The 62,362-nt window shown below is 51.7% G+C and overlaps 1 protein-coding gene across 1 annotated transcript; it reads right to left on the bottom strand.

Annotated features, from left to right (window-relative positions):
* Positions 1 to 17,604: 17,604 nt before the first annotated feature.
* On the bottom strand, positions 17,605 to 61,698 carry SLC47A1 (solute carrier family 47 member 1). Its single transcript, XM_070392928.1, has 17 exons — positions 61,538 to 61,698; positions 54,858 to 54,959; positions 48,960 to 49,028; positions 42,007 to 42,155; positions 41,126 to 41,168; positions 37,904 to 37,948; positions 36,511 to 36,608; positions 36,141 to 36,238; positions 35,928 to 36,041; positions 35,788 to 35,855; positions 31,608 to 31,716; positions 31,423 to 31,498; positions 29,050 to 29,119; positions 28,833 to 28,965; positions 21,095 to 21,189; positions 20,340 to 20,415; positions 17,605 to 18,530 (listed from the first exon to the last, which is right to left on the bottom strand). Exons 1-17 carry the CDS (start codon positions 61,679 to 61,681, stop codon positions 18,304 to 18,306), a joined length of 1,716 nt encoding a protein of 571 aa, XP_070249029.1. The 5' UTR covers positions 61,682 to 61,698; the 3' UTR covers positions 17,605 to 18,303.
* Between the last annotated feature and the right edge of the window lie 664 nt (positions 61,699 to 62,362).

The raw sequence follows: 62,362 nt of genomic DNA, 5'->3' as shown, positions 1-62,362 counted from the left end.
AAACCTGCATCGAATCCTCCGACTGCCCTGGAGACCTGTCCGAGCTCCTCCCACACTCTTCACCAGCAAGGACATGCCCACGCAGCTGTTGTGTCCACCGTTCAGTGACAGAAGAGAACAAACGTAGGACCCCTGCATAGGTTCCACACACACGCACACAGATACCTCTAAGGAAGAGGAGCTAAAAATCTTCTACAAAGGAAGAACAATCCAGATGTGTAATTCTCACAATCTCTTGAGAGACTGAAACATAATCTTTGAAAACTAGAGAAAAAGCCCCCAAAATGCTGTAAGAGATTAAAGAAGATAAAACTATAGGAGATGACAAGTAATTAAAACTCAGGAAAGAAATGGAAGAGAAACACTTCAACAGCGATGAAAGCCAATCAGAAACAACAAAAGGTAACAAGAGAGAGAATAAGAGAAATTTGACAAAATTACATGAAATGAAATGGAGGCAGGTGTTGCAGGTCCCACCTCTCTGAGGTATCTGGGGCAGTCAGATTCATGGAGACCGAAACAGCACGGTGGTCACGCGGCCGGAGGGCAGTGGGGTGATGGGAGTGCTGTTTCATGTTTCCGTGTGGAGCGCGGAGGGAGTTCGAGGGATGGATGGATGGTGGTGATGGGACCAAATTACCCCTCAGAATTCAGGTTGGTGTGCCGATGCACTGGTAGGCCAAAACATTGAGGTGTGGTGCTTGAAGACAGTGAAAGGTTTATTTGATTTGGCCAAGTCGAGAGGACTGGAGAGCGAGGTCTCTCAAATTTGTTTCTCAAAAAGCAGAAGCAGGGAGTTTTTAGGCAGCGAGGGAGTAGGCAGGGAGGGAGTTCCAGGAACGGAGAGAGAAGTCCGTTTCTTTAGTCATGGACTCCCGGGCGGCAGCAGCTGGTTGCAGCTGCCCTGAAGATCTCTCTCCTTCTGCAAAACAAACCCATAAAGTTTCCTTGAGACTCTGAGGTTACCTCCTCCTGCTTGACCATGAGACACCACGACACAACTTCTGACTACATCTGTGAGGACAAAATGAGTTGAGCCAGAAAAGAGGTTAACATGTGAACAACGGCCTAATTTATAATTAAATTATTTAATTCTAGCTGCCAAAATACTAGGAGCATTAAAATCACACGGGGCTCGGCTAGAGTGGATGTACTTAATGCCACTGAATTGTACACTTTAAAAAGGTAAATTTATGCTATGTACATTTTACATCAATTTTAAAAATGAAACTGGAGAGAAGATGGGTAGTTGGGTTTCTTTCACACCTTAGCTATCTACACTAATAAAAGAGAAACATGCAAATTGGTGTCACTCTGCTATGCCCACAAGCCAATCAGAGTGACTATGCAAATTAACCCAACAAAGATGGAGGTTAATTTGCATACACAGGCGAGGAGCGAAGACTAAAGGCTCCAGCTGGAGTGAAGAGTGAAACTGAAGACTGAAGACTGAAGAGGCTTGGCTTCTCCGCTGCGGTCGGACCAAAGGCCTGGGTCCCGGGTGCCAGAGGAAAACCGGTGCCGGCAGCCAGGGGATGGAAGGCCTATTACGCAAATCTTTGTGCAATGGGCTTCTAGTTGTAAATACTGCTGCAGTGAACATGGAGGTGCATATATTATTTCAAATTAGTACTTTGGGTACCTTCAGATATATACCCAGAAGTGTATTTGCTGGGTTACAAGGCAGTTCTTTTTAATTTTTTGAGGACTGACCATACTGTCTTTCTTAGTGGCTGCATCAACCTGCATTCCTGCCAACAGGGCCTGAGGGTTCCCTTTTCTCATTATCCTTGTCAATACTTACTGTTTGTAGTTTTATTGATGGTAGCTATCCTGACAGATGTGAGGAGGTATCTCATTGTGGTTTTAATTTCCATTTCTCTGATGATTAGTGATGTTGAACATCCTTTCACATGTCTATTGGCTGTCTGTACGTCCTCTTTGGAGAAGTGTCTATTCAGGTTCTCTGCCCATTTTTAAGTGGATTTTTTTTTTTTTTTGGTGTTGAGTTGCATGAGTTCTTTATAAGTTTTGGATATTAACCCGTTAACAAATGTGTATCATTGACAAATATGTTCTCCCATTCAGTGGACTGTCTTTTTGTTGATAATGTTTTTTTCTGTGCAAAATCTTTTTATTATGATGTAGTCTCATTTGTTTATTTTTTATTTTGTTTCCCTGGTGTGAGAAAATATGTCAGAAAAAATATTACTAAAAAAAATGTACAAGATTTTACTGCCTGTTTTTTCTTCTGTAGTTTTATGGTTTTGAATCTTAAATTTAAGTTTTTATTTTGAGTTTATTCTTGCATATGGTGTAAGAAGGAGGTCCAGTTTCATTGTTTTGCATGTATCTGTCCAGTTTTCCCAGCACCTTTTACTGAATAGACTGTCTTTCCCCCATTGTTAAATATTAATTGACCATATAGGCATGGGTTTATTTCTGGGCTCTTTATTCTGTTCTGTTGATCTATAGGTGTGTTTCTATGCCAGAATATATTTTATATCAGATAGTGTGATTCCTCCAACTTTATTTTTTCTCAAGATTGCTGTGGTTATTTGGAGTCTTTTGTGGTTCCATATACATTTTTTGATTATTTTTTCTAGTTCTGTGAAATATGTCATTGATATTTTGATAGGAATTGAGTTAAATATGTAGATTGCTTTGGATAGCATAAACATTTTTAACAATGTTAATTCTTTCTGTCCATGAGCATGGCATATACTTCCATTTATTTGTATTTTCTTCAATTTATTTCTTTCACCTCTGACACTTCTATTATAGAGAAAGGGAAAATAGCAATATTAAAATATTTCCTCTAATTAATCCCCTTTTAATGTGCATGAATTTTGTGCACTGGGCCACCAGTGTTGAATAAGAGTGGTGAAAATAAACATCCCTTTCTTGTTCCTGATATTAAAGGAAATGATTTATTTTTCCCCTATTAAGTATGATTTTAGCCATGGATTTTTTACAGATGGCCTTAATTATGTTGAAATATTTCCCTCTATTTCCACTTTGCTGAGAGTTTTCATCATAAATGGGTGTTTGTTTTTGTCAAATGCTTTCCTTGCATTTATAGATATGATCATATGATTTTTATCCTTGTTTTTTTATGTGGTGCATTACATGAATTGATTTTTGAATATCGTACCAACCTTGAATCCCACTTGACAATGATGTATGCCTTTTTAATGTATTGCTGGATTCAGTTTGCTACTATTTTTGTATTTTTGTGTTTATGTGCATCAGGAATATTGGCCTATAATTTTCCTTCTTTGTAGTGTCTTTATCTGATTTTAAAATTAGGATAATGCTGACCTCATAAAATGAGCTTAGGAGTCTTCCCTTTCCTTGAATTTAAAAAAAATTAGTTTGAGAATAGGTGTTAGTTCTTTTTTGAATATTTGATAAAATTCACCTGTGAAACCATCAAGTCCAGGACATTTGTTTTTTGAAAGGCGTTTTTTGTTGCTGTTTTTTTTAAAATTACTACTTCAATTTCATTAGTTGTAATCAGCTGTTAAGATTTTCTGTTTCTTCTTGATTTGGTTTTGGAGATTGTATGTTTCTAGGAATTTAGCCATTTCTTCTGTGTTGTCCAAGTTGTTGGCAAATAGTGGTTCATAATATTTTCTTGTAGTCCTTTGTATTTCTTTGATTTAATCGTCACTTCTCCTATTTCACTTATGATTTCATTTATATGGGTCTTCTCTTTTTTTCTTGATGAGTCTGGTTAAAGGTTTGCTAATCTTGACTATCTTTTCAAAGAACCAGTTCTTGGTTTCATTGATCTTTTGTACTTTTTAAAATTCTCTATGTCATTCATTTCCACTTTGATCTTTATTATTTCCTTCCGGCTTTGTAAATTGTTCTTTTTCTAGTTCCCTTAAGTGTAAGATTGTTTATTTGAGATTTTTCTTATTTCTTGAGCTAGGTCTGTAATGCTATGAATTTTCCTCTTAGGACTGCTATTGCTGTGTTCCATAGATTTTAGGTTGTGTTGTTTTCATTTTCATTTGTTTCAAGGTATTTTTTTATTTCTTCTTTAATCTCATCATTAACCCATTCATTGTTTAGTAACATGTTATTTAGCCTCCATGTGTTTTTGTGTTTTTCAGTTTTCTTCTTGTGATTGATTTCTGGTTTCATGCCATGTGATCAGAAAAGATGTTTGGTATGATCTCAATCTTCTTAAAATTATTGATATGTGTTTTGTGTCCTAACATGTGGTCTATACTAAAAAATGTCCAATGTGCACTTGAAAAAAATGTATTTTCTGCTGCTTTAGAGTGAAATGCTCTGAAGATATCAACTAAATCCATATGACCTAGTGTATAATTTAAAACTGCTGTGTTGTAGTTGATTTTCTTTCTGAAAGATCTATCCATTGATGTCAATGGGGTGTTAAATTTTTCTACTGTGATTGTATTACTATTGATCTCTCCCTTTATGTCCATCAATATATCTTTTTTTGTCTCTTAATATAGTTTTTGTTTTAAAGTTTATTTTGCCTGATATAAGTATTGTCACCTAGCTTTTTAAAAAAATTCCCATCTGCATAAAATATCTTTTTCTATCCCTTTACTTTTAGTTTGTGTGTGTCTTTTGTGTTGAGGGGGGGTCTCTAGTAGACAGCATATAGATGGGTCGTGCTTTCTTATCCATTCAGCTAACCTATATCTTTTGATTGGAACACTTACGTCGTTTTTATTTAAAATGATTAAAACTATGTTCCTCTGTTTTTTTTTTCTTTCTTCTTCTTAAAGAAGATCCTTTAAATTTTCTTATAATACTGATTTGAAGGTAATAAACTGCTTTAGCTTGTTCTTGTCTGGGAAGCTCTTAATTTATCTTTTAATTTTAAGTGATAGTTTGAGTAAAGCAGTCTTGGTTGTAGGCCTTTGTTTTTTATCACTTTAAATATTTTATGCCAATTTCTTTTGGCCTGAAATATCTTTTGAGAAATCAACTGACAGTCTTATGAGAGCTCCCTTGTAGGTAACTAACTGTCTTTCTCTTGTTGTCTTTACCCTTTGCCATTTAATTTTGATGTGTCTTGGTGTGGGCCTCTTTGGCTTCATCATGTTGGGTACTCTGTGCTTCCGGGCTTGTGTACTTTTTCTTCACCAAGCTAGGGAAGTTTCATTCATTATTTCTTCAAATGGATTCTCAACCCCTTGCTCTTTTCCTACTGGAATCTCTATGATTCAGATGCTGTTATACTAAATGTGGTCCCAAATGTCCCTTAAAGTATTATTTTTAATATATTTTTATTATTATGTCTCTCAGTCGTGGTAGTGTGGCCTTACCAGTATGTAGTAGCTGTCCTGTGGGACCACGTGGTGCAGCCTCCTTGATTCCTTAGCCGGGTGCTCCAGAAATGTCCCTTGTGTGTATTATGTGAACCCCCCTGTTGTAGTTGAGTCTTGATTGCTGTTGGCCCATGTATTCATGGGGTTGCCCTCGGGCTAGCCAATTGTGAGGATCAGCCCTGACCACAGTGTTTGAGCTGGTGTGGGTGCTGACCACACCAAGTGGAATTTTCTCAGGAGGCTCTGGTGCCTGCTAAGACCTTCCTCTGAATGTGCTGCTTATGGGGCCAATTGGATCCTGCTCTATTGTGGTCAAAAGCTGGCCCCTGGGTATGTTGTTTCTGGGAGCTCTTGGAAGGACTGGTTCAGGTCAGTGCCAGACACTGCCTGTTACTGGCCCTGGGCAACCTGCGTGGAGCCAGAAAGCGGTTCAGAGACTGTGACTACCTGGACTATGCCAGGGAGTGTGGGAACTGCCACGCTGTGCACTAATGCTGGCTTCCACCAGCACAGAGTGCACAGGTAGATCATCAAAAGGCCCAAGGAACCTCAAGAGCTGCCTCCAATGGCCTGCTGCCTGTTGGGCTCAGTCACTCTAAGAGCCTCTGGCAGTACACAGCTGCGTGAGGTAGGGCCAGTAGCACCAGGTAGGCAGGGGCAAGGGATGTTAGCCAGATTGATAGATGTTCAAACTCGGTGCCAGTGCTGGGTCTGAGGCCACTCAGCAAAAGTCCCAGGGTGCCCTGAAGCTAGTTCCCCCCATTAGTTTCCCCCAGACCTTTGTGGTCATGTGAGGTCTCAGGGAATCATCAGAATGAGGCCAGCAAATACAGGATTTGGCTATATGCAAGGAGGTTTGGTGTGCACTGGCAAAATGGTCCCTGTCATAGAGCCACACAATCAGTCTGTCCCTAATTCTGCCTGGACATCCTGGAATGCCTGAGCTCAGCAACCTGAGGCCACTGGGCGTTGGGAGGGTGGGGCTCGTGGTTCTACTGTGAGGGGGAGTGGTTGGCCTGGCTTGTGAGATGGTGGGGCAATAACTTCTGCCCCAGAGCCACACAACTCTGTCACTGACAAGGTTCAAGTCCACCCGGACTGCTACACCCTAGGCCCAGGCTGTAGACTTATCTGCGGGGCAGGTGACAGGGGGTCTGGCGGATGGGGCTATTGCATCCCCCAGGCTAATGCTCTGTGGAGGCGAGTGCTCAACCCAAGGAAGATGGCATCTATGGTGTGGGAGAGGGACTCAGCACAAGGACCATAGCAGCTCTCCCTTCCGCTCTCTTCCCAGAGCCACAAAACCCAATCTCTCCTCACATGACTCATCTTCTCCACCTTCCACCAGAGTGGAGGGGGAGTGACTATAAACGATACTTTGTGCATTGTCCCTTTAAGATGACACCAAGGTTTCTACAATTCCTGTCTCTCCCTGTCAGTCAAAATCCCCACTGATTTTTACAGCCAGATGTTATATGGGTACCTCCTCTCACCTCTAGTGTTCTGAGCTTGGGACCCTGGTATAGGGCTGAAACCTATGATATATTTACTACTAAAAAAGTAGTAAATTTACTACTAAAAAAGTAGTAAATATATCACTGCTCCCTGGGAACCCCTGCAGCTGCAACATCCCTTCTGATTCTCAGCCACCTCGGGTGTCCGCAGGGGCCTTCCCTCTTTGCATCTTTGCCCTTCCTACCAATCTCTATGTGGCTTCTTCTGTAGATCTTTGGTTATAAGATGCGTGTTTAGCTAGTCTTCAGTTGGTTATTCAGGTTGATCTATATTTTAGTTGTAATTCCAGTTTGGCCCTGAGAGGAGGTGAGTGTAATTTCCACCTACTCCACACCGTCTTGGATCCCTTCTAACTTTTGGCATTTTAATTATGATGTGTCTTGGTGTGAGATTATATGGTTTCATATCGCTTGGGACTCTCTTCACTTCCTAAACTTGTATGTCTATTTCCTTTGCCAGGTTAAGGAAATTTTCCGCCACTATTTCTTCAAATGGGTTTTCAGTTATTGGTCTCTCTCTTCTCCTTCTGGTGCCCTTGTGATGTAAATGTTGGTGCACTTGAAGTTTTCCCAGAGGCTCCTTAAATTTTCTTAATTTTTTCTATTCTTTTTTCTTTTTGCTGTTCTAATTGGGCATTTCCTGCTACCTTGTCTTCCGAATTGATGATTCAGTCCTCTATTTTATCTAATTTACTATTGATTCCCTCTAGTGTATTATTCATTTTAGTCATTGTCTTCTTCATTTCTGACTGATTCTCTTTTATGTTTCCTATCTCATTGTTAAATGTCTCACTGAGTTCATCTACTCTTTGCCCAAGTTCATTGAGCATCTTTATAAGCAGTGTTTTGAACTATGTATCTGGTAGATTGCTTGTCTCCATTTTGGTTAAGTTTTTTATGGAATGTTGTTCTATTCTTTCATTTGGGATGTTTCTTTGTCTCCTCATTTTGGCTGCCTCCCTGTGTTTGTTTCTATGTATTACAAGAGCTACTACATTCCCAGTTTTGGCAGAGTGGCCTTATGTAGTAGGTGTCCTGTGGGGACTGGGGCTGCAGTCTCCTTGGTCACCTGAGCCACATTATCCAGGCGTGTGTTTTGTGTGGATTGTGTGTGCCCTCCTATTGCAGTTGAGCCTTGATTGCTGTTGGAATATCAGTGAGAGGGATTGACCTTCAGGGTGATTGGTTGGAAGGATTCACTGTGAGTACAGCTGTTGTACAGGGGCTGAACCTATAAAGCAGGATTCACTTTAGTGGGCTCTGATGCCTGTTGAGTCTTGTGTGTGTCACTCATGAAGGTGGTTGGGTGGCACTCTGGTGTGTGAAGCTGTCTACCAGGTGTGTTGGTTCTTGGGCCTCTGGGGAGTTGCAGGCAAAGATCAGCTACTGCCTTTGCCCTGGCAGGGCCACGGAGTATGAGCTACAAAGTCATCTGCAGATTGGGACTGGATGCCACTAGTGCAGGGCCTGAGTCTCTTAGCAAGAGATACAGGGCATGCCAAAGCCAGATGATGCTTGTTTAGGACTTGTGAACCTTGGAGAGATTTAGGAACGTCCACAGCATAAGCCAAGACAAGCAGTTTGCATGAACAGACACTGGAAGCAAGTTGAGTAGGCCTGCAAGTTGGTGGGACAGGGTCTCAGGGAATCACCAGGGAGGGGCCACCCGTGTTAGGCAGGTTGATGGAGACTCTGATATGGCACCTGCCTGCAGTGGGAGAGCTCAGCAAAGGAGCAATGGCCCCTGCCAGCACTTCTGTCTGGGAGAAAGCTGCCCATGCAGCCCTCACCCTGACGCCAGACAATTCAGTTCCTCCTCTATGTCTCTGGTGCCTTTCGAGCTGCTGCCTCCAGGCTGGAGCTCAAAGCGAGTGAGTTCTGCCTGTAAGTCTGTGCACAGGCCCTTAAAGAGAAACGAGTGGGACTCCAGGAGCCCTCAGTCTTACTCAGCTGGTTTTCACAGCCAACAGTTATGGGGACTTCTGTTCCTGGCACTGGAACCTTGGGCTGGGGAGCCTGGTGTGGGGCTGGGATTCCTTGCTCCTCAGGAGGAACCCCCACAGCCAAGATATCCCTCCCAGTTTTTAACAGCCACACATGGGTGCAGGACTGGTCTATTTTATGTCTCTGCCCTTCCTACCAGTCTCGATGTGGCTTCTTCTGTACATCCTTAGTTACAGGGCTTCTGTTCAGCTGGACTCAAGGCAGTTCTCAATGATGGCCGTTCCATTGTTTAGTTGTGTTTTCCATGTGGTCATGCAGGAGTGCGTTGCATTTACCTGCTCTGCCATCTGGACTGGAAGCCCCCTTTCTGCCCTTCATTTTCCTGTGTTCCCTTTTTGAAAAAAATTCAGCCTCAACTCAGAACCCGTGGTTACAGTATTGCCCATTTCCAATGGTCAACAAGATGACATTAATACTGAAACTGCCTAGGATGAGCTTTCCTAGTGCGGTGAGACTACAGACAGCATCCGACCAAAAGACTGGCCATCATTGCATCCTTTGGGTTGATTTATGGCAAAAAGGGGGAAGTGTAGATGAAAAAGGGGTTTTATAAAAAGTAACTCACAAGGTTAATCTGATAATAAATTACTAACTGGGCATGTTATGGTGGGTAAGTCACATCCCAGGCATATAACCTTTTAGTGGGGAAATATATATATATATTTCCCCCTGTTATTCACAGAAGAATGTAATCATAACTAAAAACAAATTTTACTGTAATGTTTACTTTCTTTTTTAAAAAATAGCAGAAAGAAAATAAAATGTTAACATTGATTACATCTAGTATTGTAAATTATAGGTATTCCATATTCTTTTTTTAAAAATATATTTTATTGATTTTTTACAGAGAGGAAGGGAGAGAGATAGAGAGTTAGAAACATCCATGAGAGAGAAACATCGATCAGCCGCCTCCTGCACATCTCCCACTGGGGGATGTGCACACAACCCAGGTACATGCCCTTGACCGGAATCAAACCTGGGACCTTTCAGTCCGCAGGCCAATGCTCTATCCACTGAGCCAAACCGGTTTCAGCTCCATATTCTTTATACCTTTCTGAGACATTTAAATATTCAGTAATTTGTGACCTTAATGCTGTACCCACAGGGCCAAAACCACAAAACCCAATCAGATGCAACTTACATTTCTGTCCCAGCTAGACAGGAGGGCATTGGAAGACTACAGTATCCAGTCAGTGACAACGGTAAAGAACATGCTGAAAGAATGACATAAGGTGGACAGCAATGGTGGCATGCATGGCAGAAATTGTCCTTAAAGCCAGACAGGGAGCTAAACCAATGTACGGAGAGAGAAGGAAATGCAAAAGCCAAACAAGCCCACAAGTACAAGAAAAGATGCATCATTAGCCACTGGGGAAACGCAAGTCAAAACAAGTGCACCTCTTTCTGCCCGTGAGGGCACTAGAACTTTTTATCTTTTAAAATATATACATTTTATTGATATTTTACCGAGAGGAAGGGAGAAGGATAGAGAGTTAGAAACATCAATGAGAGAGAAACATTGATCAGCTGCCTCCTGCACACCTGCTACTGGGGATGTGCCTGCAACCACGGTACATGCCCTTGGCCGGAATCGAACCTGGGAACTTTCAGTCTGCCGGCCAACGCTCTATCCTCTGAGCCAAACCAGTTAGGGCATAGAACTTTTTATTTATTTATGTGTGCGTGTGTGCATGTGTATGTGTGTTTTGTTTTCTCTTTTTTTTATTTATTTTATTTTTATTTTTTTATTTTATTTTATTTTATTTATTTATTTATTTATTTTTATTAGTGTTTTCTCTTTTTTTTAAATAACTTTTTAAAAGAGGAAAATAAATGTTGGCAAGAATGTGGTAGGGACATAAAACGGTGTAGCCAGTTTCAAAAACAGTCTGGAAGCTCTTCAAATGGGTAATCACAGGATTACTGTACACCCAGCAATCCCACCCCTGGGTGCTTACCCCAAAAAATTAAAAGCTATATCCACACAAAAAGTTGTAGATGCGTGTTTGTAACAGCATTATTCATAATAGCCAAAAATATAAGCAACCCAAATGTCCATTAACTGTTGAATAGGTAAGTAATATATCCATTATTCAGCTATAAAAAGAAATTAAGAATGATACATGCTACAACATGAATGAGCCTTAAAAACATTATGATAAGTGAAATAAACTAATCACAAAGGACCATATTTTGTACTAGAGGCCCGATGCATGAAATTCATGCAAGGGGCTCGGCCTTCACAGCCCCAGCTCCTCGGCCCTCGCAGCTGCAATGACTGCCTCGGCCCTTGCAGCCCCAGCTTCATCTGGAAGGTTGTCCATATGGTCATTCCACTGTTTGGTCGCTCAGTCAATTTGCATGTTATGCTTTTATTATTATAGATGGTTTCATTTATGTGACATGTCCAGAATAGGCAAATGCACAGAGACTGGAGTAGGTTAGTGGCGACCAGAAAGACATAACTCTACACATCCAAGAAGCTCAACTCACTCAATGACATCCACAGCAGAATGTATTACAATCAAATAGTCAAAAGACAAAGGAAGTTTTAATCAGCAAGAAAGAAGTAACTCATCATATAAAAGGGATCATCAGTAAGATTAACAGCCTCGTCAGAAACCATGAAGGCCGCAGGGCAGTGGAATGACAAATTTGATTACTAAAAAACAAAACAACAAAAAAAACCCATCAACCAAAACTTTTGTATCTGACAAAAGTAATCTTTAAAAATGGAGAGCCCTGGTTGGTGTGGCTCAGTTGGTTGAGCTTCTTCACATGAACCAAAGGTTACCAGTTCGATCCCAGTCAGGGCACATGCCCAGATTGCGGATTCAATCCCTGGTCCAAGTGCATATGGGAGGCAACAGATCGATGTTTCTCTCACATCAACGTTTCTCTCTCTCTCTCCTTTCCTCTCTCTCTACAATCAATAAAAATATTGTTTTTAAAAATGAAGGCGAAATTTAGAGCACGCTCAGATAAACAAACGTTAAGGGATATTTTTGGCAATAGACTTGCCCTAAAAGAATTTCTTTAAAGGGATTCCTTCAGGTTGAAAGGAAAGGATGCTAGTGAGTAACTCAAAGTTATATGCACAAATAAAGACCCCCAGGAAAGGGAACTATTGGACAAAGATAAAAGCCAGCTATAAAAAGAAATGAATCCATATTTCATGCCCTGCATAATTTAAAGGACAAATGCAGGAAAAGAATTATAAATATTTATTACTGGGCACACATGTGTAAAGATGTACCGTGACACCAACAATGTAAGAGGTGGGTGGCAGATCTATATCAGAGTAGGATATTGTATGCTAATGAGGTTAAGATGGTATCAATACAAACGACATTGTTATAAATTTAAGATGTTAGATATAATCCCCATGGTAATCATGAAGGAAATATCTAGAATATCCTATATTATAAAGATGTAATATGCAAATGGTCGTTATGTAACAACCAGATCACGGATCATCAGGAGGGTGGGGCAGAGAGCTACAGGAGCGGGCAGGGCAGCAAGCTATGAGGGGAAAGCAGGGGGAGGGGGGCAGGGGGAGCTACAGGAGGAGGGTCTTGGATTGCGAGAGGGCACAAGCCAGGCTGAGGGACCCCACCGGTGCACAAATCTGTGCACCAGGCCTCTAGTTATTTCATAATGATATATGATCTTTTGGTCAAATATGTTTGGCAACCTTCCTAGGGTTTGAATTTTAAGAGACTTTTTCTTAGCCTAGAAATGGCTTTGGGTATTTCTGGTGGGCCCCTGGAATGTCTCAAGGATTTGTTCTTTCTTCTTCTGAAGGGGAAATTTAAAACTAATCAGGCATGTTTGATATGCTTAAAATACATGGGAAGCTTGTCAAATAAAGAAATAATAGCTATGTTTTATTTGTATATACATATTATTAAAATGAATAGCCTAGAAATTATATAAAAATCTCCAAGGGTCTACAAATTCTGATATACTTTCATTCATAACTCTGATTGTTATTCTGGAATGTTGTGTCTTACAAAAAGGACAGAGTTCCGTGTCAATTGCATTATAATCAGATCTATAATCATGTCATTTTAAGGTTGTTTTTTGTCATTTAGAGACAGTATTATTTTGTTATAATACATTTACAAAAATGTTACATCTTCTAAAAAATCCATGGAAAGGACTCAGCTTATTTTAAATTACATGTCTCTAACTATACATTTTCAGATCATATCCTTAAACTGGACAAGGATAACTAAAACTCTATGGAATGTCTGAACTTATGAAAATACTTGCAAAAATCCAGAGCAACAAGAACTGGTTTGGGGACTGAATGAACTGAAAATAATTGTAGTTTTGGTAACTTTTTGTTGAAAATATTGCTGGTTTTTTATCTTTCTGTTTTCCAGGCTTAAGAAAACTTGCTTCTTTTCTTAAAGCAATTTGGTAAATTATACTTTCATAAACAATATTGAGGCACTTATATTTTTCTTTCTACCTGATCCCTCCCTAATTTGAAAACTTTTAATAAGTGAGTATTATTAATCTCATGGCTATATATTTGTTCACATAAATCCAATAAGAATCTAATTACTTTTTAATAGGACATAAACCAGTTTCCAATTATGGTTTTATTAACCAAGACTTTGACTGAAATGTCATGTCTGCGAGAGAACGCCAGGAATCTGGATGTCACCAGAAAGCTTTGAGAAATGGGGGCTGTTTTTAAAGCTGGTAGAAGCCCTTGGGATAAACGTCCTGGTACCTTGCTTATTCATATGGCTCATGGCAGTCTTTCTTGGTAAGGAGCAAGGGTTGCTTTCCTGGGAGAAGGCAAAGAAAGAACCTCAAGACATTTGGGGGCCTCAAGAAGTTGAGGAACACACCCTAACCTATAAGTAGCCCAAGCAAACCAGAGGGCAACACTGTGGCTTGGCTTCTGTGCCCTGAGGGGTTGACTAAAGGTCAATCTATTCTTGTTGTATTTATGCAAATAATTGATCAGGGTTAGCTAGCTAGTTTAATTAGGCAGACAGGAGGGGGGTCCAGGAAGGACAGAGGTCTCTTTGGCCTGAGCAATTAAAGCAGCCCTGACCTGAGCAGCTGGGAGAGCCATAGCGATAATAAAACACCTTCGGCCAGGACAACGGAGAAAGAACCCTAAGGGAGAGCAAAAGCAACTCCACCCTGAACAGATTAGATGGCTATGTGAAGGGCACCACGTGGGCTTTGAGCTTTGAAACTAGTGCTATGGAGCAGAATGACCAGTGAGGAAAGCATGGGGGCCCCAAAGTAAGCGAAGAAACCAATTAGAAAAGGCCATGTTCAGACAAAGAGCTACAGCCTTTATAAACCCGGAGACAAAGAGAGATTCAGATTATTTAGATATTTCCCCATTAGAGAGAGAGAGAGAGGGAGGGAAAGCAGGCCTTTTCCAGTTGGGGGCCCCTCCCCAGGAGGTCCCGTTTGGGGACATCCCTGCTCAGATGGAGTTTGTATATGCTTCCAATAAACGTCTATATTTTTATTAAAGAAATCTATTAGTCCACGAATTTATTCTTTAACTTTGTTGGACAAGAACCCACGAGAAGAATCTGCCCCCCAAGCCCCAGGTTTCATAATCAGGCCAAATTAAAACTAGATTTAATGAAGTCTCTAATAAAAATGACAGCCATTTTAGGGAGAAAAATTGTGTTTTAATGGAAATCACAATACAGTTGATTGTCTTCAAAGTTTAAAGTTTTGTTTTTAACTGTGAACTGAACTGGTTCCTGAATCTTCCAGATGTCTTCAACCCTCCAAGTTAATGTTTCATTTTTTTCTCCCATCCTTTGACTTGGAGTAATTGAGAGCTACTGATACAATGTCAACCATAAAGAATCTATGAGCACCTGATGACATCACCAGAGATATTTAAACTGCAGATAAAGAGGATCTATCAGATTGTCACTGCTTGCTTTCATTCCAGCAAAAGGAACTTTAACCCTTCTTGACTGACAGTCTTACAAACTCAGAAACTGGTTTATAATTTGCTCTGATCATTAACCTTTGTGTTTTTCTTCTGTTTTCATAGGCAGACCCCTTATTAAATACCTGGGTACTATTTACACAATGTAGGTCTCACTTTGAAAGCCCATCTGCATCACCACCTCCTGAAGTGAGACTCAACGATTTAACAAAACTGACTAATTTTCAGGCTAAATAATTAAATCAATGAAATATGGAGCAATTAATAAAGATGATGATGCTTTGGGGACTCCAGCCTGTCCCTCCTTTGGGAGAGTTAGCTAACAGCCTCTGTTCCAGTCTGAACATTCCCTATGTCCCTCAGGTAGGCAGGGAGAGACATCCACACCCTGTAGAGGCAGGGCCACAGCCCTTGTCAGCAGGAAGCAGTTACTAAAGACAGACCGTTCGCCCTCCTCACCCCTAAGTGATTTCAGGGACGGAAGTCTGTCTCTGAGGAGGGAGGGAGACAGGCAGGCCAGGACTAATGCACTTCAGCAGCACTTTCCATATGAAACCAGTCCCCTAGGACTGCGATTTGATACTAACGGGGAAAGGATAGGGGTAGGGTATGCAATAAGAACAGGATCATAGTTGATTAATGGCTATTCACTGCACTAACTATGAGATTTTTCTTACAGATTCTGGGAAACTGTGGAGGACGTGTTGTAAGAAGACAAACAGAGTCATAAAGATAAATTGACCTTGAAGTCCAGGTGGCTCCATCACTCAGAGAGAAGGTACATTTTGAGAGCAAATCAAGGACAAGGCACGCTGAAGGGGGGACGTCTGGGGGCCGACCTTCGCGAGTACAATGTTAGAAAACAGACCTGGATACTCACACAGATGTAGGTTTTTCCCCCACCCTCAGCCCAGTGGTTCTCAACCTTCCTAATGCCTCGAGTCTAGGCCTATATAATGGCTGGCTTGAGATGAGATGAGATGAGATGAGATGAGATGAGATGAGATGAGTTGAGATGAGATAAGAGAGCGGTTTTTCAGGGTATTATACCTGCCGGATCGCCAGCATCTGAATAAAATCACCTCAAAGATTCAACCTTGTCTCTACTAGTTGACTCTGATGTGTCAGGCAGCCGACCGTGGTTCCAGTTTCAAATCTGAGCTCTCAAAGGAAGCAGAAATGTCCCTTAGCCCAAATTAGCTCGCCCAATAACAGCCTATACATAAAATGTGATTTCACATACCAAGCTCACGCAACTGTAAAGCTGAAAGAGAAATTTCTGTGGCCCCACCATAATCTTAGGGCATACGCCCAGCTCACGTGGGGACAGGGGGATTTTTAAAAAATTGACTTGAGAGAGAGAGACATCAATTTGTTGTTCCACGTATTTATGCATTCACTGGTTGACTCTTGTATGTGCCCTGACCCAGAATAGAACCTGCAACCTTGGCCGTCTCAGAACGATGCTCTAACCCAGTGATGGCGAACCTATGACACGCCTGTCAGAGGTGACACGCGAACTCATTTTTTTGGTTGATTTTTCTTTGTTAAATGGCATTTAAATATATAAAATAAATATCAAAAATATAAGTCTTTGTTTTTCTATGGTTGCAAATATCAAAACATTTCTATATGTGACATGGCACCAGAGTTAAGTTAGGGTTTTTCAAAATGCTGACACGCCGAGCTCAAAAGGTTCGCCATCACTGCTGAGTCTAACCAACTGAGCTACCCAGCCAGGGCTCTGAGCCTGGGAAAAATCAACTGCCATCACCAGCAGGAGGGGTTTTCTCATCTTCTTTAAAAGCCTGGATGAGAGAGAGGCAACTTCCCACTGAATTACCAACCCAAAGCAGCAGGCACCAGGGACCTCTTGTAATTCCATCGCCTCTAGTTCAGAGACACTGCAGCGAGGGTGGAACGGCCTGGACGCATGTGTAAGAGCAGGCAACCTGATGACCCAAAAGCTCTTTGGTTTAACTTCACAACAGGGAAAAGTGAAGCGCTCGCCTCTTCCCAGTGCACTTTACCCCATTGCTACAAATTCCTGCCAGCAGCCGGCCCCCGGGAAGCAGAGCCCGGCTCCCGGGAAGCAGAGCCCGGCCCCTGGGAAGCAGAGCCTGGCCCCCGGGGAAGCAGAGCCTGGCCCCTGGGAAGCAGAGCCTGGCCCCCGGGAAGCAGAGCCCGGCCCCTGGGATGTCTCAGAGTTCCCATTACAGCGTGGTAGGTAGTTGGCAAGATTGCCTTTCGGATCTGAAGCTGCGGCACTGGCATCCCTGGTCAGGCTCCAACCTTGTAGAGCAGGGGTTTTCCACCCTTTGTATCTCGTGGCACATAAACTAACTAATACAGTTCTGCAGCGCACCAAGAAAATATATATATTGCAGATCTGACCCCCAAAAAAGTATCCTTGTGATTCATTCACACCCAAGGGCTACTGTGCTGGCTGTTGTCATTTTTTTACCTGACAATTGAAGGGGAAAGAGGTCAGTGCCCTGACTAGTCAGGTGCTGCATGTTTTTAAACTTCTTTCAGCAGCTGGTTGGAAATCACTGCTGTAAAGGAAGGCAGGTCGGACATAATACAACTCAAATTCTGGGGCTTTACCATGTTGTCAGCCCAAATAAAAAGGTAAACATTTAGAAACCTGCCGATACAGCCATCATCAGGGCATCCAGCTCGACCCCCCCCCCCCGCCCCCCGCCCCCGCGTGGCATGGCGATGCCAGTGAGAGCGCCCACTGGGCAAGGACTGCGGAGGGAGAAGGAGGAAGCAGCAGGTAGAGCAGCCCCGCACCCTGATCTGTGGGAACCTCGAGCAAAGGGAGAAAATGAAGGTGGCACCTCCTGGATCGCGGGGTGACAGGGTGAAGGCGCCGCTGCATGGGGGCTGCCCCAACGTTATCATCCCTCCGTCACCATCTGAAAGGCCCTCCTCCCCCGTTGGCTCCTCCAGCCCGGTTCTCTCTGGGGCTGCCACCCTCTTCACTGGGAGGCCGCGGGAGCTCCTCGCCAGGCCTGGTCCGCCTTCTGAGTAACCGGGTCTCCTCTTTTCGTTTCGTAAGCGTCTCCAGTGCCCTCGGTGCCTGAGCTCTGACCCCAGATGAAAATTTACAGTATCGTTTCCCACTGAATAACAATCTAAGACACAAGGAAAAATATATTGTAACATATTTTAAATAATTCAGATAGCAGCAGCCCTTAAGCACTTAGCACATGGGTTTGTATCTAAAGAAACAGTGAGCACAACAGCAAAGCCACGAGGAATGCAGTCCGCACAGTGGTCCTTGGAGAGGCCGTGGGGGATGAACTTCCCTCTGATGTGACTTCTCAGTCACTGCCGTGGACTAGAACGTAGTTTTTACTTGGTTCATTTTCTTCCTTGGAAAATACATCTTTGAACTCTCAGTTCTTGAAGCCATGGGCACGGCTGACTTGCCTCACCTGCAGACAAATCCCCACGGGGCCTATGAATGGTTTGCTTGTGAGCCCAAAAGTCTTACTGGCCCGACTGTCTCTCCGCCCTAAGCTCGGACACACACCCGCACCAGGACGCCCGCCAGCAGCACGGCCAGGAGCCCCAGCAGCAGGAGCCCCCGCCGCAGCGCCAGCTGCCTCCCGGTCAGCCTGGCCGGCGGCCTGGGCCTGGGCCTCCGAGGGGCCGCTTCCTGGTGCAGCTGCTGATCCAGCGGGGCTTCGTCTTTCTTCTCAGCATCTCTCATCCCGGTCTCTCCCTGGCTCCCAGGGCCCCCTGGGGAAAGGAACTCAGTTAGCCGCTTGGCAGGAACTCTCCATCCGCATCAAAGGGACAGCAGAGGTGCGTGTACCGTGTGTTACTAGCGGAGAAAGGTGGTTCCGGAAGCAGTTGCTCCACAGAGAAATGAAAGCAATTCCTTCGCAGAGGCCTCTCCATCGCCCACCGCACACCCTGGCCGGCGGCTGCTGCCGCGGGGGCCCACGGAGCCCTGCCCTCCCACCACCTAGAGGCAGGTGGTGGCTCTGGAAGCTAAAATTTGCAGGAGACCAAGGGACCACACCTATGCCATCGTCAGGAAGAGGAGAAGGCCGGCAGAGAGGAAAGCTAGGCAGTAATTCAGGGCCATTCACGTGCTGTAACCAAAGAGGGATGTGACTCCGCCCCGAGGGCCGCGCGTGACCGCAGGACGGGACCGGACTGGCCTGGATGTAGCCTCGAGACCCTTAGATAGTGAGCGTGAGAACGATTTCCTGAAAGCTTCCCAAGAGGAGAACAAAGGCAGGTCACATAATGGAGCAAGAACAGACCTGTCACTAAGCATACACGGCGTGAGGATGACTTCGGAGGGAAAACCATTGCAAACAGAACAGTGTCATCTGCACTTACAAATGCTTCTTTGCGAGAGGCCCTGCACATGTGTGAGCCACTGCTCTCACACAGCCATGCGAGGTAGGCTGTTGTCTCCTGCTTTTCACACGTGGTGGGGGCAGAAGACTGGGCCAGCCCTTCCCTGAAGACAATCCGAGAGCTGGCGAAGCAAGCGAGCACCACCCCGAAGGCGCCGGAGCACAGCAGTGCAATGGACAGACAGTCACCAGCGCAAGGCCTGGGGCTGGGGCAGGCGGACCCGGCCAGGGAGCTGGCACTCGGGGCCACCTTTGGCCGAGAGTCTCCCTGGAGGAGCAGTTGGAGAGCCCCACCCCGCCCCAGGCGAGCCCTCTGTACTGCAGGCTGGAGCTCTGAAGGGCTGCACTGAGAACAGGCATGAACCAGAAGTAGCCAGCCCTTACACGGCCACCCCTGGGGGAGCCGGGGGCCGGGGGCGGGGGGATGGGAGGGCCAGAGCTCCCATTTCTGCCACTGCTCTGGACGGCTAGTAAGCAAGTGTTAGAAGCAAAGGGGAACCCTCTCTGGAGACAGACAACACCACACCATCTTGGGCCTCAAATTACTTGGACAAACACTTTCAAACGCGAAAAGCCTAGAAAACGATCTGTGATTATGAGGCACCTGGGAGACTACGCAATGCGAACGAGATATGGCAGAAAAACAGACTCGACCACTGATTGTGACTGAGCCAACCCCCAAGCTCAAAGCGTTTCCGTTCTAAAGGAGCGAAGGACGGGTGTGAGCGCTGACTGAGTGCCTCGGGAACCTGGAACCCGGGGAATTGCTAAGCTGACAGAGGAAAAGGATAAAGTCATCTGCATGGTGTTTGTCAGAAGCAACAGCCAAGACAATAATCCGCTTAAGGCTCATGTATTTGCCTGGTGAACAGGAAAACCCATTGGAACAAACATGCAAATGCCAGTTTCCCAGATAGGCCATCGCGCACTAGAACCACCCACAGGGGCTGCAGGAGCACCACCACCAGCCCGGGAGTGGCTACCTGCAGACTGGGGTCGTCGGTAGCAGTAGGCTCATGTCTGGAGTTTGAGCAAATGAATCTCAAGTCTTTTACCCCAAATTGGGTGTTTCTCGCCTTATTCAAGTGGAAACTCACAGCAGCAGATGGAGGTGTGGCCCACAGAGGGCCCCAGGACCACCTGGAGCGGCTGTCTGGGTGCAGCAGCCAGAGCATACCTGGGTCAAGTAGGTCCTGAGCCAGCGAAGTCCCATCCTGGGCCACGGGTCGTCTCATGTTGGCATGTACCTGAGCCTACAAACGAAATGCAAGTGAATCCCCAGCTCTGCACGGTGCAGGGCCTATCTGACTGGACTACCCAGTTCAGGGAAAGCCCAGCCATGTTCTTTCATTCACATGTAACACGGGAGCTTCTGTTCACACGTATGGACTCATCTTTCATGATGATTGACATGGGGTCAGTGAGTGGGGGAGGTTGGACGGAAAAGCACAAGATGAGGGGGAGGAGGGGGTCCCAGATCATCTAGAGTTAGCCCCTCTTGCCCTTTATCTCATTCATCCTTCACTGACTTTTCAAACCCCACATTGACCCTAGAAAGTTGGGGAGAAAGGTGCACACATGTATCTTAACAGAATGTTTTGGGGTCATAAAAACAGCATCAGGAGACATGTGATGGCACAGCACCTTTCCAGTTCCAAATTTTGTCCTGAAATTGGCTTGTCAGACGCAAGCGAAGTGGCCCAGCATGGGATCCCAGGAAGAAAGGAACCCCCCATTTTCCTATTCAATGAATAAACAAAGGGGAATGAGTAAAGCAAGGGTCTTCTGGCCCTTCAAGTCTGAATTAGATGCAGATAAATCCACAACAAGAGAGTAAAAAGAATGAGAGCGAGAGAGAAGGGGCGGGGGAGAGGGGAGAGCCCAGCGGACTCTCCTAGGGAGGACCTGGCCGGCCGGCAGTGAGCGCGTTACCTGCTGACAGGCTTTCTCCCAGTTCAGCCGAGCGATGAAGGCCAGGAAGCACACGGCCTGGCAGACGGTGCAGACAATGATCCCCGCCCACAGACCTGGGGGGAACAGCGAACGGAGGTTAACTCGGTGTTTCTCCCGTCTCCTGTCTCAGCACCTGCTTTCAGGGCCGAGCTTGAGCCAGAGCCTCTCTCCTGCTCTCTCCTTCAGTTTCCAGAAGGTTCCGGGAGGCCCAGGGCTCCCTGGGCTACCTCTTGGAGTTTTGGATCTCAGAACAAATGTTCAGAATCATGTTAGAAAAGTGACAGTTATAAGGAAAGGAAATTTCCAGGACAAACAACGTCCCGTCTCTAATAGTCCTGCCAGACCACCACGCCCCATTTCATTCAGAGAGGGCACTAACGCTTTAAGCAGACGGGACAGCCACCTTTAGCTTTAGCGCTGCCGCCTCTCCCTGGGCGCTTCCTGCAGAACCTACTTGCGCAGGCGCCAAGCTGGCAGCTCTAGGGCAGGTACCTGAGTGACGATGGAGGACGAGAAAAGCCTTGTAGATCCCGAGGTACCATCCATACGCCACCCAATAACCCACACAAGGCCAGAGGGAGACCCAGGGGTGAGGGGAGTTTTGGTCAACAGTGAACTAATGGCATCAGAAACTCTAACAACAGCCGTGAGAGACTAAATATACAGACAAAGGTCAAACCACATGAAAAACAGAACCCTGACCCACAGCCTATGGCAACCTGTCTTAAACCGACCGTATCTGCAATTAACATCCCAGGACGCCAGCCTGCTCTGCTCCAGTCCGGAGCGAGGCCACACGGCTATTGCTAGGGACAGTCTAGGAAGTGAAACAACAACTTCTGCACCAATTGATCCAAATGACCAGGCCTTGACCAATAACTGACAGCTTCCCGAAATTTTGTCCCCGCTTCCTACTTGGGACCAGCCAGAGAAAACCAAGCACCCACCCCTAACCAACTGCACAGGACACCCCACTGCTAGTCCGCCGGCCTCCAGCTTCCCAGGCCAGCACAGGGCACAGCGGAGCCTTTGCTTCATCCCGCTGCAGAGCGCTCCCTCCCCGCCACCTGCCTTTAAGTCTCTGCCAAGCACAGTGCAGGCGGCTGGCTGTGCAGAGCAAGCTCTGAATGGGCGGCCTTGGCGGGTCCCACTTGGCTGGTCTTTGGCTCTTTCTGAATCTGGGTAAAGGTACGGTGGCCAGGCTGGGCTAATGGTTTACAGGGAGGTGCCCAGATTCAGTGCCAAGTACCAATCATTCTCAAATCACACTTTCCAGGTGTGGTGAACCTGATATCCTATATAATAAAAGGGTAATATGTAAACTGACCCTAACAGCAGAATGACTGGGAATGATTAGTCACTATGACACACACTGACCACCAGGGGGCAGATGCTCAATGCAGGAGCTGCCCCCTGGTGGTCAATGTGCTCCCACAGGGGGAGCTCTGCTCAGCCACAAGACAGGCTGACAGCTGCCAGCACAGCGGTGGTGGCAGGAGCCTCTCCCGCCTCCTCAGCAGCACTAAGGATGTCCGACTGCAGCTTAGGCCTGCTCCCCGCTGGCAAGTGGACATCCCCCGAAGGCTCCCGGGCTGCCAGAGGGATATCCCTCTGGCAGCCAGCTTAGGCCCTATCCCCCCAGGGAGCAGGCCTAAGCCAGCAGGTGGACATCCCCTGAGGGGTCCCAGACTGTGAGAGGGCATGGGCTGGGCTGAGGGACCCCCAAAGTGCACAAATTTTTGTGCACCGGGCCTCTAGTTTAGAATTAAGTTGGTGACTGTCACTCCTATAATGGACAAACAGAAGCACATATATATTCAATCTATTGTTCCCAACCTATAGAAACTATGAGCTCACCCTAACCATCTTACTAGTAAACAGAATATAACCAGCTGTCTCTAGCTGTAATTTGCAAGTTATGAATTAGATTTCCAGGAATTTCACATTACACTATTTAAAAGATTGCTGTTTGACCTCACCTAAGAACCCTAACACCAGATGGTTATCAGAATCCCTGGGCAGAGCCCAGGAACGTGTGTGTTTGAAAAGCCTCCCAGGGAATGATGATGGCCCTTATGATTTGTGGAGCTGCCCACGGGAACCTGCGGCGTTGTGCTGCCCCGAGGGCGCCATGTGCAGTCGGCGCTACGTGTCCAGTTCTAAGTGGTGGGTCAGAGGTTGGCTGCAGTCCTCCCGCAGAGCCCTCACCTCCCCAGGTCCCAGCATTTTTTATTGAGATGCAATTGACACTCAGCATTACATTTGTTTCAGGTGCACAACATGATAATTCATCACGTATATATAGAGTTCACCCTTGAATAATGTGGTGCTAGGGTCTTATCCACTGCTGCAAGGGTTCAGGAATCTGGAGAAGGGGCTGTGATGTAAATTAAATAAACTAGACATGAAATATAAATTTGGGGGAGCCAGGGGAGACTTAGCTCTAGTGACTAAGCTCTCTGAATCTCCAGACCCCTGGCTTTTTATTCCCTTACTAGAGGACCGGTGCACGAAATTTGTGCATGGGGGGAGGGTCCCCTCAGCCCAGCCTGCACCCTCTCCAATCCAGGACCCCTTGGGGGATGTCTGAAATTTGTGCACAGGGATCAGGCCTAAACCAGCAGTCAGACATCCCTCTCACAATCCGGGACTGCTGGCTCCTAACTGCTTACCTGCCTGCCTGACTGATCACCCCTAACTGCCTCTGCCTGCTGGCTTGATCTCCCCCAACTGCCTCCCCCTCGCTGGCCTTGTCACCCCTAACTGCCCCCCCCCCACCCGCCAACCTGGTCACCCCTAACTACCCCCCATTGCCAGCCTGGTTGCCCCCAACTGCCCCCCTGCCAGCTTGGTCACCCCTCACTGCCCCCCATCGCCAGCCTGGTTGCCCCCAACTGCCCCCCTGCCAGCCTGGTCATCCCTCACTGCCCCCCCACTGCTGGCCTGGTCGCCCCATACAGTCTGCTGTTCGGTCGTTTGGTCACCCCTCACTAACCGCCCCCACCAGCCTGGTCGCCCCACACAGCCTGTTCGGTCATCTGTCCGATTGTTTTGTTCATGACGGCCCCTGGCTTTTTATATATATGGATTTTGCCCTAAAGCAAAGCAGATATACATATCAGAGGTCAGGTGTGGTAAACAGTAAAGGACTATCAGGTTGGGGGGACTGCCCTCAGCTGTCTGGCACAGGCAGTAACATCTACAGATCTGCAGCCCTGCTGAAGCCCCAAGGTCCATCAGCCTTCTGATGAACTTCTTGCATAATTATCACCTGCTGGGATTTACTCTGAGCAATGCGGGGATTAAAGGCACAGATGCCTGCACAGTCGAAAGTCTGCGTATAATTTGCGACTCTCCCAAAACTTAACCATAGCTGGCCCTTTGCAACCTCAGATTCAACCAACCATGAATCAAAAACAGTATTTTCAACCCACCGTTGGGAAACCACAGATTGGGAATACAAAAATACTGTTTTTGATCCATGGGTGTTTGAATCCACAGATGTGAAATCTGTGGATATGAAGGGCTGACTGTATTTATTGAAAAAACCCACATATAAATGAACCTGTGTAGGTCAAATCCATGTTGCTCGAGGGTCCGCTGTCTTGTGACACGATAGCCACAGTGAGTCCGGTAACACCCGCCACCGCGCAGCCACAGTGTTTTCTTACGATGGTAACGTTTGAGAGCTACTCTCTCACCCACCTTCAAGTATACGACACAGTATTCATAGCTACAGCCACCACGCACGCATCACAGCCCCAGGACTTAGTTTATACCTGGAAGTTTGGACCCCAGCATTTCCTTTAAGTGATTCTTTTCTGCCTGTGCTTTGCACATAGTAGGTTTGTTTGTTAAATGACTTGGGGCCCAGTACAGCACTTGGGACATAGATGTATCTATATTTCTCAGTGGATTCCGCTAATAGCCCCCTTAGCTCTGCCATTGTCCAAACTGAAATATAAGTAACGCCAGGAACTCAGCTAAATAATTTTCTGCACCACAATGCAAGCCCAGTGAACTTTGCATTGGCAACTCCATTCTTTGTACATCTCAAGTATTTTTCACTAAAATATTATTGAACTTGAGAAAAAACGTCCAGCCCGCGGGGGCACTTTGGACTCCAAGTTCACTCTGGGTGTCAGACTTCTGTCTCCTCCGAGCCTGCCGCACTGATGGACGCAGACAGCCCGTGCCTGAGCCCAAAGATAACGTGCTCAGATGTTAATGGCGTCATTTATTAATCGCTGATGTGCTCCAAAGTATTATTTTAGAAACCAAAGCTGTGCAGTCATTTCTCACCCTGCTGTTTAAAAAACTCGCTTTGGTAATTTCATACCCTGTAGGTTAACCTCTTTCCTCCCGATGAGGTAAGGGGATGGGGGTCCCCTCCACCCTGCCTCCTTCCTGCTGTCACACATCACCTACGGCCTTGTGGCGAGACAGACATGGTGTGAAAAGCGGTGCCAGCGGGCGGTGAGGCTGCAGGAGGGCGGGGGGCAGAGGGGACCTAGAGATCACAGCTCTGGGGTCATTCTCTGGGCTTCACCCTTGGGAATCCCCCCTCCCCCATGCACAGGGGGCGCTGCTCCGTAAGTAAATGGCACCACAGAGGTTCCCCCAAGTTCTGTAGGAACTGCACCCAGCTGTCCCGTGGCTTCCCCACCCCCCACCCCCTCCAGGGTGGCCAGTTCAGGAGGTGTCAGTGGGCCCCTGTTCAGGGCTTGCCATGCCGAGGCTCCCCAAAGCGCAGCTGAACCCCGGGGGACATCCGGAAGGCGCCACAGCAGGTCCTCGCCCAGGAAGAGGGAGCGCTGAAGGCGGGGGTGGGGGGGGTGGGGGGGGTGGGGCTCTGCCGGGGCTGGAAGCCTGCTCCCCCGGCAGGAGGGCCTGGGCGTGCAGCTGGCCCTGGTGCCGTCCACCCGCCCTGGCCTCCCAGGCAGGCCCAGACCGCAGGGTGACGGGGAAGTCCCAGAGGCCGCACAGCCTCTGCCGGGACTCTGAGTGACCGGCTCGGCCCCCCGACCTGCAACTGCCCCCCACCCGCATCTCCCCACCACCTGCATCTCCACCCCCACTGCATCTCCCCACCACCTGCATCAGCCCCCCACCTGCATCTCCCCCCAACCAGCATCACCCCCACCACCTGCATCTCCCCACCACCTGCATCACCCCCACCTGCATCTCCCCCCACCTGCATCTCCCCACCACCTGCATCACCCCCCCACCTGCATCACCCCCCCACCTGCATCACCCCCCCACCTGCATCACCCCCCCCACCTGCATCACCCCCCACCTGCATCTCCCCCCCAGCTGGATCTCCCCCCCACCTGCATCTCCCCCCATGTGCATCACCCCGCCACCTGCATCACCCCCCACCACCTGCATCACCCCCCACCTGCATCTCCCCCCCACCTGGATCTCCCCACCACCTACATCACCCCCCACCAGCATCTCACCCCCACCTGCATCACCCACCACCACCTGCATCTCCCCACCACCTGCATCACCCCCACCTGCATCTCCACCACCTGCATCTCCCCCCAACCTGCATCACCCCCCACCACCTGCATCTCCACCACCACCTGCATCTCCCCCCCCCACCTGCATCTCCCCACCACCTGCATCTCCCTCCACCTGCATCTCCAACACCACCTGCATCTCCCCCCCACCTGCATCTCCCCCCACCTGCATCACCCCCCACCTGTATCTCCACCACCACCTGCATCTCCCCCCACCTGCATCTCCCTCCACCTGCATCTCCCCCACCTGCATCTCCCTCCACCTGCATCTCTCCCCGCATCTGCATCTCCCCCCACCTGCATCTCCCCCACCACCTGCATCTCCACCCCTGCATCTCCCCCACCTGCATCCCCCTCCACCTGCATCTCCCCCACCACCTGCATCTCCCACCCCTGCATCTCCCCCCCACCTGCATCTCCACCACCTGCATCTCCCTCCACTTGCATCTCCCCCCCACCTGCATCTCCACCACCTGCATCTCCCCCCCTCCTGCATCTCCACCACCACCTGCATCTCCTCCACCACCTGCATCTCCCCCCCACATGCATCTCCCCACCACCTGCATCTCCCCCCCACCTGCATCTCCTCCCCACCTGCATCTCCACCACCTGCATCTCCCCCCCACCTGCATCTCCACCACCACCTGCATCTCCACCACCACCTGCATCTCCCCCTCACCTCCATCTCCACCACCTGCATCTCCCCCCCACCTGCATCTCCACCACCTGCATCTCCCCCCCACCTGCATCTCCACCACCTGCATCTCCACCACCACCTGCATCTCCACCACCTGCATCTCCCCACCACCTGCATCATCCCCCACCTGCATCTCCACCCCACCTGCATCTCCACCACCTGCATCTCCCCACCACCTGCATCATCCCCCACCTGCATCTCCACCCCACCTGCATCTCCACCACCTGCATCTCCCTCCACCTGCATCTCCCCCCACCTACATCTCCCCCCACCTGCATCTCTACCACCACCTGCATCTCCCCCCGCATCTGCATCTCCCCCCACCTGCATCTCCCCCCCACCTGCATCTCCCCACCACCTGCATCTCCCTCCACCTGCATCTCCCCCCCACCTGCATCTCCCCCCCACCTGCATCTCCCCCCACCTGCATCTCTACCACCTGCATCTCACCCCCATCTGCATCTCCCCCCCACCTGCATCTCCACCACCACCTGCATCTCCACCACCACCTGCACCTCCACCACCACCTGCATCTCCCCCCAACCTCCATCTCCACCACCTGCATCTCCCCCCCACCTGCATCTCCACCACCTGCATCTCCACCCCCACCTGCATCTCCCCCCACCTGCATCACCCCCCACCTGCATCTCCACCCCACCTGCATCTCCACCACCTGCATCTCCCCCCCACCTGCATCTCCACCACCTGCATCTCCCCCCGACCTGCATCTCCACCACCTGCATCTCCCTCCACTTGCATCTCCCCCCACCTGCATCTCCACCACCTGCATCTCCCCCCCACCTGCATCTCCACCACCTGCATCTCCCCCCCACCTGCATCTCCACCACCTGCATCTCCCCCGCACCTGCATCTCCACCACCTGCATCTCCCCCCCACCTGCATCTCCACCACCTGCATCTCCCCCCCACCTGCATCTCCACCACCTGCATCTCCCCCACCTGCATCTCCACCCCACCTGCATCTCCACCACCTGCATCTCCCCCACCACCTGCATCTCCACCACATGCATCTCCCCCACCACCTGCATCTCCACCACCTGCATCTCCCCCCCCACCTGCATCTCCACCACCTGCATCTCCACCACCTGCATCTCCACCACCTGCATCTCCCCCACCACCTGCATCTCCCCCACCACCTGTATCTCCACCACCTGCATCTCCCCCACCACCTGCATCTCCACCACCACCTGCATCTCCACCACCACCTGCATCTCCACCACCTGCATCTCCCCCACCACCTGCATCTCCACCACCTGCATCTCCACCACCACCTGCATCTCCACCACCACCTGCATCTCCACCACCTGCATCTCCACCACCACCTGCATCTCCCCCACCACCTGCATCTCCACCACCTGCATCTCCCTCTACCTGCATCCCCCCACACACACACCTGCATCTCCCCACCACCGCGTCTACCCCCGCCCCAGCGGGAAGCTCACCCCCCCCCCACACACACACACCCCCCGCAAGCTCACCGATCACGCCCAGCCTGGTGGCGAACATCAGGGAGATGCCGATGGGGAGGCCGATCACGTAGTAGCCAATGGCGTTGAGGATGGCGCCCACCTTCTGGTTCCCGCTGCCGCGCAGGACGCCTCCGCCCGTGCACTGCGGGCGGACACGCGGTCAGGGGCGCAGGCCCCGCCGGGAGGAGCCCCCGCCGCCCAGGAGGAGCCCCCGCCGCGTACTCACCGCGAGGCCCTCGAAGAGGTGGGACAGGGCGTACAGCGGCACCACCTGCGCCACCAGCGCCAGGATGTCCCTGAGGAGAGAGCACAGGTCGGGCGGGTGCGGGGCGGGGACCCCCCCGACCCACGAGCCGGACACCCACGGGCTCCGTCCGCCGAGGGAGCTCACGGGGAGCCAGTTTCTCTCCGGGGACCGGCTGGCAAGGTGCAGGCATAGACCGTCCACGGTTCCGGTGGCCCCACGGGAGACCGAGGGCCCTGGCCCAGGAGGCGGCCTGCACCCGCCTTCCAGCAGCGCGCACTCGCCCAGGACACTGGCTGGCAACACACACCGCTGCTGAATGAATGAATAAGTAAGACACCCAGCCCGGAACAAGATGGCTGCCTCCCCAGACAAGGATAGAAACACTTATTTTATCCAAAATTGATTGAATTTTTTGAGTAGGTGATGTGCAGTGGCTAAGAGAAATCAAACAAAATGAAAAGGAAACGGAAGAGTCTCTCATCCACTCCTGTCCCTGTCCTAACCCTCCCACCCCTGTCCTAACCCCCTCACCCATCCTTCTAACCCTCCCACCTCCGTCCTAACCCCCCTCCTAACCCCCCAACCCCGTTCTAACGCCCCACCCACCCTTCTAACCCTCCCACCCCCGTCCTAACCCCCCTCCTAACCCCCCACCCCCATCCTAACCCCACCACCCACCCTTCTAACCCTCCCACCCCCGTCCTAAGCTCCCCACCCCCTCCTAACCCTTCCATCCCGCAACCGGTAACAGTTCCACCACTGTCTATATTAGTTCAGTGTTTATGAAAAATAGGAGATACAAATATATATTCCTATTTTCCCCTTCTAGACTCTACTATTTCACACTGCAGCATTCGCTATACGATGCGCCTCATTCTCATTTTCCACCGAACACATTCCATGCCGTTTTACATCCCACCAAAATGTGTTGTTTTTGCGGGGCTGCTGAATCCTGTCCGCCGATATTTTGCTTTGGTTTTAAAGTTCCTATTAGTCAGTGACGACGGCTGTGCCTCCTTCCTGCGGTGCTGCCTTGTTCAGAGTTGGTGCCGATGTCCATTCGCTTCAGCGGCAGAATGTGGACTGTCCCTTCCTGCTTCCTGGACCGGCTCAGAGGCCTCGCCGTCGTCTAGGTTTCAGAGGTTTTAGAAATCCTCCTCTGGAACCCTCTGGATTGGTGACTTTGAAATTTTAAAGAGTTTCTTCTAAGGAAGTCCTTCGTGTAGACCTTCTATGTTGTCTAGGGCAAGTTCTGATAAATTATTTTCCTAGAAAATTATCTTTTCCTCCGGGATTTTCACATTTACTCGCGCGAGTCATGCACACCAGGCCTGTGCGTGAACATGACCGCTGCGTCCCCGGCTTTGGCATCCCTCCTGTCAGGTCAGGGCGTGTCATCGCTGGGACCTGTGCTCGCCCCCGCCAGTTCCAGCGGCCCGGCCGCCTACAGCTGTCTGCGCGTTTTCAGTGGCGTCTTCTCATCTCATCTCATCAAGGCATCGGCTGTGAGCCTCCTGCTTCCCGCTCTTTTTCCTGCTCTGCACGGTTTCCGGAAGGGGACGGACTCCGAACCGAACGCCCACTTTCCCGCCGAAGCTACAGTGCAGCGAGCACATCCGATGAAGGACTTCTGAGTGTCTGTGGTTGCCTTCCCGCTCGGTCTGAAGGGAGCGACAGCGAGACAGCTTAGCTGCCCCCAGCGGAATGGCGGAGACCGAGCTGACAACCCAGTACCTGGAGGACTGCTCGAAGGTTAGTCCTGTCCCTCCGCCTGCTCTTTGCCTCCATGACGGGAGTCAGCTTGCTTGTGTCATTGCTGATGAAAAGTCCCAGAGAAGAGGTAGCCCCACAGTCTAGTCACAGAGAAATGCCCGGCTGGCCTCGGGCTGAAAGCAACAGCGCCAGCCACACAGCAGCCGCGCCGTGGAGGGCACTGCCTCGGTGATCAATCAGATGGCGCAGCCTTGACAGACAGCCCACTGGTGCGACTTTAACTTCCACCCCGTTGACAGGGGTCTTGTGTGAACACTACGAACCAGGCGCTCCGGCACACGCTGAGCTATCAGGGCGATTTTTGTCATGGGAACAAAATAATTAACCGAAAATGCAATCAATGGGACCAAAAAGGAGTTTCCTCCTTGAAAACACACGAGTATCCTGAGCGCCAGAGCGTATGCCACCACCAGTGCCAGGAAACTGGTCCCTCACCCGTCAGTCCCCCAGGGAACATCCATGAGCTTCTGATGTTGCAAATGACGCAGGAACCTGCCAAGATGCAAGGCCCCAGGGGCCCAGCGTGGCAGCACCTGCCCAGCCCTGTCTCTACCGCAGGTTTCTCTTCTTGGCACTCACCGGTCGGTCGTGAAGATGTACCCCACAAGGTCCTTACAGCTTAACAGCAGGACACAAAAGGCTACTGCAAAGAGTTCTGGAGGAAAAATGAGAGAGAAACAGCCCCGTGAGAAAGGAGGCCTGTGGGCCAGGCGCGGCAGTCCTGCGCAGATGGCTGGGGGAGCCAAGGGCGGAAAGCTGAGCACCTGTGACCAGCACGGAGACCATGGAGCACCTCCGGGCCTGCGCGATGTCTCCAGCGCCCAGCGCGTTCCCAATCCGGACACTGGCGGCCACGCTGAAGCCCGTGGGTATCTGCAAGGAGAAGGGGACGGTGAGCACAGGGACCAGCCCTGCCCCGGCTCCTGAGCCTGCTCTGCACCTTCCAGGGAAGAGGGACTAGGCAAACCGAGCTTCACGCCTCCTTGGTAGAACTTGGTCCTAAAGCTCTAAGAAGGGTAGTTTGCCGCATCTTGTGTCTCGCTGGGAGCCGCCAGGCAACGAGGGACCTGGGACCCTGGGCTGTGATCCTTGTCACAAGCCTGGCTTTTCTGCACAGAGTCCAGCCTGGGCGCTGGGAGGGCTGCACCGTCACTTTCACCCTTGGGTGTGGAAGGATGGGTGCCAGGAGCCCAAATAGGTCTGTTCTGAAAGACCCTCAAGGGGCACGTTTAGAAAACAGAATCCTAAACGGGTGACCCCCTCCCCCTGCAGATGTTGGATAAAAAGAACTTAGGAAAATGGAAAGACCCAGCCCAAGCCAGTAGCAGTGCTGCCCCCTGTGAGGCCAGAGGTGGTGCCAAAGGAGACAGGAAAGCGGTGTGGGCTGTGGTGAGGAACAGGGATTCTGAAGCCAGACTGCCCGGGTGCAGACCCCAGTCCAGGCACCTCTGAGCTGTGTGACCTGGCAGGCTACCTGCCCTCACTAGACCTCAGCTATCTGTGACAGAGACCTCATAAGAGGACCTGCATATTAGGGTTATGTCGGGAGTAAATGAGTCCATGCATGCTAACTACTTAGAACAGTGCCTCAAACATAGCAATTATTCAGGAAAAAGTAGCCATTATTATCTATACACTAGAGGCCTGGTGCACAGATTCGTGCACCTGTGGGGTCCCTCAGGCATGGCCTACAGGGATTGGGCCGAAACCAGCAGTCCAACATCCCCTGAGGGATGTAGTAGTGCACGAAGTGGCAGGCGGCCAGGGAGGAGCCCGAGCCTGGGCCAGGTGCCGCTGCTGCTCATCCCAGCCCCGCTGTGCCTGCCGCCGCTCCGCTGCGGTTTCCATGTGCCCATCCTAGGGCAAGACGGGTGTATCCATGACTGACAAGCAACTGCGGGCTTGTGCCCAGTCAGTCCCGATGCTGGTCCGGATGGGGGAGGGGGCGCACAGGGGGGAGTGTCGGTGGGAGAGGCTCCCATTGGTCAGCTGAGCAGTGCTTCCGCTTGGGAGCAGCTCCTGTGTTGAGCCTCTGCCACCTGGTGGTCAGTGTGCATCATAGTGACTGGCTGAACAGTCGAATGGTCTCTATGACACACACTGACCACCAGTGGGCAGATGCTCAATGCACAGGCATGGAAACATGGAACAGACTGATGAATCTCAGAGGGAAGTGGGGAGGGGGGAGGACGGGAAGAGATTAACCAAAGATCTTTTATGCATACTAGAGGCCCAGTGCACAGATCAATGCACCGGTGGGGTCCCTCGGCCTGGCCTGCGGGGATCAGGCTGAAACCAGCTCTCCGACATTCCCCGAGGGGTCCCAGATTGTGAGGGGGGCGCAGGCCAGGCCGAGGGACCCCACCGGTGCACATGTTATCTATAAATTTATCATGTGAGAAATTAAGTATTAATTAAGGCAAAATATTTATCACTCATTTAAACAAGGATTTTGCCTTAGGACCAGGGCCGCTAAAGGAAGGGCTATAGAAACGGACAGAGTGAGGCAGATAAAAGAAATGGGAGAGCAGCCCCTAGTGGGAGCAAACACAGGGGCCTCCCAACAAATTCTTTATCATCACAATGCAAGAGCGTGACTTGATGGCGGGAAACCGGGCAGACAGTGCAGGCACCACGCAGCCAGTTAATATCACCAATGGCACAAATCTGGTGACGGCTGCACGCACCAGAGGTTAGGCCCTGGCTAAGCAACCTCAGTTCTTGAGTTTGGCTGGGAAAGAATTCAGAGCCAAGGAACTCAAATGATAAGAGAAAGCTTATTAGAAAGTCACAGGGGTAGAAGTAAACCATGGACGAAGTGAGCCAGCTGGGCAGTGTGGGCTCAGGAAACAAGCTATAGAGGCAAGAGAAGGGCCCTTAGAGCTTAGGAGAAAGAAAGAAAGAAAGAAAGAAGGAAAGAAAGAAGGAAAGAAAGAAAGAAAGGAAGAAAGAAAGGAAGGAAGGAAGGAAGGAAGGAAGGAAGGAAGGAAGGAAGAAAGGAAGGAAGGAAGGAAGGAAGGAAGGAAGGAAGGAAGGAAAGGAAGGAAGGAAGGAAAGAGAAAGGAAAGAAGGAAGGAAGGAAGGAAGGAAGGAAGGAAGGAAGGAAGGAAGGAAAGAGAAAGGAAAGAAGGAAGGAAGGAAGGAAGGAAGGAAGGAAGGAAGGAAGGAAGGAAGGAAAGAGAAAGGAAAGAAGGAAGGAAGGAAGGAAGGAAGGAAGGAAGGAAGGAAAGAGAAAGGAAAGAAGGAAGGAAGGAAGGAAGGAAGGAAGGAAGGAAGGAAGGAAGGAAGGAAAGAGAAAGGAAAGAAGGAAGGAAGGAAGGAAGGAAGGAAGGAAGGAAAGAAGGAAGGAAGGAAGGAAGGAAGGAAGGAAGGAAGGAAGGAAGGAAAGAGAAAGGAAAGAAGGAAGGAAAGGAAGGAAGGAAGGAAGGAAGGAAGGAAAGAGAAAGGAAAGAAGGAAGGAAGGAAGGAAGGAAGGAAGGAAGGAAGGAAGGAAAGAAGGAAGGAAGGAAGGAAGGAAGGAAGGAAGGAAGGAAAGAGAAAGGAAGATAGGAAGGAAGGAAGGAAGGAAGGAAGGAAAGAAGGAAGGAAGGAAGAAGGAAGGAAGGAAGGAAGGAAGGAAGGAAGGAGGAAAGGAGGAAAGGAGGAAAGGAGGAAAGGAGGAAAGGAGGAAAGGAGGAAGGAAGGGAGGAAGGGAGGGAGGAAGGAAGGAAGGAAGGAAGGAAGGAAGGAGAAGAAGGAAGGAAGGAAGGAAGGAAGGAAGGAAAAGAAACAGAAAGGTAACACGGCCTGCCCTCAAGGCATTCGTGTTGTGACAACTATTTGGCAAGTCTGGCTATCAAATGAGATCTTTCAGACAGGGACCATGTTGGGGGATGGAAGCCCAGCAGTGGACACATCAGTAAGACCCTCTCCCCAACCCCCACCCCCCCATCAGTGAGCCCACAGGAAGACCCCCCATCAGTGAGCCCACAGGAAGACCCCCCCAACCAGTGAGCCCACAGGAAGACCCCCCCACCAGTGAGCCCACAGGAAGACCCCCCCATCAGTGAGCCCACAGGAAGACCCCACCCCCCCATCAGTGAGCCCACAGGAAGACCCCCCCCAACCAGTGAGCCCACAGGAAGACCCCCCCACCAGTGAGCCCACAGGAAGACCCCACCCCCCCACCAGTGAGCCCACAGGACAATCCCCCCACCAGTGAGCCCACAGGAAGACCCCACTCCCCCACCAGTGAGCCCACAGGAAGACCCCACCCCCCACCAGTGAGCCCACAGGAAGACCCCCCCCAACCAGTGAGCCCACAGGAAGACCCCCCCCCCACCAGTGAGCCCACAGGAAGACCCCACCCCCCCACCAGTGAGCCCACAGGAAGACCCCACCCCCCCACCAGTGAGCCCACAGGAAGACCCCCCCCACCAGTGAGCCCACAGGAAGACCCCCCCCACCAGTGAGCCCCACAGGAAGACCCCACCCCCCCACCAGTGAGCCCACAGGAAGACCCCACCCCCCACCAGTGAGCCCACAGGAAGACACCCCCCCACCAGTGAGCCCACAGGAAGACACCCCCCCCACCAGTGAGCCCACAGGAAGACCCCCGACCCCCCCACCAGTGAGCCCACAGGAAGACACCCCCCCACCAGTGAGCCCACAGGAAGACCCCCCCACCAGTGAGCCCACAGGAAGACCCCCCCCACCAGTGAGCCCACAGGAAGACCCCAACCCCCCCACCAGTGAGCCCACAGGAAGACACCCCCACCAGTGAGCCCACAGGAAGACCCCACCCCCTCTGTTGTGAGCCCACAGGTAGACCCCACGTAACCGAAAGGACCTCTCAGCTCTGGGATAAACTTTAGGACTGAATGTGGTGGACAGACCTACGCCTGTCTTGGCACCCTGCCAAGAGACACATCTAGCCCCTCCGCACAGCCAGCCTCAGACACTCACCATGAAGACCATAGTGGCCAGTTCATACACGATGGACTGGGCCCCCAGCTCCACCATGCCGAGGATTCCTGAGGAGAGAGACCGCTGGTGCCGTGCTTCTGGGCAAGACCCCCACCCCCAGCGTCCCCTCCCGCACTGACCGCTCAGGAAGCTCCCGATCTCGTAGGCCCACCACTCCATGCACAGCATGAGCATGCTGGGGATGGCCAGGCGGAAGAAGGAGCCCCAGTCCTGCAGGCACTCCAGCGACCACCCTGGAGGGGACGCACAGTTTCAACACAGCTGGGCACCCGCCTGGAGCACACCCGAGGCAAAACCCACGTCCACGTTGCAAAACAAAAGACAGCCTTTACCTCCCCAGGTAGCTCGGTGCAGTTTCTTCCAGATGATGTAGAGAAAGAGGAACAGAGCCAGGGAGAACTGGGAAACCAAGTTGGCCAGTGCTGAGCCCCTGGGAAGAACAGCCCGTGAGGGGAGCGCCGCTCTCCGCCCCTCAGGCCTCCCTCAGCCAGGGCGCCATCCCACCCGGCGCTGGGATGTCTGAGGCAGGCCCTCCTTCCAGAGCATCCCTCTCCCCCACCCCCTGACCGGACCGTGTTTTCCAGAGGGTCCAAGGCGGAGACCACACGTGGACATGCCCAGGTCAAGGTCTCTGCCCCCGAGCCTTGGAGAAGCCACACGCAGTCATTCCTTCTCCCTGTCCCAAGAATCGGTCGGACTCACATCACCCCAAGATGCAGTTCGTGGAGAAACAGATAGTTGACGAGAGCGTTGACGAGGTTGGCTGCAACTCCGGTTAGGATCTGGGGCAGGATGATTCCCTGGAGCGAGGAGAGACCGCACCTGCTAGAGACCCCTGGAACCGGCGGGGCACAGGCAGCCGCGGGAGCCCACGTGCTGTGGGTGCCTCCTTGCTGCGCGTACCTTCCCCCCCTCCCAGCACTCCCTCTCCTCCTCCTCTCAGCGCCATGGCGAGACCAGGGCGGGAGGTGGGACGCGGAGAGGAAAGGAGAGAAACTACAATAGTGCCAGCGCCAGCGCCAGCAGGGTGACAGCGTGTGAACAAGCTGCTCTCCACATTGGACTGTGGGTGAAAGTCCAGCCCCTTCTCAAGCGAAATGGAAATTGGGAAACTGGAGTGTGGGTGCGTTCCCTCCCATCTGGCTCTGCTCGTAAGCACAGAGCAGAAGCACCCAGTCTTGTCTGGCATCTCAAATCTGAGACGTGCAGCTGAGAGTAAGATGGCGTTGCACTGAGGAAGTGAGCGCTGCTGGCCAGGCGTCCGGAAACAACGGGCGACCGGCTGGAGCGCGTGGGGTCCTAGGGAACAGGTCTCCGGCTGCGGTGTCATCTCGCCCCTTTGAACCCTTTCTTATCTCTGGGAAAGCTGGTTCTCGGGAACCACATTTGTAAAAGCCTTGCTGTTTGAAGTCCTGTCGGTAAAAGCGAGACACCCCACTCTGCCGGGAGGGTGAAGTCTGTCACGTCCCAGCCAGGGGCAAAGCTCCCCGAGCTCCAACACGGCCGTCACATGGCCTGAGCTCTGCGGCTTCCCAGCCGAGAGGACTGGGGTGGAGAGCGGGCGGGCCTGGCCCTGACTTCTCCGCTCGGCCTGCTCTGCTCCGAGCCTCCTGTAGTGGGCGTCCTTGGGTTGGCTGAACGGCACCCCCCTTCGGTGAGAACCCACGGCCCCTCCGATCTGCCGATGCTCCGATGCTCCGGCTGACAGACCTGACTGCCGGGCTACGTGTTGGCTCCGGTGGCCTCGGTGGTCTTGGGCTCAGAGGCCAGGGCAAAGGTCTTGGCCAACCATTTGTGCGGGTCACTTATTTATCAGGAGGCCCTGGTTAGTTTAAGCAAGGAGTTAGGGGGCCCGAGCTGCACTGCGGGTGGAGGTGACAGTAGATAGAGGGGGTGCAAGTGAGCACAGGGGTGAGACCGGCGGCGGGGAGAGGCTGAGGCCACTGCAGGAACACGGGGCGGGAGCTGGGGGCATTAAGGCAGGGCTGGCAGGTGGCTCCCCATCCAGCCCCCATCTCTGATCCTTCCAGGGCCCCATCCCTGAAAGCTGTGATCTCCTACTGGCCCCACAAAGGAAGAGGAAAGTCCGCATTACCTGGGTGAGCAGATATTTAACTTGTAACGTGTAAAGAAACGTCGCCTACGAGAGAAAAATAGAGACGGATGTTCACATTTTGGCCTGACCATGTAGAGAGAGCTGAGAGCCACTGCTGGACTGCCCTTTGCTCCCGCAGGGACCACAGAGCTGTGTCACTGGGGAGGGGTGTCCAGAGCTGAGGGTTCCGCACATCGCCTATAAACGCGCATGACCCAGCTGGCCCCGGGGCGGGGGTACAGCTTCCTGTGCACAGTGAGGCCGCCTCTGTAGGTTATGGACTGGAAAGAAAGCCCTGGGCAAACTCTAGGGAAGCTCTTTCTATAGACAAGCCTGTAGTCCTTTCTGCCAATACAGTAATGAAAACTGAACTGTTTAAGGTCTCAGGCTAAATTAAAGACCACGATACCGATTAATGAGAGCAGGGGACTGCTTTTAAGGGCTGAACTGTGTCCCCATCGTGTGCAGGACCCTAACCCCCGATGTGGCCGAATCTGCAGATAATCTTTACAGATGTGATTAAGTTAAAGTGAGGCCGCGAGGTTGGCCCTGATCCGGGTGGACTGGTGTCCTTATAAGAAGACAAGAGACACGACAGTTTCCTGCACAAGGAAGGGCAGGGCCGTGGGAAGGGGCGAGAGGGCTGCCGGCCAAGGAGAAGGTCTCAGAGGCAACCAGCCCTGCGACACGTGGACCTTGGACTTTAGCTTCCAAAACGATGAGAAAATAGATTTCTGGGTTTAAGCCTCCCGGTCTGTGGCATTTGTCACGGCAGCCCCGGCCCACTAAGACAGCCAGTCCCGGCTCAACCGCGGCGGGAAGGCTTTGGAGGGTGCATCCCTAGGCGATTTCGTCCTTGTGCGAACACCCTGAGTGTGTTACACAAACCTGGGGGCGGCCTACTGCACCCCAGCCTGTGCGCTATAGCCCTGGCTCTGTAGGGAGGGGATGAATTCCCTCTAACCCTCCAGGTTCTTGGCTGAGACACCCCTGTAATACAAGACAGATTGACAGGAGAAAAACCACTCAAGTGTAATAACATGTGTACCTGCTGTACACACGAGGAGACCCCAGAAAGCAGAGGAAGGCGCCAAAATGGCTGAAGCCACCACCGTGAATGGCCTCTTCCGTGGGGAGTCGGTTATGGGAAATGACCAGGAAACGCACAATCACGGGTCAGGCGTGGTGCAGAGTTCAGTCCGCATCTGCTCCCAGGTAAGTTTCTGGGGATGAGGCCCCGCCTCCTCCTGGCACAGCCTGGGAGACACCCAGCGAGTGGAGAGGTCCTTACACTGTAAACGCACCTCACACAGGGCAGCTCCTACTGGGTGTCAGCTTCTCCCTTGTCTGCTGTTTCTTAAAAGGAACTGGCCTAAAATAGCCCTCATGCCGAAGAGACACATTCTGGTGACAAATCGTTCCCCTACAGCTCTAGGCTGCAAATCTGCACAGGGTGTTACTGAGCTGCAGGCTGTGGGCAGCTGCCGCACAGCGGTGTGTGTGATGCGCTGTGCTGCAACATTAGGAAGCTGCAGCTTCACCAGGCAATAGGGATGCTTCAGCTTGTGGGGGCGCAGAAGAAGTCACCCCGCGATGTGCCTCAGTGGTATGCAGATTGTTTTGAGCTAAAGAGAACTTTAACTGCAGGCTCAAGAGAAACTTCTGCTCCTCCCTTTAACTACCTAGAACTTGAATTAGGGGTGTTGCCCGCAATAAGAGATTATCACAATAACCTTTTAGGCCCACCCCTATGGCAGGGAAAACCTTTATTTCATGAACATCTGCTCTTTTCGTCACCCTGCAATGACCCTTTGAAGTTCCCAAGACACTGGCCTCATCCCTAGCTCAGAACGACTTATGTACCTAGATCCCCATCTGTCTCGGAGCATCCCCTGCACGTGGGGTTTCTGACTCTCGTGTACCCGGCGTTCCCATTCATGTGTAGTGTCGACATAAGAAATGTCCAAACTCTAGAGAATTTCTGTGAGTCCATTGAGCCAGACCGGTGGCAGCTGCAGGAAACAGGGCCTCCACGGGTGAGGAAATGCCCAGAGGACGGCGACCTGAACCTTATTTCATGCATTAGAACCAAAGGAGAAGACGCGAGGGCATCTGTGAGAGCCATGGTGAGCAGGGAGGCGAGAAAGCACCTCGGGGAACCACTGGGATTGGTGGGTAGAGAGTAAACGAACAGACGCAAACTTCCTTCCATTGGTGGGCAGAGTAAATAGCTAACATTTACACACATGGAGATGGTGTGTGGGGAGCAGGGTAACAGTGAGGGCTCTGTGGGCTCCTGCTCTGGTGGGGGGTTGTGCCCTGGAGGGTCTGGAAAAGGGGTTACCCTGACATTCCAAAGGTATGTTATCCTAGATGCAAAAAGGCAGTAGACAGGCTCAGGTAAGGTAAAGCTTGACCTTTGTCAGGGAGGATGCCGGCCGACTACAGGGCTACCGGCCATGACTCACTGGTAGTCAGGAAGTTTTGATTTCAGACCATTCTGTGTGGTTCCTTTAGATCTGAGTTTGCAAGTCCTGCCATGCAGGCCTCCCCTGAGCTTGTCAGGTTTAGATGTGGCCCCTTTTCGTCCACAGTGTGTATTAAATGTGGTTATTTTCTCTTGCTAATCTGTCTCATGTCTGTTTGATTATTAGACCAGCCAGAAGAACCCTGGGGGTAGAGGAAACTTCTCCTCCCCCACAAGCTCCATTACAATCTTATGGGACCAGCATCGTATTCGAGGCCCCCCAAAACCTCATGAAGCGGCTCACAACTGCATGGCGGCTATGCCCAACCGCACGGCGGCCAAGCCCCAACCGCACGGCGGCTATGACCAATTGTACGGCCGTGTCAAACATTAACACACACTCGTGGTCGGTGCCATCACAGTCAGCAAGTGCAAAACAAATCTAAAGGTTCCGGTGAGGCCTCAGGTGACTGAGACGCGGAAGGATGTCCCCTTAGGAAGAGGAGGCCCGAACTCCCTGCATGACCCCAGAGCCCCTCCGTCTGCAGGAGGCAGGGCAGTGCCCACGGGAGCCACCTGATCCTTAGAATTTCCTGAGGGACAAACGTCTGTGTCTTTCCTGAGCGTAAGTAAAGCCACGCTTTCTGGAATGAGCCCACATCACATGCGATCCAATTCACTGAGCTCAAGGGCATCTCAGCTGCTTTTTCTCAGTGAACCGCAAGAAGAAAACAGCTTAACACTTGGAAACTTACAGGAAGAGCTGGAATGAAGATCATGACATAGGTATGGGTAAGCCTATACAATAAAAAGAAAATAAAAGTGAGGAGGTCTCCATCTCAAGGAAAAGGAAGGCAGGACAAACCAGCTGTAACTGCCTTTCGCAGCCTTGGCTCTTTCTAAATTAATGGACTCAACTGCTGGAGCAAATGCGCACATTTACAATAGAACTTGTCATCTCATAACCCAAATTACCTCTCTGGGTTCTTCCAAGCCTTTGGGTCTAGGGCGGCATTTTTCCAACTCAGCACTGTGGCTGCTGAATTGTCTGCTGTGGCAACTTTCCCGTGGTTTGTAGCATCTTGGGCTTCTACCAGCAGTGATGCCCTATTACCAGTTCTGATAACAGACTGTCTCCCGACATTGCCAACTGCCCCCTGGGGTCAGAGCCTCGGGTCTGAGACAAGGACTGCCCTGGCAGGGCTCAGTCTTGGCAGCATGTTAGAGTCATCTAGGTGACCTCTGAGAGACGCCGCCACGGCTGCCCCGACCATGAGGACAGCGTGCTAGGCGGGAAGGAGGACCCGGCAGCGCTGGGCTTTGAAAGCACCAGGCGGCTCATACCAACCAGGGTCAATAAGCACAAAACCACAAATGAACACCTTCAACGACCACCTCTCATGGAGATGCTGGCAAGTCGTATTTCTCCACAGACTATCTGCCTTTGCAGTCACCAGGGGAGGGCTCTGGATCACAGCGGCAGGTGTGCGAGCACCAGGCCTGGCAGGATCAACCGAGGAAGCTCACCGCCTCGTGTGGGGCCGTGGCCCTGGCCTTTGGCGTTTCCAGAGGCCAGGCGTGGATGGGAGCGTCTTTCTGCTGGGATGGCCCTCCCGCCCTGCACGGCCCACCTTACCTGGACACGGCCGGGTCCTGCCGGAGGAGCAGCAGGAGGTGCTGGGTGTTGAGGAAGAGCGCCCAGCAGGGGAAGCAGCAGAGCAGCAGGATGAGCGCGCCCCGCTGCAGGATGACCCCCACGTGCTTCTTGTTGGGGCTGCCGTACGTCTGGGGGCACACAGCGAAAGCAAGCCCGTTAGTGCCCCACGCCCCCCACAGGCCTTCGATCGCGCCTCAGGAAGGACAAGTGGTCCTACAGACTCGGCTGCATTCTGTTCCTGACAATCGCCTGGGAACACCTCAAAGCACTGAGGCGGGGTCTCACTGAAGATTGTCTGGATTTGACCGTCCCGGGTGGGGCCCAAATACCATAATTTTAAAAAACGTCCTGCTCAGCTGGTGTGGCTCAGGGGTTGAGCATCGCCCTATGAACTAGGAGGTCATGGTTCGATTCCCGGTCAGGGCACATGCCTGGGATTTGGGGCTCGATTCCCAGTGTGGGACGTGCAGGAGGCAGCTGATTCATAATTCTCTCTCATCATTGATGTTTCCGTCTCTCTCTCCCTCTCCCTTCCTCACTGAAATCAATTAAAATTTTTAAAAAAATAAAAATAAATAAATAGATAGATAAAAGCTTTCTAGTTAGGGTTGCATCCCTAGAAACTTGTTAGAAATGCAATATATTGGGCCCCACACAGGCCTTCTAAGCAGAAACTCCGGGGGAAGGGACGGTGGTGGCTGGGGCCAGCGGCTGTTGGCTTACCGACGCCAAACTGCACATCCCTTCCCACGCCCTGTGCAGTGACAAGTGTGGGAGGCTGAAACTTGCCACAGAGGGAGCTACTTACACCACTGGAATCAGCCCACGCACAAGTCAAAATGCTTCTCTCCTGTGGAGACTACTCCACGGCCTGGCCGCCGCCCACTGCTGCCTCGCCCCCACCAGCTGGATGCTGGCCACAGGCTGCTTCCTGACAATCCCGGACCCCGACGACTGTCGCATCAGGCGGGCTGGTTCTGGAACAGGCTGTGGCCCTGCCTCAGGAAGTATGCAAGGCATTTGCCCTTATCTGGGTGGGGGCGGGTGCCACACCCGAGTACCCCGTCCACCCTGCCCTGTGTATATAGCCCCTCAGCACCTGTCACGCGGGGTGGAGAATGTCCACATCATACCACCGCCCAAGACGCTCCTCCTCTGTAAGTTCCCTTAGCAAACTCGGTGTAATAACGGAGTTGTCAGCCCCTCTCTTGGGTCTCTCAGCCCAGGACACTTCTCTCAGCCTGGAGACCCCAGAAATGGGCCTTGGGAAAGGCATCCGCAGGGGAAGTCCCGGGTTGACCGGGACCTGCATGTGGGGAGGGGCGACCTATATGCTGGACTGCAGTGTGAGCACAGGGGTGCCCGAAAGTGCCGCTGATCTTATGGGTTTGTGTAAGAAGTTCCCTTTACACGCTGTGGCGCGGAAGGCAAGCACGCGGCCATGGCTGAGGGCTGACCCTGCGGGTGGGCAGCTGGCTGACCACCAGGGTTAGAAAATTAGGGGATGAACTGAAACTAGAAAAAGATAGAATATTGTCCACACCTCTATTAGAGCGGGGCTGACATAGAGGTGGGAGGGGGAGGAAGGTCTCGAGATCCACTTTTATGGAGGCCACAGGTCTGCCTGCAGCTGTGTGTGTGCATGTGTGTCTACACATGTGTTATGTGTGTGGTGTTTTCTACCCCTGGGTGGTGTTGCTAATTTGTAAGTGAGCTGTGTTTAATTGGCTCCAAAAACAAACAAGCACTTACAAGGATTGGCTACTCTACAATTCTCAGAAACGCAGAAACAAACACACACTTTTCAAGTTCACCATAGAAGATTAATCTTCGGTAAATAAAAGCTGATTTAAGTTTGTTGACTTATGTAGAACAGACATGTTTTTGAGTTATCTACGGGCTAATAATTCTAATTAAGATGAAAAGAAAATAATATACGCTTTCAGTCAGAGAAGGAAAAGGTGTGAAAATATATTTCTGAGAGAAAGAAAAGTAAATTTGTCCTAAAGTGAGGCTGGTTGTTTCAGAATGAAACGAGGAAAAGCAGGACAAAATCTGAATATGAAAAAGGAGACTTATAGAAGGTTTGTGCAAAGTAGTAACGAGAACAGAAATCTGTGTGGGCAAGCTGAACTCGTCACGGACTCGGATTTCAGTATCAGGAGTAAGCGATGCAAAGGCAGAGTCTTCCTCTGGCAGAGGCTGTGCAGTACTCCGGGGCCCCTGGGGTGCCTCGAGGTTTGTTCTCTCTCCTTAAAAGAGAACAATATTAGACTAGGCTAATATTGGAATGTTGAAACCACTTGGGAAACATTGTCAAATAAGAAATGACATTGAGCCTTGACTGGTTTGGCTCAGTGGATAGAGCATTGCTCTGCGGACTCAAGGGTCCCAGGTTTGATTCCCATCAAGGGCATGTACCTTGGTTGCAGGCACATCCCCAGTGGGGAGTGTGCAGGAGGCAGCTGATCGATGTTTCTCTCTCATCGATGCTTCTAACTCTCTATCCCTCTCTCTTCCTCTCTGTGAAATAATCAATAAAATATATTTTTCTTTTAAAAAAAGAAATAACATCGAGCCTTCTTTATGTTGTGGTTGTACATAAATGTTCCAGAAATTCTGTGAAATTGCTGGGAATCTGAGCTCTCCTGACATAAGACGCCTGTCATCAAAACTGAGGCCACACCGAAGGGACTGACCCTGAGTGTCAGATTGTGACCCGTGGGGATGAAGTCTATCCTGTTTCTGCAAAAACAAGCCCTCGCTGCGGGGCTTCCCTCGCCCTGAGGTCCTTGTAACCATGGCAACAGGCTGCTCCCGAATCAGAGCAACCAGGTGGGTGAACAACTGGGGCCTTGGGAGACCAGGTGGCCTCTTGGTTCCCCTCGGCCCCTGAATGCTGAACCTGGACTTCATCCAGCTGCCGTCAGTGTGGTCACCAACGCGCTCTTGGCGTGTGTACGCTTTCTGGAGGGGTTGCAGCCTCTCCTACTGATGCCCTCGCAGTGACCAACAACTGTTACGCAATGTGTCTCCCATGTGGGGTGTGCCTTCCAAGTGCTCCCCTTCACACAGCCCCACTGCAGGCCATGGATGGTGGCTTGGGGCCTGTCCCTGTTTTCCCTCCCAGCCTCTGTGAAACGGGCTATTACGCTGATGACAAAACGTTAACCTGTGGCGGTCCGCCTCTGCCGCGCAAGGCCCTGCAGGCTCTGCGGCCCCACAGGAACGTGCCGAGGAATCACATCACGTGGTTGGCTAAGACCTGCTTTGTCCCCAAGGCTGTCACAGACAAAGTACAGTCCTGTCCAATAGCAAAACATGTGAAAGAGGGACAGTCTTTCACGGGAATTCTGGGGTATTGGTGAACTCTTATACCCCACTGAGTGTAATGCCTTCGCCCATTATTGCCTGGTTAGGAAAGGACATAGATGGGCGCGGGGGGGGGGGGGGGGGGGGGGGGGGGGGTAGTACAGCAGGCTGCCTTTGAGAAAGCAAATGCTGGTGGCCCTGGCCGGTGTGGCTCAGGTGGCTGGCCATCGTCCTGTGCACTGAAAGGTCACCAGTTCGATTCCCGGTCAGGGCACATGCCCAGTTTGTGGGCTCAATCCCCAGTAGGGGGGCATGCAGGAGGCAGCTGGTTGATGTTTTCTCACATGGATGCTTCTCTCTTCTCTCCCCCGACTCCCTTTCTCTCTCTCTCTCCCTCCCTCCCTCCCTCTCTAAAAAACAACAACAAACATCGCTGGTCAAGCAGATTAGCTCTTGGAATCACACAGGTGCGGTGCCTGTGAATGACATGTTTCAGCCACCCTGGAAGGCATGAGCTGGGCATTGTGGCAAAAATGGCAAAGAGAACGAGTGCCCCTGGATTTTGGTCCCAACTGTTGAAGAGGGCAGAGGTCAGACACGCCCTGAGAGAAAACCAATTGTCATAAGAATTTCCCTTCCCATCAAGGAGAGGGTCACCATGTTCCATCGCCCGACCCTGCCAGGGGTCAGCCTCCGACGCTGGCCGCACGGCGTGCCTTTACAGGGGAGCACCCTGCCAAACAGTCCTGTCTCCACGGGCTCCGCAGCTACTGCACTTGCTGAACACAGAACCTCCCAAAGCTCCTGCCCACCCTGTGTCAGCCCCTGTGACCTGCAAGAAAGGAGGGACATTCTGGCTGGAACTGATGGCTCTAGAGGGACAATCTGTCTACTGGATGCTGTCGCCATTCCGCCGCCCACTGATCCTATCCGGGTGGAAGCAGGAACAAAGCGCAGGAGCCAGCGGGCTGAGCTAAAAGTGGTTTCTCTGATCACTGACCCTGCACAGCCAGGTGGGCTGTGACAGTGGGAGGCAGAGGGGTGGACAGCAATGAGCAGCCCACATAGGACAGGAGATGGGGAGACATCTGGGCTCACTGGCAACAGCCGGGGGCAGAGCTGACCTTTTCCTGTCCCTGCCCACAGGCGTCTACCAGGTAAGCAGGAGGCAGACGCCGTGGCAAAAATGTGTGCCTCAGCAACTGACCGTCAGCAGACACAGCAAATGGGAACGTGAAGAAGTGGACAGCCTAGTGTCTGAACAGGATGGCAGTTAATGCGGCTGCCCCCGCAAAGGGACTAGAAAAGTCCAAGTCCCACCTCTGTACGGGGACCCCCGTCGTAGAGAGTGACGGTGGGGTCACATTTCAGAGGACATGATGTGCAAGCACGGGCAGAAGAACACGGTACTGAATGGAGGCTCCACCTCCCCTGTGACCGCAGGCAGTGGGGCGGATCAGTCAGAAAGATGATGTCCTTGAGCAACAGATAAAGTTATTAGCTGGAAAGCCTACGTTGGCCGGGTGAACAAAGGTGCTTTCGCAGGCATTAAACATTTATGGGCTTTTGTTGTTGTTCTGGTTGTTGTTGCTTTTTTAGAGAGAGAGGAAGGGGAAGAGAAAGAGAGAGATTTGTTGTTCCACTTGTTTATGCATTCATTGGTTGCTTCTTACATGTGCCTGACTGGGAATCGAACCCGCAACCTTGGCATACTGGGACGATGCTCTAACCAACTGAGCTACCTGGCCAGGGCCCCAGGCCTTACTACATTTAAATAATCAAGTGCGGGTGCTGCTGCCTCACAGCCACATTAGGGACTCAGCCAGAGGCCCTCTACGGTGAAGGTGTGGAAACGAAGGCACAGATGCCGGCCCTGGGCCAGAGGGCGTGGTCATAAGGACACCAGACCTGCTGTCCCTGGAACAGGGACCGTTTCCTGGAATCTGCAATGGGATTCTGTGCAAAGGGTTAGTTACTTCACGTCCCTGGATGGAGAGGAACTTCTCGGTCTCCTGTGGGACCCTGTCACTCTAAGGCAGTAGGGACCCATGGAGACAAGCCGCATGTGGACTGGCACACACACCAATGAAAGAGGGGAGAAGGGAGGGGTCCTGGGGTCCCAGCTTGGCTAATCCTCCCTCTATTTACTTCCTCGTGCCAAGAAGCACCACCCCCCTGGCCAACATGTCGAGCTTGCGCAGCCTGGCCAGGCTCCCAAGGCCGTGGCTATGTCAACATCCAAAGACCAGGCTGCAAGTGTCACACTCGAAGAGGAAGACCTCCCAACTCAAGTCCCTACTGCCCTTGGACTTCTGCTGCTCTTGTGGCATCCAACAGTTATGGGGCAGAGGGGCACCCCACTGAATGGGTGTGCTGTTGTTTGTTACTGTTGTTTTTATTGATTTCAGAGAGGAAGGGAGAGGGAGAGAGAGATAGAAACATCAATGATGAGAGAGAATCATTGATCAGCTGTCTCCTGCACACCCCACACTGGGGATCGAGCCCACAGCCTGGGCATGTGCCCTTGACTAGAATCGAACCTGGGACCCTTCAATCTGAAGGCTGACGCTCTATCCACAGAGCCAAACAGGCCAGGTCTGAATGTGGTGTTTTTTATACCAGATGAATCTGCTCGTATTTCTTCTTTGCTAGTACATATGAAGGCTCACGTAAACGCCTCAGTGCCCCGACCCCATGTTCAGATGACCTAGCACCCAGCCCGGATTCTGAGGGCCATGATGGAAAACATCGTTACTAATACCTGGATCCCTGCTTTTAGTGTTTTTCCTTTGCTTGCACCTCGATGTTGTTGCTGTGGACTGTGTCCCTAATGTGCGCCATTGGCGACTAAGCGAGCTACCTCCCTGCTAATGAAGCCCCTTGCTGACACCCAGGGCACCTCCTGGGAGAGGCACAGGGTGGACTGTGGAGAAACGCTGCCATGGTGTGACTGCCTCGTGCTGCCAGACTGCAGCTCGCTCTGGGACGGAACAGGGATGTCTGATGGGCCCTCCCCGTGCTTGCTGGTGTGTGTGGCCAGAACATGCCCTGGCCCTGCCCTGGCAAGCATGCAAGGTCCTTCCCCTACCTGGGCGGGCCGCTGCAGTGCCCTCTCCATCCTGCCCTGCCCCACCGGGCACAGAGGACTTGCCAGCCACGCCTCCCCTGTGACAAGCTCGATGGAAGGCGGAGGGTCAGCCTCTTCCTCGGGCCCTGGGCCCAGGGGCTTTTAGGAAACCCTCCCCCAAGGCACAAGCCCCGGAGGTGCTGATGGACGCTAACGTTGGAGAGCCACGGGCTAACCACACTTAATGATGCGGAAAGCGGCAGAAGGGACTTGTGTGAAATGTCCCCTCTTCGGTCAAAATGTCGTGTGAGGGAGCCGCGCAGATGAACACGACCTGCACAGCCGGAGGGGGCGCCGGCCACCCTGAGAGGGAGCAGGAAGGGGAGCTGGAACCAGAGGCCCGCAGGCCGCAGGGTGTCAGATTGTGTCCCTCTGTGCACTCGGCTCTTCCAGATCCACCCAGGGAGACGCCCAGGGAGATGCCAGGGAGATGCCAGGGAGATGCCAGGGAGACGCCCAGGGTCGCTGAGAGAGAGGCCTGGGCCCCATTTACCTGAGACATGAGGGTGTCACAAGCAGAAGATAAGCCAAATCCCACGGAGATACCAGTGACATTGATCACCTGGAAAGAGATGCAAAGGAGAGGCCGCTCAGCGCTCAGGGAAGACAGGAGGGGATGCCGGCCGCCTGGGAGAGCCCGCGGGGCCTCCGCCTCAGAGACCGCGGGGCGGGCACGGAGGACGTGCACACGGTTAGAGAAGAGACGTGTAGGCCAGAGGCTCTACTCAGCCTGTTCTTTTTTAATCTTCAGCATTTTGCTCCCTAATTTCAGAGGAACGCGCATCCTTCCTAAGGGGCAGGCAACGGGGCAGGACACCAGGCGGGTAAGTCCACTTGCTCAAAACCAAGCCTGGCTTGTTCCAATGTCCCGGAGGACTCTGGGAGTGCAGAAGCTGGTCTCTGAAGTCAAGGCCAATGCCAGGGGGCTCCCACATGTGTTGGTTTGACCAGGTCAGCAAGCCCTGGGGTTTCCGGAGCTCTGGGGAGCCCATGGCTGCAGCCCCAAGTCAGGGAGGGGCACGGCAGGACCTCTGACGCTGGCCTTGTCTGGAACCTGCTACCTCCGCCGGAGTCTGCAGGGAGCTGCCGGGGCAGCGGCCACACCAGCCCAGCCTGAGAGCACCAGCTTTCTTGCACGTCCTTGACCAAAGAGAATCTGCTGGAGGCCAGCTGAGTACATTTCTATCTCCCCCAAATTTCCAAACAGCAAAAACCAAAAAGGAAAATGAAGCCTGGGGCTGTCCACTTGCTCCCTGAAAGCAAAATACTCTGCTTATTCTGGGGCTAGAGCAGAGTGGTAGTCTCGCAAGGTTCACCGATGCAGCTCAAAGCCTGGAGGGAGCAGGCAGGGAAGGCGAATGTGTGCCTTGTCCGCAGGAGCAAGGGGCGTCGGGGAGGCCAGGAGCGCATGCTGAGAGCAAGTGGGCGGCCCCTTTGGCCATGCAGAGCCAGCTCACCCCTGGCGGAGGTCAAGGACATCTCTCTCTGGTTTGGGGGGATCTGATCTAAGATTCAGAGAGGATTTGGGGTTCTTCCTGACTTTAGGGTTAGATAATAGGATACAGGATTTCATTTTCCAGTTTAATTTCTAGATTAGGACTCTCAGTAAGACAGACAAGTCATTGGGATGGGAGTAGAGGTCTCGGTTTCTTCTTTTTTAAATTAAACTTATTGAGGTGACATGGGTTAATAGGATCATACATGTTTCAAGTGTACATTTCTATGATACATGATCTGTGTATTGCATTGTGTGCCCCTCACCCAAAGTCAAATCATCTTCCATCACCATATATGTGGCCCCTTTAACCCCCACCACCTCACCACCCCCTTCCCTCTGGTAACCACCAGACTGTCGTCTGTGTCTATGCATTTTAGTTTTATATCCCACATGAGTGAAATCATATGATTCTTAGCTTTTCTAACTGACTTATTCACTTAGCATAATATTCTCAAGATCCATCCATGTTGTTGCAAATGGCAATATTTCATCCTTTCTTATGGCTGATTAGTATTCCATAGCATGTATGAACCACATCTTCTTACCCAGTCCTCAGTCCTCTATGGAAGGACACTTTGTGGTCTCCATGTCTTGGCCACTGTGACTAATGCTGTAGTGAACATAGGGGTGCATAGAGCTTTGTGAATAAATGTTCTTGAGTTCTTCAGGTAGATGTCCAGGAGAGGATTGCTAGGTCATATGTTAACTCTATTCTTAATTTTTTGAGGAAGCACCAGCCTGTTTTCCATGTGGCTGTACCAGCCCACATTCCCACCAGCAGTGAATGAGGGTTCATTTTTCTTCACATCCTTCTCAAAATTTGTTAATACTTATCATAATGATAACAGCCATTCTAACAAGCATGAGGTGATATCTCATTGTAGTTTTGATTTGCGTTTCCCTAATAGCTAGTGAGGTTAAACATATTTCCACATCTGTTGGCATTTGTATGTCTTCTATTAGGAGTTGCTCTATATATGTTGGTTCTCCCTGATTGGGTGCATATATATTGGTAAGTGTTTTGTCTTCTTGACATATGTCCCCTTTATCATTATAAAATTTTCATCTCTGTCTCTTGATACCTTTGTTATCTTGACATTTATTTTGTCAGATGTAAGTATAGTTACATCTGCTCTTCTGTGGATGTGATTTGCTTGGAGAATCATTTTCCACGCTTTCACTTTGAATCTACCTTTGTCTGTAGTTTAGCTGTGTCTCCCGAAGGCAGCAAATGGATGGGTTTTGTTTGTTTTTGTGTTTTAATATGTTTTTATTGATTTCAGAGAAGGAGAGAGAGATAGAAACATTAATGACGAGAGAGAACCACTTATCAGCTGCCTCCTGCACGCCCCACACTGGGGATTGAGCCTGCAACCTGAGCATGTGCCCTAACTGGGGAATTGAACTGTGACCTCCTGGTTCATAGTTCGATGCTCAACCACTGAGCCACGCCGGCTGGGTGATGGGTTTTGTTTTTTTGATCCACTCTGCTACTCTGTGCCCCTTTAATGGTGAATTCAGTCCATTGACATTTAGGGTAATTATTGATGTATGAGGATTTCTGATAGCCATTTTATCTTCTGTTTTCTGGTAGCTCTGTGCCTCCATTGGTTATTTTCCTTGTGTTTCTGTCTTTTGTTTTTATTTGGTGATATTCCATACTTCTTTCCTCTGTTTTCTCCTTTTTATAAGCTATGTTTCTCCATTTTGTTTTTGTGTGTGTGTGGTTACCATCCTATATAATAAAAGGCTGATATGCAAATCGACCAAACAGCAGAACAACCGGTCACTATGATACGCATTGACCACCAGGGGGCAGACACTCAATGCAGGACTGCCCCCTGGTGGTCAGTGCACTCCCACAGGGGCAGCGCCGCTCAGCCAGGAGCCGGACTCAGGGCTGGCGAGCGCAGCGGCAGTGGCGGGACCCTCTTCCGCCTCCATGGCAGCGCTAAGGATGTCTGACTGCCAGCTTAGGCCCACTCCCCCCGGGGAGTCTGAGGGCTCCCAGACTGCGAGAGGGTGCAGGCCGAGCTGAAGGACCACTCCCCCACCCAAGTGCATGAATTTTGTGCACCGGGCCTCTAGTTAGATTTATAAAATATAAAGTTTCATATATACTGTAGTTCTTTTTCTTTTGAATGCATCTGATCTTCATCCTCCTTTGCAAATTCAGACCTTCCCTCTCCCCTTTTATGTTTTTGTTGTCACAAATTATCCTTGTTAATGCTGTAAGTGTTTTGGTGATCTTACCCGTAGTGTTGTGACCTTATATTCTTTGTTTCAGGTAGGATGCCCCCTTTGAGTATTTCCTACAATGGAGGTCTTCTGGTGATAAAAGCCCTGAGCTTCTGTATGTCTGGAAAAACCTTTATTTCTCCTTCATATTTAAAGGATAACTTTGCTGGCTATTATTCTTGGCTGGTAATTTCTCTCTTTCAGATGTTTGGATATTTGGTTCCACTCTCTTCTGGCTTGTACGGTTTCTGCTGAGAAGTCTGATGATAACCTAATGGGATTTCCTGTATTGGTTTCTTTCCTCCTTTCCCTGGCTGTCTTGCGAAGTCATTAATTTTTGACAGTTTTAATTCAATGTGCCTTGAAGAAGGCCTCTTGGGATTGAGGTTAACTAGGTGTTCTGCTTGCTTCTTGGGTCTACTTCTCTCCATAGGTTTGTGAAGTTCTCATCCACTATTTGTTTGAATAGGCTCTCCATCCCCTTCTCCCTCTCTTCTCCTCCTGGTGTGCCCTATTATTCTCAGACAGCCCTTTCTGTTGGAGTTGGATAGTTCTCGTAGGGTTCTTTCATATATTTTTTTAAGCTCAAGTTTCTCTCTTCTTCCCTCTGCATCAATTCGATATTTCTCGCTTAGATAAAGTAATTCTTTCCTCCATCTGGTCTGCTCTATTTCCTATGCTCACTAGTTCGTTCTTAAACTCTTTTATTGAGTTCTTCACCTACAGAATTTTTGTTTAGTTATTTAATAAAGTCTCAATCGCTTTGGTAAAGGTTTTGTTTCTTAATTTGTTTTCTGAATGCATTAAGTTGCCTGTCTGTATTTTCTCGCATCTCATTGAGTATTTTCAGAACAGCAATCTTGAATTCTCTGTCATTTATACTACATATTTTCATGTGTTTAAGTTTGTTTTCTGGAGATTTTTCATTTTGTTTCTGAGCTGCCTCACTACCTTGGTTATTCATGATAGTATATGGATTTCTTCTCTGTCTAAGCATCTATGTATGAGTGCCACTTTTCTAGCTGATTACTACAATGAGGTCTTTTTATTATTTTCTAGTAGGTGGCAATGAATCACAAGTGGTTTTTTTAGCTCTGTAACATCAGAATGCTGACCCCAGCAGTGGTTCTGGCTGCCATCAGTACAGCCGCCATGCATGGAATTGGGTTTGGCTGAGGGAACCCAGCCGCCTTCTTTGTTTTTCCCTCCAGTAATGGCAACCTTGGACCTCTGCAAAGGCCTCCTGGAGCCCCAACTAGGGACCAGCCACAGAGCACATCCTCTGCTCAGGGGAAACAGTGACCCCACCGTACCAGTTCTCGGGTTTATGAATAATGTGCTTCACACCAAACACCAAGGGTGAAGGGAGAGGAGTGCTGGGAGTCTACGGGTGGCAGGACTCCATGGCTTTGCTTCTCTGCCTTGAATTCCAACTGCCAGACAACTGCAGCAGCAGCCCAATGCTGCGTCCTGCCCAGGTTGCTGGATCAGCTGCAGCTCATGTCGCTCACTTCTGCAGGCGTGCTCACCACGTCTCTCTGCTCCTCCCAGCTGAAGGAAACACCAGCCACAACTGGATTCCTCCCCTCCCCCATCCATGGCTCCTCTGAGCCCTCCTCCCTTCTGCCTCCCCCGTTTGTTCCCACTTGCCCACCTTTAGATGCTACAATGTGAAGATCTCTCAGCTGTGCCTGTACCTTGAGCAGGGAATCCTGTTCAAATTGTTAAAACTCTAAGGGAAGAAACCAATGGGTTCTCTCACGCCCGCCGCCGTTGCTCTGACATCACTCCCCTTTATTTTCTTTACACAGGCATGCCTCAGAGATACGGCAGGTTTGGTTCCAGAACATTGTAATAAAGCGGCTATTGCAATAAATCAAATCATAATCTTTTTGTTGATGGAGGGTCTTGCCTTTGTTTGTCAAAATGCCACACTTAACCGCTGGCAATAGGGGGCCTGTAAACTTCTCTTCCGGGTGTCACCTGGTCCTTGTCCTCCAGGTTAGCCATGGTGCCTGGGGTAGAGGGTGCAAGGCCTTCAAACACTTATGCCCTCCTGACCTCAGCTGCTTTTCAGTACTCACTCTGCATGTTGGACTACGACCGGCTGGTCACAGGCTCGGAGAAGTGCTCCGGCTCCTTCCCGTGGCTCCGGAGAAAGTGCTCCCACACGTGCGCTCATGCTCTCGGGACTTCATGCCCCCACGGGCCCCTCCAGCCAGGCCCTGTCCACAGTTTCCTCTGAAGTCAGCGTTCAACCCTCCTTTTCTGATTCCCTTCTCTCAGATGTGGGACCAAGAATGGGAGCCAGATCTCCATGGATTACACATAAGCTGATGTGGTAGACAGAATGAAGGCCCCTCGAAGAGGTCCCTGTCTCCACCCGCAGACTCCCAGCACTCCTCTCCCTTCACCCTTGGTGTGGGACTATGTGAAGTTACAGGCAAAGGAGAACTAAGGCTACAGCCCTGCCAACACCTGAATTCAGTGAGCTCAGTGGAGCCCATTTCAGACCTCTGACCTCCAGCACTGACGCTAACACATCCGCATTGGTTTAAGCTGCTAACCTGCATCATTCCTGAGCATAGCAAGAGGCAGCGCGTACGGATGGCTTTCATAAATACTACGGACATGTCAGAACAGTCCCACACGTACTGCGATTGCAAGTGTGACAGCATCCAATTCCAGCTTTCCCAGGTGGCCGCAGAACACGGAGCTTATGAAACTGATCAGAAACACCATCAACTGGGCCAGGAACTGGAAAGAGACAGAAAACAAAAAGTTACATACGAATGCCAACCATCACAGAGGCAGAGGCGTGCGATTCCAAGGGCACCCCCTCCACCCGCCGTCTGAATCCACTCATTAGAAGTGAGGCGCCAGGGCTCAGGGAGCACTGCCAGCTCCCACAGGGCATGTGCCGGTCCTGGGGGGCTTCTTGAAAACATTGAAAAGCCCGTTGGTAACTGCTCTCAGAATCACATTTTTAAAAGCGTCCTAGCTTTCCAAATCTATTCTCACTTTAGATTCTCATGCCACAGATCACATGTCTATTTTTACTGAGATTTTCAGAGGCTGCCTTCTGAGATAAGCCTCTTGCTATCCTAGATTCATAATGAGAACTGGAGAGAATACAGCCTCCAATAGCCAGCAAGAAATTCCACAGGCGGAGCAGCTGAGGCTGAAATAAGACCATCCGACCAGACCAGCGGGATCTGGGATTTGAGTGACATGTTACCGGCCTGCAGAGCACGTTAATTCCTGAATTCCATGAAGCCTCCGCCAGGAGGGCAAGCCCAGCTTCGGGGCCATTGAGCTATTCTTCCTCGCGGTTCCAGCAGCCAGCAGGAGTCGCTCTAATGCAGGGGTCCTCAAACTTTTTAAACAGATCGAGGGCCGGACTATAGTTTAAAAAAAAACTACGAACAAAATCCTATGCACACAGCAGCGGCAAAAACACCCAGCAGACCGGATAAATGTTTTCAGCGGGCCACATGTGGCTGTAGTTTGAGGACCCCTGCTCTAATGCTTTAGCTGCAGGTTTGTACTCTTATTTCCTTCCATTAATTTAAAACCACCTCCCACCTGCCCTCAGGCCCAGAAAACCCATAGTACCTTGGGAAAGCCTCTCTCTCTGGGAGCTCATGTGGCCCAAGAGGTGGGTTCACCTGACTCCCACTCCCGAGGGAAGAGAACAGGTGCCTGAGGACTCACTGCTGCTGCCCCCTCTCAGCTCCTCAAGGGAAAAGGTCTCCTGGGTTCTGGGGCGCAGACGACACTGTCTTCTTGGCTCCTAGGGAAGCTTCTAGCCCTCCCCTCCGCCAGCCACCCGGCCAGCACCTCCGCGGGTCCAATTTGCGATGTTGGGACCTCACCGGTCCCCGCCCCTGATGTTTCAGATGGCAGCCCTCTTCCCTTCCCCAAACCCGCGTCTGGGGGGAGAGTTTTCAGCTTTGCGGATGGGCCCAGACCCTCACATCCTGGAAGGCCTGCTTTGAGGTGGGGGTGGGGGAGCACATCTTTTCTGCACCGACTTCCAAACCATGACCCAGTGCCTCTCTCACTGCAGAAAACAAGGGTGACTCTAATCTCCAATGGCTCCTGCTGCTTAGCAGAGGGCTGCTTCTGGAATGTACTGCAAAAGTAAGCCAAAAGGAGACAGAAGACAGGGCCTCAAAAGCGAGGGGCAGGGAGTAAGTGGAAAAGGTTGGTATGAACCCAGTGCTGCAGAACTGGAGCTGGAGCCAGCGGACCCTGTGGGCCCGGGCCAGCCACACGCAGACACTCCCCGAGGCTTCGTTTGCTGCAGCTTGGTGTCTCTTTCACTGTGAATTTATATAACTTAAAGGTCTCAGGGTCCCCCTCTTTTTTCTTTTTTTGTAAACTCAGCATCTTTCCCATCCTTTCAGTCCTTGTCCTTTGCACCTTATGTGCACACACCACTGCAATCAGCGGCACAGAATCCGCTTGCCCTGTTCCTGGAGCACGGCGCTGCCACCCATGCCCGGGCTCCCTGCAGCCACGCGGACACTTCCATGGCTGCACATGAAGCCTGCTCGGTCTCCTCCACGGCCAGGCCTTCGGGTGGCTTCTCAGGTTTTGATATTACAAATCGTGTTGCACAGAACACATTCACAGTTAGGGTGGGTGCCCAGTCCACGGGTGGGAATACAGTCATGTGCTGCATAATGACATTTTGGTTGATAAATATTATGATTGAGGCTCATGAACATGGGCCTGTGGGAGGAGCCAGGGCCTGTGGGAGGAGCTAGGGCTCATGGGAGGAGCCAGTGGCTGTGGGAGGAGCTAGGGCTTGTGGGAGGAGCCAGGGCTCATTGGAGGAGTCCTGTGCGTCACCAGGAGAGCCCTGCAGAAGAAAACGTGCTGGCAATAAAGCTCTCTGGCCCTAATTGCCCTTCCGTTTAACTTCCTCTTCCCTCTACATACACTTCCCCACCTAAGCACACGGAGCAGTGTGCACACAGCTTGCAATGTCTGCACACAATGGTTGCAACCTTTTTTCCCATTGTATGAATGCACCATCACTTATTAATTAAATCCACAGGTTGTCCAAGGTAATGAACTTCCCACGTACACATATTTCTTTGTACACTTGGGGGAAGATACCCTTTAAGAGAAATTCCTAGAGGTATAGCTGTTGTCAAAAGGTATAGGTGTTTCAAGTTTGCATAGATAGTGCCCAAGGGTGTGTGTGTGTGTGTGCGCGAGCGCGCGCGCGCACAGAGGGTTTGGGGAGGGAGGAAAATTTAACCCAGCCTCCTGCATCCCCAGATTTCAAGGCCCCTTCAGACCAGGGCGTGCTGTGAGGGTAGGTGCTGCAGCACCCCGACTTTGTGGAGGTAGGACATAAAGCCACCTGCACTTGGCAGAAGACTCGCAGACTGGCCCTTTGCCCCTCGGGCTGGAGCCCCTGCCGGGACTGCCTGCAGCTGGCAGATGGGGCAGGTGGCGAGGGCTTCTCACCGATGCAGGCTGAGTGGGCGAAACAGCTTCCAGGATAAATCCCAGGACTGAGCCAGGAGGGAGTGGGGCTGAGACCAGGAGTGATGCAGTGAAGGGACCTGGGGACAGACAGACCTGGGGCCCGAAGCCCTGCGTCTCCCCTCGGGCGACCCCTGATTCCTCTGGCGGGGACCCCGCCCTCGGTTTATGGACTCCTGGAACAGGAAGCAGAAGCCTGGGGCGCAGAACCTCCCGGCTGGTTGGGGCTCCACCTTTGATTGGTTCATCCAGGCTCCTGGCCTAGTCCTAGGTCTACCCCAACCTTTTTATTTTTCCCCAAATTAATCCTTTCTGGCAATGAAACACCGAGTCGATATTATTTTTCATTCGACATGGCCTATGAGGAACCTAGTATACGATGGCTGAAAACCTCAGCTCCCCTCGTGACCTGACATCCGAGCTGCCAAGAGGAGGGAGCGCCCGGAGGGGTCACACACACATTGCTCTGTCTTTCTGAGACAGGCCAGTAAGCCAGGACGAGCGGAACAGAGAAACTGAGGCAGATAGTTAAACGGCCAAGCAGTTCACACACACAAGCAGTTTACAGCCATCTAGTGAACTGCAAACCCTACCTTCTTACGCAAGGCCACTTAAGAATAATGGTTCACACTTCTCCCCACCAGAGGGAAACAGCTTAAATCACCCCCTCAGGGACACAGACAGCGGAAACCCAGTCAGTGCCCTCTGTGCCAACCCCACCCAACAACAGATGAAGCCAGGGGGACAAATCCCATTTTGGTGCCTCAGCATAAAGCTGGTGGATATTCTGTTGAGATAATCCCACACGACCTTCCCGAAGTTCCCGCCTGTAAAACCCTCCAGCTGCCCTGGCCGGGTGGCTCAGTCAGTTGGAGCACTGCCCTGTAAACCGAAAGTTTTCAGGTTCGATTCCCAGTCAGGGCACATACCTAGGTTGCAGGTTTGATCCCTGGTCGGGGTCCTATGGGAGGAAGCAACCGATTGATCTTTCTCTGTCTCCCTCCCTTCTTTCCTCTCTCTCTCAAGTCAATGAAAACATATCCTCTTGCCCTGGCTGGTGTGGCAGTTGGTTGGGGGTCGCCCCATGCCCCTGGAGGTTGCTGGTTTGCCCGAGTTGCAGGCTGGATCCCTAGTAGGAAGTGTGAAGGAAGCAGCCAATCAAAGTTTCACTTTTGCTTTCACATCAATGTTTCTCTCTCTCCCTCTCCATTCCCCTTTCTTTAAAAAAAAAAAAAAAATCAGTTTGGCTCAGTGGATAGAGCATCAGCCTGCAGCCTCAAGGGTCCCAGGTTCGATTCCGGTCAAGGGCATGTGCCTTGGTTTCGGGCACATCCCCAGTGGGGAGTGAGCAGGAGGCAGCTGATCGATGTTTCTAACTCTCTATCTCTCTCCCTTCCTCTCTGTAAAAAATCAATAAAATATATTTTTTAAAAAAAATCATTCCAGACAGTGTGGCTCAGTGTGGTTGAGTGTCGACCTATGAACCCGAGGTCATGGTTCAATTCCCGGGCAGGGCACATGCCCAGGTTGCAGGCTTGATCCCCTGTGGGGAGAAGAGTGTGTGCAGGAGGCAGCCAATCAATGATTCTCTCTCATCATTCATGTTTCTATCTTTTTCTCTCCCTCTGCCTTGCTCTCTGAAATCAATACAATATATATTTTTTAAAAAGCTTTTAGGATGGAGGACCCCGTGGGCTGTCCCTCCCAGGAGCACACCCTCTCGCCTAGTCAAGGACCAGACCCTTCAGAACTGCCCACCCCAGGGCACGCTGTGTGCCCAGGGAACTGACCGCCTGCACCCTGGCTTGTCCCCCAGGGCTCTCAACCACCTGAACCGGCAGGCCTCGATGTAGCCAAACTGCCTATGAGAGAAAGATGGAGGCTTGGCCGCCTGTTCCGTGTCCTCTGCCCGCAGCCCCTGCGGTTCTCGGCGCCCGTGTACCCCCTTCTCCACACGGACAGGGGCCCAGGCTAGTCCCCTCATCTCGCTGGCACAGCCCATGCGGCGGACAGGCAGGCCCTCCTCGGGATTATTTTCCAGATTTTTGACAATTCAGCCGGGCAATGAGTTGTTAACAACAAAGAGAAAGTCTGGGGGAAACACCCAAGGCTTGGCCACGGTCCCTCCCTCACAAGCGCACACTTTCCCACAGCTTCCTGCCAGGTGAGTGGGAAAAGCGCTGTGTCCGGCACTGTCCTCTCTTCCCAGGCCCCATTTACAGTCCGTGGGAGGGAGGTGAGTGCTAACACCTTCGAGTGAGTCCTCTGGGAGACTTGGGGCTCAGTGCTGAGCTGGAGGCCTGTAGGGAGATGGGATGGGAGGGAAGTCAGCAGGGATCCAGACCAGGATCCTACCTCACGCCCAGAGCAGAGCGCGGCCGAGCATGGGGACCGGGCCATCTCCCCTCTCCTTGCCCCTGGTGAGAGGGCTGTGCAGGCAGGAACCCAGACAGGGACCAGCAGGGGCTCCGTGTACAATTCCTAAGAGACTAAGCAGGTGCCAGAGCCTAGGACCTCGCTGGGAAAGCAGTCACAGACACACACAGAGGACTGGAGGAAAAGGGCCACATTTCCGCTCCACGCTGAAGTTTCAGAGCTTTTCTCTCGTTATCTTGGCTTCCTATTTTTCTACAAGGCACACACCACATTGGTACTTAACACAGTTCGTACCTATGATGAAGACATACAAACACACAGGGCGTAGCTGTCAGTCCGTGCTCATCCCTGGAGACCGGAAGGTCCCCTAGGTCAAGGCGACTGGTTACTGCAGGAGGCGCAGAGGGTGAGGGCCTGTCCGGGGCTGGGTCTCCCCAAGCTGCCTTGTTTATTTTTGTGCTGTGGGAGCAACGACGCCTTCCCGAGACCTTCCCACGGCGGCTCTGCGAGTGGCCCATCCAAGCGGTTATTTCCCTCCGGGTCTGGGCGAGTGCGCAGGGGAGAAGCGAGTGCGCAGGGGAGAAGCGGGGAGACCACCCTGCGTCCTAGGCCTCCTGAGATCCGGGGAGCTGGGCCCAGGCATGGAGACTCCACGTCCTGCGTTCTCTCTCTTTCCCTTTGCGGGGGCTCCACAAACTCCGTCCCGCCGGTCGTGTCCGCGCCACTGTGCACCCCACAGTGGGTTTCACAGGACCCGACAAGCGGTCCCCCCCAGAAGGCACCCTGGCCCATGGGCTTTGCAGATGCGGGTCTGCCCAGGTCCAAGGGCTCATTTGCGCCCTGAAGCCGCACAGGCTCTCGCGCAGGACAGACTCTCACCCTGTGGACTTGAAACCACCCAGCCTGGCGGGGGCACAGGCGCGGGGTTACATTTCTCGCGGGTCTTGTGGTTTTTAAAACCCGCATTACGTTCACTAGAGAACGCAGAAAGCGCCCAACTGACAGAAATAAACACATAAACTCAACCCCAAACTTCTTGGAGCACAATCACCGGGGGCCCTGCGTCCCGCGCGGAGGTGCCCGGGGTGGGCAGGGTTTTGCAGCTCCTCGCCCACCACAGGGAACTCGCCCTCCGCTGCCTCCGGGTCATCAGATCCTCAGCCCCAGGGCTGCGTTTTCAGTTCCCGGTGTGGCGGTTCCGGTAACTTGCCTGCTTCCCAAACTGCGCACCGTTGGAGAAGGCAGGGCGAGCCCCTCGGGGCCCGTGGGTCCCCGCTCCCAGGGGCCCCCAAAGCCCGCGCCAGCCAGCTGCGCCCCGAGGCCCGCGCTGTGCAGGGCGCCGCCGGGACGCGCGCGCCGGGTGCTGGGCACGCACCCCTGGGCCCCCCCCCGCCCCCCCCCCCCGCCGTCCCGGGGCGACAAGGTCACTCCCTGCGCTCGCACGCGCCGCGACTCACCGCGGGGCCCGCCAGGGCCAGGAGCGCCCTCAGTTCCTCTCGGAAGTGGGGCCAGGGCGGGCAGGGCGGGCAGCGCGGCCCGCGGCGCTCGGGGGCGGCCTCCAGGCTGCGGGGCCGGGCCCCGGGCTCCTCGGGCGTCTCCATGTGGCCGGCCGCGCGGGGAGTGCGGCGGCGGCGGCGGGAGGCGCAGGGCCGACGGCTCCTCTCCTCGCGGTCCCGCCCCGGCCCGCCCTCCCCGCGGCCGCCCCGCCAGGTGGGCGCGCCGCCAGCCGCCCGGAGCGGCGACCCTTGCACCTCCGCGCGGACGCCCAGACCCGCGGCCACGCTGGGACACGCTCCGGGACACCCCGGCGCTGCGGGCCGGAGTTCTCCAGCCTCGGACGCCGGGCTGTCCCGGGCTCGGCGCCGGGGGAGGAGGGGCTGAGACTCGGTGTCGCAGGCGGTGGTCGCCCCGCTGGCGCCGCCGGGGCCCAGGCTCCGCGCCCGCCGCCCCGACCCCCGGCCTCCGAGGCCTCGGGGACCGCCTGCAGCGCAGCCCGTAGCACGTGTTTGGAGACTGAGTTGGGTCCTCCCCGTCTCCCACCCGCTGTTGCATTAGAGAATGTGAATCTACCAGGAGGTTTGGACACGTCGGGAGCGTTTCGCTTGCAGAGAGAACTGCAGCTTTTCAGTGTCCCTGGAGGTGAGGTTACTGAGGAAACACTGCCGCTCCGTCGCGCGTCCTCCCGCTCCCGCACCACCGAGGGGAGGGGGCCCCGGACCAGTCGGGCGGACCGTCACTTCGTTTTCTGGCAGAGCCTCCAAGCACTTTTTGGTGCGTTTTCA

The sequence above is a fragment of the Myotis yumanensis genome, unplaced genomic scaffold (assembly GCF_028538775.1).
Source record: "Myotis yumanensis isolate MYYU_CA2020_CCGP unplaced genomic scaffold, mMyoYum1.0.hap1 SCAF_16, whole genome shotgun sequence".
NCBI lineage: Eukaryota > Metazoa > Chordata > Mammalia > Chiroptera > Vespertilionidae > Myotis > Myotis yumanensis.
Note: the sequence above shows the minus strand (reverse complement) of the source record. Positions and strands in the feature narration are given on the sequence as shown.

Excerpts from the sequence above, each read along its gene's own strand:
- SLC47A1 (XM_070392928.1), bottom strand. The coding sequence starts at position 61,681 with ATGGAGACGCCCGAGGAGCCCGGGGCCCGGCCCCGCAGCCTGGAGGCC. Across the intron at positions 37,949-41,125 it reads TCTTCATTCCAGCTCTTCCT|GCGACGTTTCTTTACACGTT; the intron begins GTAAGTTTCCAA and ends TTTCTCTCGTAG. Across the intron at positions 36,239-36,510 it reads GAACTGCATCTTGGGGTGAT|GGGCTCAGCACTGGCCAACT; the intron begins GTGAGTCCGACC and ends TGTTCTTCCCAG.